The sequence below is a fragment of the Lathyrus oleraceus genome, chromosome 2 (genome assembly GCF_024323335.1).
Source record: "Lathyrus oleraceus cultivar Zhongwan6 chromosome 2, CAAS_Psat_ZW6_1.0, whole genome shotgun sequence".
In the NCBI taxonomy this organism is placed as follows: domain Eukaryota; kingdom Viridiplantae; phylum Streptophyta; class Magnoliopsida; order Fabales; family Fabaceae; genus Lathyrus; species Lathyrus oleraceus.
Window position 1 is genome coordinate 370,369,880 of NC_066580.1, and position 72,089 is coordinate 370,441,968.

The window sequence follows — 72,089 nt, forward strand, 5'->3', positions numbered from 1 at the left end:
GTGGATGTCGCAGCTGGTGTGCTAGCTTATCCAGGACTTATCATGGGACTGTGCCGTAGGACTTATCATGTCGCAGCGGGTGTCTATTGAGAAAGATAGTGTTAAGCGGAACCAATTTCGGGGGCAAAGCTGGTGTGCTAGCTTATCCAGGACTTATCATGGGACTGTGCCGTAGGGCAAATGTTCCCATCCCTGAGGAAGTACACTTCTCGATCACCAGTGTGATCAGTGACGCTTATTTGAACAGGTTTCTGCAAAACCCAAATGAAAAGACTGATGCATCTGGTACTTCTTCCTCTCGAGCCCGAGCCAGATCCCGACCTCAACCTCAACCTCAAAGTACCCCAGGTTTTGATCAGATGGCATTTGCCAACTACTGCTGTGAGAACTTTGAGGCCTCCAGGAGGTCTCAATCCTTTCTTTTCGATGCCATGCAGCAGCAGTTCCAGAACACGTTTCTGGCACCAGAGGCCCGAACTTTTCCATCGCAAGCTGACTATGCAACTTATGCTAATTGGCCTGTGGGCAGGCCAAATTTTATGGGGGGTGCAGGAGGTAGTGCTGACCCAAATGAGGAGATGGAAGATGTTCTCGGAAGTGTAGGTGGTGATGAAGAGGAGGAGGATTGAATTTGTGGAGTTTTGAGAGTGTTGTATGTTTGAGTTTCTTTTTACTAATTCTGTTTTTGTTTTTGGGAATTTTGTAATGTACTTTTGGGTGGCTCTAGTTCACCATGACTTTACCTTAGCACTTTAATTTTTCTTTAGTATTTTGATAATTGCATGAATACTTTTTGAAATTTATGTGTGTTTTAATCAAATATTGGTTTGCCAACATTTTTGTTTAATTGTTCTTACTCATAAGTCAAGCTTTAAGCAACCGAGAAATGATCGCAAAGAAAGAAGCATAGGACACTTCGAGTGGTGATGATAAGAATTAGTGTCGGCATTTCAAGGTACACTTTATCGCTTTCTAGACTTAACATGAGTAGTTTGATGGTGTGTGCAAATTCCATGTCATAAATTCATTGAAGTATATGTCATTTTTGAATCAAAATAGGACTTAACCATTTGTGAGGAAGCTTTCCATTGTACACTAAAAAGCGGGAAACCGAGCATTATTTTAACTCATTCTTATCATGCTAAATCATGCATCAAGCTAGTTGTGTGTAAATTTTTTGAAAATGATAGAGGCATTGTTTGTGAGAAAAACCACTTGACCAAAAAGTTTGAATCAACTAACCTTGTGAGGAATAATCCTTAGTTAAACCCCTTTGAGCTTAATTTAGGATTCATTTTATTGATCATTGAAAAATCAATTGAAAATTGTGGAATAAATGAATCCTAGTTTCTTTCGTGTCAATTGAAACCTTAAATCGAGTTGTTGAAAATTTTGCCTTTTGCTTATGTCTAAGTAGGGAGCATTATTGAATAAATTTGGTTTTGGAATCTAAAGTTGGGGAGAGTAAAGTGAAAAGTTGATTAGAAACTTGGAAAAGTGAATTTTTATGAAAGGGTGAAAATTTGAAAAGAAACAAGAAAAAGAAAATACCCTTGAAACCATAGAGCATAAAAAAAAAAAGATTAGAAAAAGAAAAGCAAAGAAAATGCTCATGGTTGTGTGGAGTTGAAAAGAAAAAGAAAAAGATAGGGACCAAGGAAAAGGAAATTGTGTAGAGTTGAATGTTTGGGGAATGCTCCCTTAGTATAGGCAACTTTGTAAATTCTCTTAATCATATCCTTTCTTGTAACCTAAGCCACATTACAACCTTTGAAAGACCTCTTGATTCTCAATTTTCACATGATTTGGTATTTGTTGTGATAACCGCATGATTTGAGTTGTTGTTGATTTAATTGCTTGGATGAGTGAAAGTAACCCTTCATGTTATTCATCATTATTATGATGTGTGTGTAAGTTTGATTCAATCTTGACATATTTGGCTTTGAATTCCTTGGAATGATTTTTGCACTCAACCATTTCTCTTATTCATGTTTTGTCGAGAATTGAGATAGGTGGATTGAGAAAGTGCCAAACACTTTTGAACCATTTGAAGGTCCTTGATAAATCCTTGCTTCGATCTTTTGTGTCACTGCTTTGGTTGTGAGGGTGGAAACTTTTGTTTAGGGACAAACAAAATGCTAAGTTGGGGAGAGTTGTTAGGGACCAATTAGTACTACTTTTTATATCATTTTATTGGTCCCTTTTACCAAGTTTTGATTTAATTACACACTTTTATCTTCACTATTTTGTATAAATGCAATTAGGTTTAATTTATTTTGTTTTGAATAGCTATTTCACATTGTATGTTAGTTTTGTAGAATTGTGGATAAGCAAGACCATGGATTGCAACAATACATTTTGGAGGAAGCTTGCCAAACAAGGAAGCTGGAGAAGCAACAGTTCGCGCCGCGAAGGCTGCGAATCCAGCAAGCTGACCAAGGGTCAAAAGTGCTGTTGTGCAGGAAAAGTTAATTGCCATTTTGATGTCTGCCTGGGAATTGCTTTTCTGCTTTTATGACAAAGTCCAATTAGGGAAATGTCAACCTTTTTTGGTAGAGACAAAATACATTAACCTAGGGCATTGAAACATGATTGATGATCATTCATACATTGTTCTTGAGAGCTTTTGTAAGGGAAAAAAACAGAGTTTTTCTGCTTGAACTTTCTGCTTTGTAACAATGATGATGAGGAGCTAAACTCCCTTTTGTCAAGATTGGAGGTAGTAGCTATTCTCATCTGTTTATGTATTCACTTTGATTTATATATATGAGATAAAGATTGTTGATGTATTGAATACTGTTTTTGCTTTAAGTTGAAAACCAGATTTGAGTAGTTGTCGAGAGAGATTACTCGAGTTTAGACATAAAACAGATTTTCAAGTAGTGAATAAGTTGTAGAGATAGATTTATTCATTACTATTCTTTGATATTGAACATTAAAGATTGCTATATTGATAGTTAGGTAGAGAGATCGTCTAAGGATCAATATAGTGATTATCACGATATCATTTAGACATAAATGACTTTGAGAGGATATTTGAACATCATCAATAATCTTGAATCTATTTATTTATCATAGGGAATCATAGACATTTGAAATAGTGAACTCCAATCTTGCCAAACTTCTATATTTGACTAAAACCACTTCATAGTTTTGTTAATTTTCACTCACAAAATATTTCTCCAAACAAAACAACCCTGTTACTTTCTAAACTTATAACATTTGACTTATAGAACGGCGGTAATATTACCCAATCTCTGTGGATACGATACAAAAATATTTGCCGAAGATATACTTCTCAACATACAGTCACGACAGTGAGTAGCTCGTCAGGAAGTACAAAGATGAAATTTAATGATGTTCGTGATCTGGTTCTCAGTGAAGAGATCAGGCGAAGAGAGTTGGATGAATCATCATCCTCTTCAGTATTACATACAGAGGAAAGAGGAAGAAATTCAACCAAGGGATATGGACGTGGTAAATCAAAGGACCGACGATCCAAATCCAGAAATCATCGTAGTTTCAATAATTCGAAGACTATCGAATGTTGGAATTGTGGAAAGAAAGGGAATTACAAAAATCAATGTAGACTCCCACCAAAGAATCAAGAGGTAAAGGATGAAGCAAATGGTGTTTCCACTTCAAGAGGAGAAGAAGCGTTGATATGCTCTTTGGAGAATAAGGAAGAGTCTTGGGTGTTAGACTCTGGAGCATCCTTCCATGCCACTTCCCAGAAAGAATTCTTTAATAATTATGTCTCTGGAAACCTCGGTAAAGTTTACCTTGATAATGAGAAATCATGTGAGATTGCAGGTAAAGGTGTAGTGAAGATTAAGTTAGGTGGGTCTAAATGGGAATTGAAAAATGTAAGACATATTCCCGACCTGAAAAAGAACTTAATCTCAGTAGGCCAATTGGCTAGTGAAGGCTACACAACAGTCTTTCATGGTGATCAATGGAGGATTTCAAAGGGTGCAATGACAGTTGCTCGCGGTAAAAAGAGTGGTACTCTTTACAAGACAGCGGGAACTTGTTACTTGATTGCTGTTGCGAGAAATGAAAGTCCCAATCTATGGCACCAAAGATTAGGCCATATGAGTGAGAAAGGGATGAAGATCATGCACTCAAACGGAAAACTACAAGGTCTTAGGTCAATAGAAATTGACATGTGTGAAGACTGTATACTTGGAAAACAAAAACGAGTCAGCTTTCAGACAAATGGGAGAACCCCAAAGAAGGAAAGGCTTGAGCTTATTCACTCTGATGTTTGGGGTCCAACTACCGTCTCATCTATTGGCGGGAAGAAATAGTTCGTGACTTTTATTGATGACCATTCCAGAAAGGTATGGGTATACTTTCTGAAATATAAGTCTGACGTATTTGAGGCTTTCAAGGTGTGGAAAGCGATGGTAGAAAACGAGACTGGATTGAAGATAAAAAAAGCTCCGAACTGACAATGGTGGTGAATATATAGACACCAAGTTCAAGAATCTATGTTATGAGCACGGAATCAGAATGGAGAGGACTGTGCCAGGTACGCCTTAACAGAATGGTGTAGCTGAGCGTATGAATCGAACTTTGACTGAAAGAGCCAGAAGCTTACGTGTGCAGTCAGGCTTACCGAAGCAGTTTTGGGCAGAGGCAGTCAACACATCAGCTTATTTAATCAACCGAGGTCCATCGGTACCATTGGAGCATAGAATACCAGAAGAGGTATGGAGCGATAAAGAGGTAAAACTCTCACATCTTAGAGTTTTCGGATGTGTAGCATATGTGCACATTAGTGATCATGGCAGGAATAAGCTTGATCCCAAATCAAAGAAATGCATTTTCCTCGGTTATGGTGAGGATGAGTTTGGTTATCGACTATAGGATGATGAAAACAAGAAAATGATCCTCAATAGAGATGTGGTATTTAATGAAAGAGTTATGTACAAAGATAGGCATAACACAAGCACCAATGAATTAAAATTAAATGACCCAGTTTATGCAGAGGTTGATGATATCCCAGAAAGTCCTATAATTGAAAATCCTCAATTAGAGGAATCAACTGAACAAAGTAGTGAGCAACAGTATGACGCATCAGAGACTTGTACTCCAACTTCTATATTGAGAAGGTCTTCTCGACCTCATGTTCCCAATAGGAGATACATGGACTACATGTTGCTAACTGATGGAGGTGAGCTTGAAGGCTATGCAGAAACATGTCAGACCACAAATGCTAGTAAGTGGGAGCTTGCAATGAAAGATGAGATGAAGTCTTTAATCTCCAACCAGACATGGGAACTAGTTGAGCTACCTAGTGGAAAGAAGGCACTTCACAACAAATGGGTGTATCGAGTAAAAGAGGATCATGATGGTTCTAAGCGATACAAAGCTCGACTAGTTGTCAAAGGATTTCAGTAAAAAGAAGGAGTTGAGTACACTGAAATCTTTGCTCCAGTTGTGAAACTCAATACTATCAGGTAGGTTTTAAGTATTGTGGCCAGCAAAGAGCTCTACCTTGAGCAATTGGACGTGAAGACTGCATTTCTTCACGGAGACTTAGATGAGGAGATATACATGCACCAACCTGAAGGTTTCTTAGAGGAAGGGAAACAGAATATGGTGTGCAGATTAAAGAAGAGCTTGTATGGCCTGAAACAAGCTCCAAGACAGTGGTATATGAAGTTTGAAAGCTTTATGCACAAGGAAGGGTTCCAGAAGTGCAATGCCGATCACTGTTGTTTCTTCAAGAGATATAAGTCAAATTACATCATTTTGCTACTCTATGTCGATGATATGTTAGTAGCAGGTCCAGATATGGATGAAATCAGAAACTTGAAGATGCAGTTATCAAAGGAGTTTGACATGAAGGATTTGGGTTCAACAAAGAAGATTCTTGGAATGCAAATCATGAGAGATACGCAAAGAGGAATTTTGCAGTTATCTCAGGCAGAGTACATCAATCGTATTTTGCAAAGGTTCAACATGGGCAATGCCAAACCGGTTAGCACACCTCTGGCAAGTCATTTTCGCCTATCCAAGGACCAGTCTCCTCAGACGGAGGAAGAAATAGAATTCATGGATAAGATTCCATATGCTTCAGCCATAGGAAGTTTGATGTACGCAATGGTATGTACTAGGCCAGACATTGGCCATGCAGTGGGAGTTGTAAGCAGGTTTATGGCAAATCCAAGAAAAGCTCATTGGGAAGCAGTCAAGTGGATTTTGCGGTATCTACGAGGCACTAAAAAGAAATGTCTATACTTTGTGTAGCACCTCAAATTTGCACCTACTTCTTGTACATACATTCTCATATTAGGTCATAACATAACATGGTCCACTGCATAACATTGCATTGTCCCTTTGCCTCAAGTGCAAGTCATCAGACAGATTAGGTCAAACTGGTCAGGAGATCAGTCAGTCAAGCAAGCAAGTGCAATTTTCATTGAGCCAAGGCCCTAGGGTTGGTCCAACATGTTCACATGACCTAGGGGTCCTTTTGGAGTGTTTTGGTCAAGGATTGGATGTTCAGAAGTCATCAGTCATGGCTCAGTTCACCAGAAACCCTAAAAGTCAACTGTTGGTCAACTGTGCATTTAATCAGTGATTTGATGGTGGAAATTGGTTTGAGAGGTCTCATTCATGTCCAAATAGGCCTCATATATCATGTCAAACACCATCATGGAAGAATTTGAAGCCAAATCAGAAATTTCCAAAAATAGAAACTGGACCTGTAATTGAAACTTGCCAAAGATGGAAACTTCTTGATCCCAAACTTACATCATGATACAAGCTTCAAATGAATTTTTGCCCAACATGAAAGTTGAAGATCTTGTTCTCCCATTTCCAAAAAGTCCAAGAACACTCAATTCCCATGTATGGTTGGCAAGTTATGATCAATTCATTCTCCAAAATTTTTGAACTTCAAAAGGCCATATCTCTCAAACCATTTGGCCAATTTGGGTGGGGTTTTTTGCAACAAGTCACATTTGATCCCCTCTTTCCAAATATGCAACCATCATTCACCAAAACATTACCAATCAAAATGGCATTTTTGGACTTGCATGAATTAATTTCAAGTGAGGTTGAAAAATGAGTTTCAAAATTAACCACTTCCAACCAATTCTACCAATCAAATATGTTCAGAAATCATATTTTGGACATGTTCAAGGCCCATTTTCGTGCAGTACACACACCCATCACCAACTTGCTTGAAAATTGGCAAAAGGACACTTTTCACCAACTCCATTCCACTTTTTCATGAACCTTGATTAGTACCATTAAACAGAGTATATATTCACCATTTTATCTCTGAAACAAACCCTAGCAGCCACAGAAAGAACAGAAAAAACTCACTCTCTCAAAATCTCATCTCTTGCCATTTTCAAAATCTGTCAACAATTGTCAAAGAACTCAACATTGCCTTGCTTAATACAACATCTAACCACCACCTTGAGCTTGTTTCCACCTTCATTTCACAACTGGAAGGCCATTTCCACGACTGTTTTTGCTAAGCTCCATCAATGGCAGTTCAAGGTTAAAGCCATTTCAAGCTATCTCGAGCCAAGCCAACTTCATCATTCAACTTTGGGAAACTTGAAAAGCATCTGTTTCATCACAAAATAGCCAAACAACCCTTGAATCTCAACTGTTTTGCAGATTTGGTGAGTTTTCGATTTCCACTATTTACAAAACTATGATATGCTTTAGCTAGGTCTTGTTGTGCTGGTCATTCTGAAACTTAAACCACTAAAAATGGTTAAGTATGCTGAAAGTTACATGGATCTAAAGTTTGATAGTTGAATATGTTTTTGATTCGATTCTTGATGATTAGCTCAAATTACTGAAAACCAAGTCTGGATTTGGATTGTGTGATGTTAGACGATTCTAATGTTATGCTTAATTCCCATTTCTGGGATTTTTGTTCATCATTGATTATGAACATCACTGTAGCAAAAACCCTAAAACGCTGCCCAGATTTTTTCGCGTGTGCATGTCGTGGTACTGTTCCAGCCCCCATGACCAATAGAAACATTTCCTGCCTTTGCCCTAAACGACCGTGTTTCAATTAGTGACCCTGGGAATTACAAAATTGCCACTGGCGTGGCATGTGACATATTGAAATATGTTGTTTTTTCATTTTAATTTCACTTTTGATCACAAACTTTGAAAAATCATAACTCTTTTGTTGTTAGTCCAATTTCCATGGGATTTTTTGCATTCTTTTCATCATGATCTCTACTTAATTGTCATAGTTTTTCCAGATTTTTGTGATGAATGGATTTTATCTGGCATTATGGTTTGTGACATGTGCTCATATTTTGTACCTTTTGCCAAAACCTTTGTGAAATGATGATGCATTATCCAATGGCTCCCAAATTTTTTGTGCTTAAACTAGACACATTCATGGTGATTTTGGTTTAGAGTTTGTGAATTTATCTTATCTGGTTGTTGAGTTATGATTTTTTGAATTAGGGTGTGACAATTTGTGTCACACCAATGATGTGCAACTTGATGATTTTCATTACCATGCTTCTTGACTTCAAATTGATGTGAATTTTTGCATGAACCTACTCTTGTATGTCTAGTTTACATGTGAATTTTCTTGGAATTATTTGTGGCATTTCCTAATTGTTTGAGATTTTCTCCCCTGTTTAGTCATATGTTGACTTTTTGTGACACATGTTCCCATATCATTTGTGAAATTCTTATACTTTATTAGATGGACATGAAATTTGACATGAGATTAGTAGACATCTCAAGCTTTGCCATGGTTTTAGACCCATTCATTTCTCATGTGCTATCACTGATTTATGATTTTTTGAAGTTGATACATGTTTGGTTGACTTCTTTGAGCATGTTCAAAATTGCCTTGCCTTTCTGATTTTCATTGACTATCTTCTACTTGTCCAAATGAGATGAAATTTGACATGCATACCATGCTATGGGTTGTGATTGACCATGATTTATTTGGTGATTTTTGGAAATGTTTAAGATTGATTTTGAGCTAAGTCTTGCTGTTGACTTCTATGAGCTTCCATATGCCATTCTTTGATTTAATTTGTTCATGAAATGATGATGATGATTGATATGAATGTGAAACCAATTGGTATTGTTTCTTTATTGTTTGAACATGATTTTGGATGCTTGCCACTTGCTGTTTTAATGTTTTCATTCCCTTTTGACCCTAGGCTTGCCCTAGTGGTCCTGTTACTCATGTTTGAGCTCATTTTTTCAGGTTAAGCAACAATTACCCAATGAGACCAATACAAATTGATTGAGTGTGTTTGTTTATCATTACTAACCTATTTGTTTTGTAGGTTGCTTGGCTCACATGCCTTGAGCTTTGTGCATTGCACATTTATCTGCTTGTGTTGACTGTTGACCTTGGTTTCATTTTGATTTAACTTTGACTTGTGTACTAATGTGGTCTGACTGATTTCAGGCACTTTAGTTGCTTATAGTTCCTTGTGAACTTTGCTTTGCTTTGCTTTATAGCAATTTGCATTGAGGTATAATCCCTTTTCTTCATGTAGTCTGGAAGACCTGGCCTGTTACTTGGCCAGGCAACTGTCTGAAGTCCTCCTTAAGAGGCAATGTTTGTGACTGTTTACCTTTGTCCTTGTATAGAGTCAAAGACCTCCTAAGTGAAGAGGCAATTGGCAGAACCCAAGGGATAAGCAACTTATCCCTTGCTATTCTGTGTGTCATCTGCTTTGCTCACACCACTGTGTTGATGCATTGCAGATACAAACCCAAGATCTTGTACAATTGTACAGTTGAGTCAGTTTCAAATGTGTAGAGGGGTTCCCACTTTCTGAACCCACACATTCTTGTCTTAAGCCCTCCCAGGCCAGGGATAAGAGCTGTGAAGTCTCATCTTCACTCACCTTTCATCTGCTTCACCTTAGCCCCTCAATGGCAAGGTTAAGAGCACCATTTGCCCAGTTCCAGTGGTTTGTTTGTTGAGGTTGATATGACCCCTCGACTAAAACCTGACCTTGTTTGAGCCCATTGCTTGCATATAGTGTGTGCTACTTGTGCTTGTGTGTTTGCTTTAGCTTGCTTCCTGTGCAAGTTAGGTTTAGTTTGACTTGCTTCCTGTGCAAGTTAGGTGTGGCTTGCTTCCTGTGCAAGTCATGATTAGGATAGGCTTGCTTCCTGTGCAAGTTAGTTAGAAACCTTAACTTAGGGATTATTTTGCATGATAACATCTAGGCTCGAGTCGTAGTCTCCCTAGTTGTGTCTCCCTCTGTCATCTGGTTAGGCTAGTCCTTTATCCCTGCGTAGGGGAACTACGTCGCCCTGATCCTCATACCAGATGAGGTACGTAGGCAGGAGATGAGCAGATCTCTCCGGGCGCCTGTGTCTTTGTTTTGTTTTGTTGTGTGCTTGGAAGCTGATGTAAGCCCATCGAGTGGCATTTGGGTTCCAGTGTGGGTTTGTTGGTTCGGATGCTGATGTAAGTCCAGTGATTGGCATTCAGGCTCCACGTTTGCCTCTTTGTGTGTGTTTTGGTTCGGATGCTGATGTAAGTCCAGTGATTGGCATTCAGGCTCCACGTTTGCCTTTGCCAGTGTTTGTTTGTGTGTGTGTCAGCCGAGCTACGAATGCTCTGATTCTCCTTCGTCCAAAGGAGATACGTATGCATAGGATGCGATATCCTAGCGAGCATGTGTCGTTTCCCTAGTCCGAACTACTTCGACTCTGATGTCTATGCCTGATAGACTAAGTAGGCCCAGGATGCGATATCCTGCCGAGTCAGTCTTGTGTGTTTTCTTGTGTCTCCTTCAGCCAGTGCGTGTGTGTTTGAGCAGTGTTTTAGCAACCATTTTCCTTCCTATTGTGCGTGGATCCCGTCGAGTACGACGGATGCGTAGGGGTGCTAATACCTTCCCTTCGCATAACCGACTCCCGATCCCATTCTCTTTGGTCGCGAGACCATGTCTTTTCCAGGTTTACTCTGAGCGTTTCCTTTCCCTCCTTTGGGATAAATAACGCACGGTGGCGGCTCTGTTGTTCTTCGTTTCCCGCCGGTTTTTCGCGTAATGCGACAGCTGGCGACTCTGCTGGGGACTATAGAGAAGTTGACCTATGCTGGTCCATCTTCCCTAAGCGAGTCTCTCCTAGCGCTCTCTAGGATAGGGTTTGGTTGCTTTTGCTGTTATTTATTGCATTCATTTATTTATTGTTTGCATTCATGTTTGCACTTATGTTTGCATTCATTCACATTCATTATTCATCTGGCTGGTTGTCTGTTTCTCTCTGTTGGGGTGGGAGTTACATGAGGTAAAAGGCCCAATACCCAGGCCATGAGTGAAATCTAGGATACCTAGGAATAGAGTGATTCATGGGAAGCGGGTGGTATCGCGCCACTTAGCGGAACATTGATATCACGAGCAGTTCAGACCCTGGTGGGATATTATCGTTACATACTTCGGGTGTGTATATGATGATATTCTGCGAAAGGTTATTTATGCTGCGTTTCTCTCGACCTTACCCTGGCCTAGATGACACCCGTGAGTGGGGAGGGAATGATCATTATTACAGGTACAGTTGGTGACTTGTTGGTGACTTGTTGGTGACTTGTGATCCTGTTGGTGACTATTGGTTCAGAAGTTTGGGGTCTCAGATGACTTTGGGTTTCAGATGAATATGTGGTTCCGAGTTCAAGCCGAAGCTTTGATCCTGTGTTCCAAGAGACACAGCCAACCAGTCCAGTCTGCATCATTTGCATCATAGCATATTTATTTTTCAAAAGAAACGCAATAAAAAAAAAGATACAAAAAAAAAGAAAAGAAAAGAAAAAAAACAAAAAAAAAACTAATCCCTGCATGCATATCATTTCTCAGGTACATTCCAGAGCTTGTTCACTGATAGAGATGGCAACAATCCCAGAGTTGAAGCGGAAGACTTGTTCCTACAGCTTTCACCGTGAACCTTTGACGTCTCTAATTGAGTTGAGCAACCTTATGACCAGTGGTAATCAGAAGGGGTTTGTTGACCAGTATGGAGATATTCTGACACTGTTGAAGATGGTAGTCGATCCGGTGCCGTTGCAGACTCTTCTACAGTTCTACGACCCAGAGCTTCATTGTTTCACCTTTCAAGATTATCAGTTGGCGCCTACTCTTGAGGAGTACTCCATTCTGCTGAGTGTCCCGGTCCGGTATCAGGTTCCTTTCTTGGATGTGCCCAAGGAGGTTAATTTCAGAGTTGTTGCCAGAGCTCTCCATTTGGGTATCAAGGAAGTCAGTGATAGTTGGAAGTCCAGTGGGGATGTTGTAGGATTGCCTTTGAAGTTTCTGCTGAGGGTAGCTAGAGAAGAAGCAGAGAAGGGAAGTTGGGAAGCCTTTCATGCTCAGGTGGCCGTCATGATCTATGGGATCGTCTTGTTTCCGAGTATGCCCAATTTTGTTGACTATGCTGCAGTCAGTATTTTCACTGGAGGAAATCCAGTTCCTACCCTATTAGCTGACACTTACTATGCTATTCACAGTAGGCATGGTAAGGGTGGGGCTATCAGGTGTTGTCTCCCGCTTTTGCTCAGATGGTTCTTGTCTCTCCTGCCAGTCAGTGGACCTTTTGTGGATGCTCAGAGCACGCATAAGTGGACTCAGAGGGTTATGTCTCTTACTTCCTATGATATCAGATGGCAATCTTACCGGATGGATGTGCGTAACGTCGTTATGATCTGTGGAGGATTCCGTAATGTGCCACTCGTAGGGACTAGGGGTTGCATCAATTACAACCCGGTTCTTTCTCTTCGCCAGTTGGGGTTTGTGATGAAGGGAAGACCACTTGAGGCTGAGGTAGCTGAAAGTGTGTATTTTGAGAAGCAGAGTGACCCGACCAGATTGGAGCAGATAGGAAGAGCTTGGAAGTCTATTGGTATGAAGGATGGATCTGTCTTAGGGAAGAAGTTTGCCGTTGCTATGCCCGATTACACTGATTGGGTCAAGGAGAGAGTAGAAACTTTGTTGTTACCCTACGATAGGATGGAGCCGTTGCAGGAGCAACCACCTTTGATCCTTGCTGAGAGTGTGCCTGCGGAGCACTACAAGCAAGCCCTGATGGAGAATCGCCGTTTGAGAGGGAAGGAGCAAGATACCCAGATGGAGCTGTACAAAGCCAAAGCTGATAGTTTGAACTTGGCTCATCTACTCAGAGGAGTGCGAGAAGAAGATGCTAGCAGACTGAGAAGCAAGAAGAGATCCTACGAGGAGATGGAGAGCATGTTAGATGCAGAACACCGGGAGTGCTTGAGGCTGCAGAGAGTTGAGGCCAGCTATCAGAAGAAGATCAGAGGCTTGGAGAAGCAACTCAGAGATAAAGACATCCAGTTGAAGAAGGAAGTAGACTTGAGACAGGCATCAGAGAACCACCTTGGAGGAGAAGTGGTAGAGCTTAGACGACAACTGAAGGAGAAGATCACTCTTTTTCCAGAATGTTCAGAATGTGACCTGTTGATAGACCAGTGTCAGTACTTGAAGACTCTCATTCCGGGAGGCCGTTTGTCTTAGCTTGTATCTTTGATATGTATGTTGAGAATCACCTCCAGGCTTGTTGGATGGGATTCATTGTTGTACTCCGATTGTTTGGATTTTATTTGTCGACTTTGTTGTATGATCCTGTTACTCATATAGATGAGGTTGTTGGTTTCACCTTGTACTCATCACTCTTGTGTATGTTGTTTCTGTGCTTCTATGTTGTTCTTGCTGCAGGTTGCCATCTTTTGAGGATGACTCAGGCTCTTTGAATGCCTGAGGAATGAACATATCATGTGCATCATACGCATCATTAGCACCATACTCATATCATTTTGCATAACAGGTGTTCTTGGTCGTGACTTCTCACTCTTGGTTCCTGTTCAGGCAGGATAGCTGATCAACGTCCGCACCGCTACTCAACAAGACTGAATCAACAGAGAGGTATGGATCAAGTTCAAGCTGAGTTGGCTGAGATGAAGGCTAACATGGCCCAGTTCATGAATATGATGCAAGGGGTTGCACAAGGTCAAGAAGAACTTCGAGCCCTGGTTCAGAGACAAGAGGATGCAATTCCACCGGTCAACCATGCTCCGCCAGAGGGAGGCCCGGTCAATGATAATAATGTTGTTGCTGCTGTACCCATCAACAACTATGCTGTAGGTGATGAGTTGGGGGGTATTCGAATCAACGGTCAACCTATTGCTCCAGATGCCGCTAATGCCAGAGCAGTCCGTGCCCCGGCCCGTAATCCTGCTCCGATTGTTGACAGACAAGAGGATATGTTCACTCTGCTCAGTGAAGACGAAGACGTTCTGGGAAGGGTTGATGAGAGGGATCGTAAAGTTGATGCCCTTGCTGAGAAAATTAGAGCTATGGAATGTCAGAATTCTCTCGGTTTTGATGTTACCAATATGGGGTTGGTGGAAGGTTTGAGAATCCCTTACAAGTTCAAAGCACCGTCCTTCGATAAATACAACGGTACTTCTTGCCCTCGCACCCATGTGCAGGCTTATTATCGAAAAATCTCTGCGTATACCGATGATGAAAAGATGTGGATGTATTTTTTCCAAGATAGTCTATCTGGGGCTTCTTTGGACTGGTACATGGAATTAAAGAGAGATTCGATCCGATGCTGGAGGGATCTGGGTGAGGCCTTCTTGAGGCAATATAAACATAACATGGACATGGCGCCTAACCGGACTCAGCTGCAGAGTCTATGTCAGAAATCCGGAGAGAGCTTCAAGGAGTACGCCCAGAGGTGGCGTGAACTGGCTGCTAGAGTTCAACCCCCTATGCTGGAGAGGGAGTTGACAGATATGTTTATCGGTATTCTTCAAGGTGTGTTTATGGACCGTATGGGGAGCTGCCCATTCGGTAGTTTTTCTGATGTTGTCATTTGTGGAGAGAGGACTGAGAGCTTGATTAAAACTGGGAAGATCCAAGATGCTGGTTCCTCTTCTTCTAAGAAGCCGTTTGTTGGGGCACCTCGTCGAAGAGAGGGTGAAACTAATGTTGTTCAACACCGCAGAGATCAGAACAGAAGTGAATACCGTCAAGCTGCTGCAGTAACCATTCCGGCACCTCAACCTCGTCAACAACAACAACAAAGAGTTCAACAACCACAACAACAACAACAGCAACGTCCGTATCAGCCCAGACAAAGGATGCCTGATCGACGTTTTGATTCGCTACCCATGTCGTACGCCGAACTGCTGCCCGAACTACTCAGGTTGGGGTTGGTTGAGTTGCGTACAATGGCTCCGCCTACAGTATTGCCTCCTGGGTACGACGCCAACGTCCGTTGTGACTTTCACTCTGGGGCACCAGGGCATCATACTGAGAAGTGTCGGGCTCTCCAGCACAAGGTCCAAGATTTGATCGATGCCAAGGCGATCAACTTCGCTCCAGTGCCTAACGTCGTAAACAACCCTATGCCTCAGCATGGTGGGCATAGAGTGAACAATATTGAGGGGAAAGAAGCTGAAGATCTGGTTGTTAATGTTGATGATGTTCAGACTTCTCTGCTAGTTGTGAAGGGCCGTCTGCTGAATGGGGGTATCTACTCGGGCTGTGATGAGGATTGTTTGGGCTGTGCCGAATCTGAGAATGGTTGCGACCAGTTAAGGGCCGGTATCCAGGGTATGATGGATGAGGGTTGTTTGCAATTCAGTAGGGCTGTAAAAGATCGTGGAACAGTGTCAACTATCACCATTTACTTTAAACCGTCTGAAGAACGTGGACAAAGGGTCGTTAGTGCACCTGCAACAAATGGTACCCCAGTTACCATTTCCGTGCCTGTAACCATCAGTGCTCCAACTACTATCGTTGCGTCTGGAAGAAGGGCTGTTGAGAATAGTAGAGTCGTGCCGTGGAAGTATGATAATGCTTACCGCAGTAACAGAAGGGCTGAAAGTCAGACGAGACCAGTGAATCAAGCTCCAGTGACAATTGGTTTACCGAATAGAGTTCCTGCAACTGTTGGTCCGGCTGTGGATAATGTAGGGGGTCCAGGAGGTTTTACCAGAAGCGGTCGTCTGTTCGCACCGCAGCCTTTGAGGGACAATAATGCTGAGGCTCTCGCCAAAGCAAAGGGTAAGCAAGTTGTGGTTGAGGAAGAACCTGTCCAGAAGGAAGCGCCCGAGGGGTCATTTGAGAAGGACGTGGAGGAGTTTATGAAGATAATCAAGAAGAGTGACTACAAGATTGTAGATCAGTTGAACCAAACTCCGTCCAAGATTTCTATACTTTCACTGTTGTTGTGCTCTGAGGCACACCGTAATGCCTTGCTGAAGATGTTGAATCTGGCTTACGTGCCTCAGGAGATTTCTGTCAATCAACTGGAGGGTGTGATGGCCAATGTGAGCACCAGGCATGGTGTAGGATTCACCAACCTGGACTTAACGCCTGAAGGGCGAAACCATAACAAAGCCTTGCACATCACCATGGAGTGCAAGGGGGCAGTGTTGTCTCACGTATTGGTAGACACCGGGTCGTCGCTGAATGTGCTGCCTAAGCAGATTCTGAAGAAGATTGATGTGGAAGGGTTTGTGCTTACTCCCAGTGACCTGATCGTTCGTGCTTTCGACGGATCCAAACGTTCTGTGTGTGGGGAAGTTACCTTGCCTGTGAAGATAGGTCCTGAGGTATTCGATATCATCTTCTATGTTATGGACATCCAGCCCGCCTATAGTTGTTTATTGGGGCGTCCATGGATTCATGCAGCAGGGGCAGTCTCGTCGACTCTCCATCAAAAGCTCAAGTATGTCTGGAACGGTCAGATTGTGACCGTGTGCGGTGAAGAAGAGATTCTGGTGAGTCATCTATCCTCGTTCAAATATGTTGAGGTGGATGGCGAGATCCACGAAACCTTATGCCAGGCGTTTGAGACTGTGGCTCTTGAGAAAGTGGCGTACGCTGAGCAGAGGAAGCCAGGTGCTTCAATTACTTCTTACAAGCAGGCTAAGGAGGTTGTTGATTCTGGCAAAGCTGAAGGCTGGGGCAAGATGGTGGACTTGCCTGTCAAAGAAGACAAATTTGGCGTTGGTTATGAGCCTCTCCAAGCAGAGCAGAATGGTCAAGCGGGTCCGAGTACCTTTACCAGCGCTGGGCTGATGAATCATGGCGACGTCTCTGCAACCGGTAGTGAAGACTGTGACAGTGATTGTGATTTGGACAACTGGGTTCGCCCGTGTGCACCAGGGGAGTCTATCAACAACTGGACGGCTGAAGAAGTGGTCAAGTTACTCTTCTGACAGAGTAATTTTCTGTTGTTTTGTCATTTTGCATGAAAATCCTACGATCTGCCCAAGGCGTAGTGATTCATTGTAGGGCCTCATCATGTTTTAATGATTATCATTAATGAAGGACATTTTTTGCAATCAAACTTTGTGATCCCTGTCTTTCTATTTTTTGTTTTCATCTTTTTCAAAAAAAAAACAATAAAAATGGCAATGTTTTTGTTTTTTGTGACTTTATTGAACTCTTTTTCTAAAACAAAGCATTAAACATGCAGAAGCGATCTTATGGCATTCACTATGAACAGTTCTGTTATGGCTCAGTATGATTTCGACAATCCCATCTACCAAGCTGAAGAGGAGAGTGAGGAAGACTGTGAACTCCCTGCAGAATTGGTCAGATTGCTGAAGCAGGAGGAAAGGGTCATCCAACCTCATCAGGAGGAGTTGGAGGTTGTTAATTTGGGTACTGAGGACGCCAAAAGAGAAATCAAGATTGGGGCTGCTTTAGAGGACTCTGTCAAGAGGAGGCTGATTGAGATGCTGAGAGAATATGTGGAGATATTCGCCTGGTCATATCAAGATATGCCTGGGTTGATACAGACATTGTGGTGCATCGATTACCTCTTAGAGAAGGATGTCCTTCGGTCAAGCAGAAGCTTCGTAGAACGAGTCCTGATATGGCAACTAAGATCAAGGAAGAGGTTCAGAAGCAGTGGGATGCGGGTTTTTTGGCTGTTACGAGTTATCCCCCATGGGTGGCCAACATCGTTCCTGTGCCGAAGAAGGATGGTAAAGTCAGAATGTGTGTCGATTACCGGGATTTGAATAGAGCGAGTCCGAAAGATGATTTCCCATTACCTCACATTGATGTATTGGTTGATAATACGGCTCAATCCTCGGTATTCTCTTTCATGGATGGTTTCTCTGGATATAATCAGATCAAGATGGCGCCAGAGGACATGGAAAAGACGACATTCATTACACCTTGGGGCACGTTCTGCTATAAGGTGATGCCATTTGGGCTAAAGAATGCTGGTGCTACCTATCAGAGGGCAATGACGACTCTTTTTCATGACATGATGCACAAAGAAATTGAAGTGTACGTAGATGATATGATTGCGAAGTCGCAGACAGAAGAGGAGCACTTGGTTAATTTGCAGAAGCTGTTTGATCGGTTGAGAAAGTTCAAGCTGAGGTTGAATCCGAACAAGTGTACGTTTGGGGTGAGATCAGGGAAGCTTTTAGGCTTCATTGTCAGTGAGAAAGGGATTGAGGTTGATCCAGCAAAAGTCAAAGCTATTCAAGAGATGCCTGAACCGAAAACGGAGAAGCAAGTCCGTGGGTTTTTAGGGAGGTTGAACTACATTGCAAGGTTCATATCTCACCTAACTGCCACATGTGAACCAATTTTCAAACTGCTCAGAAAGAATCAGGCGATCAAGTGGAATGATGATTGTCAGAAGGCTTTTGACAAGATTAAAGAGTATTTACAGAAACCTCCAATCCTTATACCTCCAGTTCCAGGGAGACCTTGATAATGTACCTGTCAGTGACTGAGAACTCGATGGGGTGTGTATTGGGACAGCATGACGAGTCTGGTCGAAAAGAGCATGCCATATACTACCTTAGCAAAAAGTTTACCGACTGTGAAACAAGATATTCACTGCTCGAGAAAACTTGCTGTGCTTTGGCCTGGGCTGCTCGCCGACTGAGGCAGTATATGTTGAACCATACTACCTTATTGATTTCTAAGATGGATCCAGTGAAGTACATCTTTGAGAAACCGGCTCTCACCGGACGCGTTGCTCGTTGGCAGATGATTCTAACAGAATATGATATTCAGTACACGTCACAAAAGGCCATCAAAGGTAGTATTCTGTCAGACTACCTCGCCGAGCAACCGATTGAAGATTATCAGCCTATGATGTTTGAATTCCCTGATGAAGACATCATGTATCTTAAGATGAAAGATTGCGAAGAGCCTTTGTCGAGGAAGGACCGGATCCGGATGACAAATGGACACTGATGTTTGATGGGGCTGTGAATATGAACGGTAACGGTGTTGGGGCAGTATTGATCAATCCTAAAGGTGCTCATATACCTTTTTCTGCCAGATTGACGTTTGACGTCACCAACAACGAAGCTGAGTATGAGGCTTGTATCATGGGGATAGAAGAAGCCATTGATCTGAGGATCAAAACTCTTGATATATTTGGAGATTCCGCTCTAGTGGTCAATCAAGTCAATGGAGATTGGAATACGAATCAGCCGCATTTGATTCCGTATAGAGATTACACCAGAAGAATACTGACGTTCTTCAAGAAGGTGAAGTTGTATCATGTCCCCCGGGATGAGAATCAAATGGCTGATGCCTTGGCTACTTTGTCGTCTATGATCAAAGTTCATTGGTGGAATCATGTGCCACATGTTGCGGTGAATCGACTCGAGAGGCCTGCGTATGTGTTTGCAGCCGAGTCTGTTGTGATTGATGAGAAGCCGTGGTATTATGACATCAAGAACTTCCTCAAGACTCAGGAGTATCCTGAAGGTGCGTCGAAGAATGACAAGAAAACCCTGAGGAGGCTAGCTGGAAGCTTCTATTTGAATCAGGATGATGTGTTGTATAAGAGAAACTTTGACATGGTCTTGCTCAGATGCGTGGACAGACCCGAGGCGGACATGTTAATGCAGGAAGTTCATGAAGGTTCCTTCGGTACTCATGCCGGCGGACATGCAATGGCTAAGAAATTGTTGAGAGCGGGTTATTACTGGATGACTATGGAATCCGATTGTTTCAAGTATGCTCGGAAGTGCCATAAGTGTCAAATTTATGCTGATAAGGTGCATGTACCACCAAGCCCTCTGAATGTCATGAATTCGCCTTGGCCGTTTGCCATGTGGGGCATTGATATGATTGGGAAGATTGAGCCTACTGCTTCGAATGGACATCGCTTCATTTTGGTAGCGATTGACTATTTCACCAAATGGGTGGAAGCAGCTTCCTATGCTAACGTTACCAAACAAGTGGTTACCCGGTTCATCAAGAAAGAAATCATATGTCGTTATGGAGTTCCTGAGAGAATCATCACTGACAATGGTTCGAATCTCAATAACAAGATGATGAAAGAGCTTTGTAAAGATTTCAAGATTGAACATCACAATTCTTCTCCTTACAGACCGAAGATGAATGGTGCTGTAGAAGCGGCGAACAAGAATATCAAGAAGATTGTGCAGAAGATGGTCGTTACGTACAAGGATTGGCATGAGATGCTGCCTTTCGCTTTGCATGGGTACCGTACCTCAGTACGTACGTCGACCGGGGAAACCCCTTACTCCCTTGTGTATGGTATGGAAGTTGTCCTACCTGTTGAAGTGGAGATTCCTTCTCTGAGAGTTTTATTGGATGTCAAGCTGGACGAGGCCGAGTGGATTCGAACAAGGTTTAACGAGTTGAGCCTTATCGAAGAGAGACGGCTAGCAGCTGTATGCCATGGACAGTTGTATCAGCGAAGGATGAAGCGAGCCTTTGATCAGAAAGTGCATCCTCGAAGCTATCAGATCGGTGATCTAGTTTTGAAGAGGATCCTCCCTCCCGGTACAGATAACAGGGGCAAGTGGACTCCTAATTATGAAGGTCCATATGTTGTGAAAAAGGTATTCTCCGGTGGAGCCTTGATGCTTAAAACTATGGATGGTGAAGATTTTCCGTCTCCTGTTAACTCAGATGTAGTAAAAAAATACTTCGCATAAATTGACCCGCTGGACAAGAAAAAAAAAAGAGTCCAGGCAAAAAAAGGGCATCCCGGCGAACCAAAAAACAGAAAGAAAAGGTTCGGGCAAAAATTAGGGATAAAATGAAAAGAATTTGTACACCCGGTAAGTCGAAAACCCGCAAGGGCGGCTTAGGCAAAAATGGGTATCCCGGTGGATTGAAAACCCGAAAGGGCGATCCAGCCAAAAGAGGGATTAAAGCGAAGACTACAGTCTGAGTTGTCTGTACTTCATCAAGCTTTGTCGTCTGCCATCTCGAAAGATGTGATCCGTCCAGTCATTCTTCTCAGAAAGCAGGGAGTTGGGAGGAAAACTGATGATCTGTGAGTTATAACAGAATTGGGAAATAGTGGATGCCGTGTTCACATTGCCATTAGGATAGATTTTTTCCTTTTGTGCGCAATTACCTCTTTCTAGGAATTGCTTCCCAATGTATTTGCCTTTTCAGGCACATTTTCAATCAATAAAAGTCGTTATTCAGATAAATGGCTCTTTTGTTTTTATTTTTACTGTTTTGTTTGCAAAAATGTCCGAATTTTTGATAAGCATTGCATATAAGAACATGAAGGCTACACAATAACGTGCAAAAAGACAAAACATTTGAAAATCATTTTGAATGGTTAGGACACTTGAGCGTATCTTGTCCATGTATCCCCTGGGGGCATTTTGTTGTGCTGTTTTTCAGGATTGGCATCTGTGAGGACGTTTCCTCAGCAGATATTTTTCCCAAGCAAGTTTGAGAGCTATCAGAGCTATGTTCCCCTGCGGAGACGTCTGTGGATAGTGCCTTCTATTCCCCAGCAGATCCAAGGATTGCCTATCCCCAGCAGGCCTGTATTTGCCGATTTCCTCCCCGAGTGAGGCAGGTTCATTGAAATTTATCTCCAGCATTTATCCTATCTGTGGACTGAAGGATATCCCCAGCGGAGTTTACCTTTCCCCGGCAGCAGTGCTATTCTCCAACATGAGTGAGAAGTCGTTGCTCTCCCTACAACGTCTCCCCGCAGAGTTGGAGTACCCGATCAGTTTTGGCTCCCTAGCCGGAGTTTTTCATCATTTTTGCATTTTTGCATTTTAGTGATCATTGCATCCTCAAACTGCGTAGCATTCCCATTCAGTATGGAGCATTACGCCATAGAAAAATTCAAACATATGCATTCATGTGTTAACCTCACCAGACCGTATCCCCGGCAGAGGCGGATCATTTCATTCAAACATCAGCACAGCAAGTCTGCTACAGTTGCTCTTGACAGCATTCAGGATTGATATCCCCACAAAAGTTTATTACCTCACCCGTTGGTGACAGAAAGTTTGTTTCTCCCCAGTGAGACCCCCAGCAAGTGGTCAACCTTGCCTTGACATATCTAAGATGTTATTCTTGTGATACCGGTAAGTGTCATGCCAGTGCCCGCGTGTGTTTCTTTGTTTGGTGTCGGTAAACACCATTGTTTTGATGTCGGTAAACATCGAGTCTCACTCCAGTCATCAGTAAATGTCTGGTCATCATTGTTTTGATGTCTGTAAACATCGGGTATTCTCCCCAGTCATCGGTAAATGTCTGGTCATCATTTTTGGTGTCGGTAAACACCATTGTTTCGGTGTCTGTAAACATCGGGTATTCTCCCCAGTCATCGGTAAATGTCTGGTCATCATTTTGGTGTCGGTAAACACCATTGTTTCGGTGTCTGTAAACATCGGGTATTCTCCCCAGTCATCGGTAAATGTCTGGTCATCATTTTTGGTGTCGGTAAACACCATTGTTTCGGTGTCTGTAAACATCGGGTTTTCTCCCCAGTCATCGGTAAATGTCTGGTCATTTTTTGATGTCGGTAAACATCATCTTTCGATGTCGGTAAACATCGAGTCTTTTCTGCAGTCATCGGTAAATGTCTGATAATCCCCATCTAGAGATCCCCAGTAGAGTCATCGGTAAATGTCCTATCTGGTTTCCAGTTGCAAATACTTGTTTTTTCCCTTAGTGAAGTGTTCCCCGGTCATCGGTAAATGTCTGGTCGTTTTTGGATGTCGGTAAACATCATCTTTCGATGTCGGTAAACGTCGAGTCTCATCCCAGTCATCGGTAAATGTCTGGTCATGCTTTGTTTCCTTGTTGATAAAATCAAGACCCCCAGAAGTCGTCGGTAAACGTCTTGTCTGATTACACCACAAAGATTTTGTTCCTCCCCAAGTGGAGACGCCATCGGTAAATGGCCCCGTTTTCTTCGATATCGGTAAATATCGGATCCCCAGTTGCAGTAGCCATCGGTAAATGGTCGAGTTGAAGTTGATATCGGTAAATGTCAAGTTTCTTTGAAGCCACCATTGGTAAATGGTCTTGCTTCCTTTTACATCAGAGTTGTTTCCCAGCAGCCATCGGTAAATGGTCTTGCTGAAGTTGATATCGGTAAATATCAAGTTTCCAGTTTCTAACCATTGGTAAATGGTTTCGCTTTTCTGAAGTTGTCAATTGCAGGCGTCATCGGTAAATGACGTGGTTCTCCTTGTATCATATCCGGCAGAGTGCAAATTTCTACGGTTCTTGGTATTCAATCCCTGTTTACCCTGGAAGTCTGACAGCCGTTGCTATCATCCGTTCGGGTTCCCAGCTGATTGAATAGGGGCAGTTGTAGCACCTCAAATTTGCACCTACTTCTTGTACATACATTCTCATATTAGGTCATAACATAACATGGTCCACTGCATAACATTGCATTGTCCCTTTGCCTCAAGTGCAAGTCATCAGACAGATTAGGTCAAACTGGTCAGGAGATCAGTCAGTCAAGCAAGCAAGTGCAATTTTCATTGAGCCAAGGCCCTAGGGTTGGTCCAACATGTTCACATGACCTAGGGGTCCTTTTGGAGTGTTTTGGTCAAGGATTGGATGTTCAGAAGTCATCAGTCATGGCTCAGTTCACCAGAAACCCTAAAAGTCAACTGTTGGTCAACTGTGCATTTAATCAGTGATTTGATGGTGGAAATTGGTTTGAGAGGTCTCATTCATGTCCAAATAGGCCTCATATATCATGTCAAACACCATCATGGAAGAACTTGAAGCCAAATCAGAAATTTCCAAAAATAGAAACTGGACCTGTAATTGAAACTTGCCAAAGATGGAAACTTCTTGATCCCAAACTTACATCATGATACAAGCTTCAAATGAATTTTTGCCCAACATGAAAGTTTAAGATCTTGTTCTCCCATTTCCAAAAAGTCCAAGAACACTCAATTCCCATGTATGGTTGGAAAGTTATGATCAATTCATTCTCCAAAATTTTTGAACTTCAAAAGGCCATATCTCTCAAACCATTTGGCCAATTTGGGTGGGGTTTTTTGCAACAAGTCACATTTGATCCCCTCTTTCCAAATATGCAACCATCATTCACCAAAACATTACCAATCAAAATGGCATTTTTGGACTTGCATGAATTAATTTCAAGTGAGGTTGAAAAATGAGTTTCAAAATTAACCACTTCCAACCAATTCTACCAATCAAATATGTTCAGAAATCATATTTTGGACATGTTCAAGGCCCATTTTCGTGCAGTACACACACCCATCACCAACTTGCTTGAAAATTGGCAAAAGGACACTTTTCACCAACTCCATTCCACTTTTTCATGAACCTTGATTAGTACCATTAAACAGAGTATATATTCATCATTTTATCTCTGAAACAAACCCTAGCAGCCACAGAAAGAACAGAAAAAACTCACTCTCTCAAAATCTCATCTCTTGCCATTTTCAAAATCTGTCAACAATTGTCAAAGAACTCAACATTGCCTTGCTTAATACAACATCTAACCACCACCTTGAGCTTGTTTCCACCTTCATTTCACAACTGGAAGGCCATTTCCACGACTGTTTTTGCTAAGCTCCATCAATGGCAGTTCAAGGTTAAAGCCATTTCAAGCTATCTCGAGCCAAGCCAACTTCATCATTCAACTTTGGGAAACTTGAAAAGCATCTGTTTCATCACAAAATAGCCAAACAACCCTTGAATCTCAACTGTTTTGCAGATTTGGTGAGTTTTCGATTTCCACTATTTACAAAACTATGATATGCTTTAGCTAGGTCTTGTTGTGCTGGTCATTCTGAAACTTAAACCACTAAAAATGGTTAAGTATGCTGAAAGTTACATGGATCTAAAGTTTGATAGTTGAATATGTTTTTGATTCGATTCTTGATGATTAGCTCAAATTACTGAAAACCAAGCCTGGATTTGGATTGTGTGATGTTAGACGATTCTAATGTTATGCTTAATTCCCATTTCTGGGATTTTTGTTCATCATTGATGATGAACATCACTGTAGTAAAAACCCTAAAACGCTGCCCAGATTTTTTCGCGTGTGCATGTCGTGGTACTGTTCCAGCCCCCATGACCAATAGAAACATTTCCTGCCTTTGCCCTAAACGACCGTGTTTCAATTAGTGACCCTGGGAATTACAAAATTGCCACTGGCGTGGCATGTGACATATTGAAATATGTTGTTTTTTCATTTTAATTTCACTTTTGATCACAAACTTTGAAAAATCATAACTCTTTTGTTGTTAGTCCAATTTCCATGGGATTTTTTGCATTCTTTTCATCATGATCTCTACTTAATTGTCATAGTTTTTCCAGATTTTTGTGATGAATGGATTTTATCTGGCATTATGGTTTGTGACATGTGCTCATATTTTGTACCTTTTGCCAAAACCTTTGTGAAATGATGATGCATTATCCAATGGCTCCCAAATGTTTTGTGATTAAACTAGACACATTCATGGTGATTTTGGTTTAGAGTTTGTGAATTTATCTTATCTGGTTGTTGAGTTATGATTTTTTGAATTAGGGTGTGACAATTTGTGTCACACCAATGATGTGCAACTTGATGATTTTCATTACCATGCTTCTTGACTTCAAATTGATGTGAATTTTTGCATGAACCTACTCTTGTATGTCTAGTTTACATGTGAATTTTCTTGGAATTATTTGTGGCATTTCCTAATTGTTTGAGATTTTCTCCCCTGTTTAGTCATATGTTGACTTTTTGTGACACATGTTCCCATATCATTTGTGAAATTCTCATACTTTATTAGATGGACATGAAATTTGACATGAGATTAGTAGACATCTCAAGCTTTGCCATGGTTTTAGTCCCATTCATTTCTCATGTGCTATCACTGATTTATGATTTTTTGAAGTTGATACATGTTTGGTTGACTTCTTTGAGCATGTTCAAAATTGCCTTGCCTTTCTGATTTTCATTGACTATCTTCTGCTTGTCCAAATGAGATGAAATTTGACATGCATACCATGCTATGGGTTGTGATTGACCATGATTTATTTGGTGATTTTTGGAAATGTTTAAGATTGCTTTTGAGCTAAGTCTTGCTGTTGACTTCTATGAGCTTCCATATGCCATGCTTTGATTTAATTTGTTCATGAAATGATGATGATGATTGATATGAATGTGAAACCAATTGGTATTGTTTCTTTATTGTTTTAACATGATTTTGGATGCTTGCCACTTGCTGTTTTAATGTTTTCATTCCCTTTTGACCCTAGGCTTGCCCTAGTGGTCCTGTTACTCATGTTTGAGCTCATTTTTTCAGGTGAAGCAACAATTACCCAATGAGACCAATACAAATTGATTGAGTGTGTTTGTTTATCATTACTAACCTATTTGTTTTGTAGGTTGCCCTGCTCACATGCCTTGAGCTTTGTGCATTGCACATTTATCTGCTTGTGTTGACTGTTGACCTTGGTTTCATTTTGATTTAACTTTGACTTGTGTACTAATGTGGTCTGACTGATTTCAGGCACTTTAGTTGCTTATAGTTCCTTGTGAACTTTGCTTTGCTTTGCTTTATAGCAATTTGCATTGAGGTATAATCCCTTTTCTTCATGTAGTCTGGAAGACCTGGCCTGTTACTTGGCCAGGCAACTGTCTGAAGTCCTCCTAAAGAGGCAATGTTTGTGACTGTTTACCTTTGTCCTTGTATAGAGTCAAAGACCTCCTAAGTGAAGAGGCAATTGGCAGAACCCAAGGGATAAGCAACCTATCCCCTGCTATTCTGTGTGTCATCTGCTTTGCTCACACCACTGTGTTGATGCATTGTAGATACAAACCCAAGATCTTGTACAATTGTACAGTTGAGTCAGTTTCAAATGTGTAGAGGGGTTCCCACTTTCTGAACCCACACATTCTTGTCTTAAGCCCTCCCAGGCCAGGGATAAGAGCTGTGAAGTCTCATCTTCACTCACCTTTCATCTGCTTCACCTTAGCCCCTCAATGGCAAGGTTAAGAGCACCATTTGCCCAGTTCCAGTGGTTTGTTTGTTGAGGTTGATATGACCCCTCGACTAAAACCTGACCTTGTTTGAGCCCATTGCTTGCATATAGTGTGTGCTACTTGTGCTTGTGTGTTTGCTTTAGCTTGCTTCCTGTGCAAGTTAGGTTTAGTTTGACTTGCTTCCTGTGCAAGTTAGGTGTGGCTTGCTTCCTGTGCAAGTCATGATTAGGATAGGCTTGCTTCCTGTGCAAGTTAGTTAGAAACCTTAACTTAGGGATGATTTTGCATGATAACATCTAGGCTCGAGTCGTAGTCTCCCTAGTTGTGTCTCCCTCTGTCATCTGGTTAGGCTAGTCCTTTATCCCTGCGTAGGGGAACTACGTCGCCCTGATCCTCATACCAGATGAGGTACGTAGGCAGGAGATGAGCAGATCTCTCCGGGCGCCTGTGTCTTTGTTTTGTTTTGTTGTGTGCTTGGAAGCTGATGTAAGCCCATCGAGTGGCATTTGGGTTCCAGTGTGGGTTTGTTGGTTCGGATGCTGATGTAAGTCCAGTGATTGGCATTCAGGCTCCACGTTTGCCTCTTTGTGTGTGTTTTGGTTCGGATGCTGATGTAAGTCCAGTGATTGGCATTCAGGCTCCACGTTTGCCTTTGCCAGTGTTTGTTTGTGTGTGTGTCAGCCGAGCTACGAATGCTCTGATTCTCCTTCGTCCAAAGGAGATACGTATGCATAGGATGCGATATCCTAGCGAGCATGTGTCGTTTCCCTAGTCCGAACTACTTCGACTCTGATGTCTATGCCTGATAGACTAAGTAGGCCCAGGATGCGATATCCTGCCGAGTCAGTCTTGTGTGTTTTCTTGTGTCTCCTTCAGCCAGTGCGTGTGTGTTTGAGCAGTGTTTTAGCAACCATTTTCCTTCCTATTGTGCGTGGATCCCGTCGAGTACGACGGATGCGTAGGGGTGCTAATACCTTCCCTTCGCATAACCGACTCCCGATCCCATTCTCTTTGGTCGCGAGACCATGTCTTTTCCAGGTTTACTCTGAGCGTTTCCTTTCCCTCCTTTGGGATAAATAACGCACGGTGGCGGCTCTGTTGTTCTTCGTTTCCCGCCGGTTTTTCGCGTAATGCGACACTTTGGCAAAGGAGAAATAAAAGTACAAGGATACGTTGATGCAGACTTTGCCGGTGAAGTTGATCACCGAAGAAGTACGACTGGCTATATATTTACTGTTGGTACTGGAGCAGTTAGTTGGATATCGCGAATACAAAAGGTTGTTGCTTTATCCACTACTTAGGCTAAGTATGTAGCAGTCACAAAAGCTAGTAAGGAATTAATATGGCTTCAAGGTTTATTAACTGAGTTGGGTTTCATGTAGGAGAAGAGTGTTTTGTATAGTGACAATCAAAGTGCAATACATCTAGCAAAGAATTCTGCATTTCATTCAAGAACAAAACACATTGGTCTTCGTTATCACTTCATTAGATCTCTTCTTGAGGATGAGGTACTAACATTGAGCAAGATACAAGGAAGTGAGAATCCAGCTGACATGTTAACAAAGGTGGTGAAAATTGATAAACTGAAGTTGTGCTCTTCTTCAGTTGGCCTGCTAGAAAAATAAATTTATAAACGTTGTTGTTTGACCAAGGTGTGAAGACTGATTAAAATCACTCTTCAAGTGGGAGATTGTTGGTCAAAATAAAAGAGAGATAAAGAGAGTATGAAGGAGAAACAAGAAAAATAATAGTAAAATGAAACAATAATGGTTATGAGAACTTTGAGGAGATGTTAAATAATAACCATTCTTCTTTCTTGTTTTATTAGCTATAAAAGCCTTGTATCTTTTATTTGTAATCATCAGAACATAATTTCAATACATTCTTTTAGTGTAATTGAGTTGTGAAATTTTCATGTGCGGAAAGGTTAATGAATTTATATATTTTATTTTTATTAAGTTTGTGTGCTTCCGCGTTAATTTGTTCTTCCACAAATCTGATAATATGGAAAAAATTTGCGTAGTTTCCTAACCTTCAAAACATGGACTAATTCAAAATAATTTTACTTGTTATTTTTACAAAGACACATGAATGTTATTTGACACCTCGAGTTGTTTTGACCATTTAAAGTTAATATTACAGTTGTTAACCCACATAGACCATGTATCCCTTTGGGTTTGACACCAACATTAGAGATTCATTGCTTGAATACTAATTATAAGGAGAGAAAAGCTTACGAAATTATCTAAGTTCATAACATTATTAGTGATTAGTCTTTTGTGCATATATACGAGCTTTGATTTTCATTAATAATAGTAGAGAGAATAGATTTAAGTAATAGTTTTAATAATAATTTTTATATTCACATTACACAAATGTAAGTCTAGTTAAAATCCTTTGGACTTAACCGGGTCTTGAGTAATAGTTTTCTAATTAATTTGGAAGGAGACAGCTGAATTTGTCATAGTATCAGCTTTAAATAGGTCATATATTTTTGGATTAAGATTTTGTGATTTCCTCTTTCTTATAAGTAATAGCACCATTAGGCCTAAGTATATAATTGATTTTATTCATACTATTACTCTGGTTAGCTTTTTTTATGAAAGAACTTAGTATTCATGTCTTCCTCTCTATGCTAGGGGACTTTTTTGTTGAATTATAATTTCTTGTATCAAAGCAGGTTGTTAGACAGAATAAAAAAAATATTGAATCACCTAGTATGTTGAGTTGTATTAGTGTGTCGAAGTATTCAAGCATGTTGCTTTACACATGATTTTGACATAAACTTATTTTTAGTAGTGTTAACTATTTTGAATTGTTATAGTTTTGGGTTTTGCCTTGGGATGCAAGCTAACCTAAATATATAAATAGAGGGAGCAACCCTTATTTTTGTAATGTTGCATTCATAACATTTTATTCAGAGCATTTTCCAGTTGCAAAGTGAATAAAGAAGTTTTCCACAGGTTGTGGGTAGAGAGAAACTCTGCAGAAATATTCTTCTCCTCCATCGTTCTTTTTTTTCTTTCTCAATTGTTCTTTTCTTTTCATTGTCATTGTGTGGGTGATAGCAATCTTGTTCATCAAGATTGATAGAAATTCTCCATAGGTTGTGGTGAATTTCCAATATCTGGTATCAAGAGCTCTAGTTTAAGCGATTCGTGGGAAGAAAATCACGATGGATACGAATCATCCAAGCAGACATTTTCCAGCAAATCTTTTGATTCTCAAGAACAACAATTATGAGAATTGGTGCAAGCAGATAAAGGTTGTGTTTTGTTATCAAGATCTTTGGGATCTTATGAAGGAAGGAGTAACAGTGCTTGCAGAAAATGCGACAGATCAAGAAAAGGCTGCACATAAAGAATTAAAGAAAAAATATTATAAATCTCTCTTTATAATCCATCAATGTGTAGATTCATATAACTTTGAAAAAGTTAGTGATGTAGAGTCAGCGAAAGAAAGTGAAAGAGGTGAGGTTACAAACTCACAAAAGGATGTATAAATTGCTTCAGTTGGGAGTCAATAAAAGTATAACTGATTTCTTCACCAAGGTTACGAAACTGGTGAATCAAATCAAGGTATGTGGAGAAGTGTTGACATCAAGATCTATTATTGGAAAGATCTTGAGGTCATTAGCTCCAAAGTTCGACCACGTGGTAGTAGTCATAGAAGAGTCGAAAGATTTGTTAAAACTGACAAAGGAAGAGCTTCAAGGGACGCTTGAATCTCATGAAAAAAGAATGGCTGAAAGAGCTGCAGGAAAGTCGAAGAGTGATATGACTTTGCAGCCACAATCAACAAAAGAGAGGAAAGACAAAGGAAGCTGGAATGGAAACAAAGGCAGATGAGGCTACAAGAATTCGACTGGTCGAAATAAGCAAGAAGGAAATTGTTCAAATCAGAGAAAACCATGGAACCAAGGCCACCAAAGAGGTGGTGGTGCAGGTAGAGGAAGATGTGGTGGTCAGAAGCGGCACAAGAGTCACATTCTGTGTTACAATTGTCAGAAGTATGGTCACTATTCTAGTGATTATCCAGAAAAGAAGAAGAATAAAGAAACTTATGTAAAGATGGCGAAACATGAAGAAGAAGAAACGTTGTTGATGGTTACAGCGAGAGATGAAGAGAGATTCAAGGATCAGTGGTACTTGGACTTAGGATGCTCATCACACATGTCTGGAAGGAAATATTGGTTTATCAACATAAAGACCTCAATAAAGAACATGGTGAAATTTGTAAATTACAATACTCTAGCAGCTGATGGTGTTGGTGATGTTATGATTATGAGGACATATGGCAAGAGGTCAGTAATTTTAAATGTGTTGTACATACCAGGCATGAAGAGCAATTTGCTCAGCATAGGGAAATTAGTTAAAATGAACTACAAGGTTTCGATTGAAGACAAGATGATGAGAATTCTCAACTAAAATGGAAGGTTGATCTTGAAGGCTCCAATGTCTCAGAATAGAACCTTTAATATTGAGCTTAATGTGATAGAGCATAAGTTCCTTGCAACAGCAGTCAACAAAGATTAATGGATATGGCATTATAGACTTGACCATCTCAATTTCAAAGTCATCAAAGATTTGAAGAGAAAAAAATATGGTTTCAGGATTACTAAAAATTGGCATTCCAAATGAAGTGTGTGAAGAATGTGTGTAGGCGAAGCAGTAGAAGAACAACTTCAGTAAGGATGCATGAAGCAGGTCGAAGGCAATTCTTGAAGTCATTTACTCTGATGTATGAGGTCATATCTAGGTGGATTCGATTAGATGTAACAAATACTTTGTTACATTCATAAATGATTTCTGTCAAAAACTATAGACTTACCTGATCAAGAAGAAAAATGAAGTGATCGAGGTATTTGCCAAGTGTAAATCTATGGTCGAAAGACAAAGCGGTCGAAAGATCAAGACTCTGGGGACTGATGGTGGTGGAGAATATGTGTCGAAAGACTTCAACGCATTATATATGAAAGTAGGGATTGTGCATGAGGTGGTGCCACCCTACACACCACAGCATAATGGAGTCGCAAAAAGGAAGAATATAACCATCATGAATATAGTCAGAAGTATGTTGAAAGGCAAGCATCTACCCAAACAATTATGGGGAGAAGCTGTGTCGACTGCAACATATATCCTGAAGAGATGTCGGACGAAGAAGCTAGAAGGAATCACGCTAGAAGATTGTTGGTTTGGTGTAAAGCCTAGCTTGAGTCATTTAAATGTGTTTGGATCTATAGCACATAGACATGTGCCAGATTAGTTGAGAAGAAAACTTGATGACAAGTCAAGTCAAATGATCCTGATAGGATATCATTCGATTGGAAAATACAAGTTATTCGACCCAGTGAACAAGCAAGTGGTGATCAACATCGACGTGATCATAGATGAGATTAAAGAATGGGATTGAACTGAGAATGTTAAGAAGGATTCAGTGAGAATCTTATGTGATGAACCAACTAGTGAATTCGAAAGAGAAGTTCGACAAGAAGTCAGAGGTGAAGCAGGCCCAAGCATACCTCAAAGAACAATACACATGCCTACAAGGTTGTAAGAATGTGTGATTACATTAGATGATATGGTCAATGAAGAAGGTGAGCTCATACACTATGCTTTCTACGTAGATGTCAAACCAGTCAATGCAGCTGAGACATTGAAAGATTCGAAGTGGGTGAAAGCAATGAACGAAGAACTGAAGTCAATCAAAGTCATCAACACTTTGTCACTTGTCGAATTTCCCCAAGACAAGAAGGCAATCAATGTGAAGTGGGTATACAAGGTGAAGTTGAATCCCAAAGGAGAAGTGACTCGACACAAGGCGAGACTTGTGACGAAAGGATTTCTTGAGAAAGAAGGAATCGACTTTGACGATGTTTTTGCACTTGTTGCTAGGATCAAAACAATCAAGTTGGTTGTTGGTCTAGAAAATAGGAACAACTGGCATATGTGTCAGATGGATGTGAAATTCACATTCCTGAGTGGCCCCTTAGAAGAAGAAGTTTATGTTGCACAATCAGCTGGGTTTGTGAAACAAGGCAAAGAAAGAAAGGTGTATAGGCTGCATAAAGCCCTATACGGACTTAAACAAGCTTCAAGAGCTTGGAGCAAAAAGATAGATGGATTTCTAAGGGGGAAGGAATTTGTGAAGTGTACAACTGAACATGAAGTGTATGTGTCAAGAAGCAAAACTGAATTTCTTATACTATTTCTCTATATCAATGACTTGTTTGTAACATGTAGCTGCAAGAAGGCAATCAAAGACTTTAAAGGTGATCTCAACAAGGAATTCGAAATGTCATATTTGGATGACATTTCATATTTCCTTGGCATCGAATTCTACAAGAGTGGTAGAGGTTTGATGATGCATCAAAAAAGGTATGCAGGCGAAATACTCAAGAGATTTGAGATGCAAGATTGCAACCCAACTTCGACTCCAACTGAGCCCAGATTACAATTGTTGAAAGATTCAGATTCAAATGATGTCGACCCAACCCAATATAGAAGAATTATTGGGTCACTTCGATACCTTTGTCACACAAGGTCTGACTTAGCATACAATGTAGGTATGGTGAGTAGATTCATGCCGAAGTTAAAGATATCACATATAGCAACGACAAAGAGGATGCTAAGGTATCTGAAAGGAACTCTCGACTAGCACATCAAAATGAGGTTCCATTATCTTCGAGAGAAGGTAGCAGATGAGAAGATGAATTTGGAACACTGCATAACTGAGAATCAGATTGCAGACATCATGACGACGAGAGTGCAGGTCGAAGTATTCAGAAGACTAAGAGCTATGACGAATATAGATAGCTTAGACACAATGAATTAGGTGGTGTGTTGAATTGTACTTCCTTGTGTCGAAGAAGATTGCTTGACAGAACAAGGAAGTGTCTAATCACCTAGTGTGTTGAGTTGTATTAGTGTGTCGAATTTTCAAAGCATGTTGCTTCACACAGGATTTCGACTTAGGCTTATTTTTAGTAGTGTTAACTATTTTGGACTTTTATAGTTTTGTCCTTTTGCTTGGGGTGCAAGCTAACTAAATCTATAAAAAGAGGGAATAACCCTTATTCTTGTAATGTTGCATCCATAACATTGTATTCACAAAATTTTGGAGTTGCAAAGTGAATAAAGAAGTTTTCCACAGGTTGTGGGCAGAGAGAAACTCTGTAGAAAATATTCTTCTTCTCTATCGTTCTTTTTTTTTTCTTAATTGTTCTCTTCTTTTCATTATCATTGTGTGTGTGATAGCAATATTGTTCATCAAGATTGATAGAAATTCTCCATAGATTATGGTGGATTTCCAACATATTTTCCTCTAGCCCACTAAATCTCTTCTTGGTGGAAAATCCTGTCAATGTTGTCCTGTAATACCCCTATCTTCTTCTGATTTTGTTTAAGAGTGTTAGTCTTTTGAAGTTGATTGACATCTCTGTTCAATTTGGTTATCTCCTTTGTAGCATGATCAAAGGTAGTTGTTCCCCGTATCCATAAAGAAGCCAAAGTCTAGGATAATTTTATTTTATATCCTTCTTTGGAATGTAATTCCAGCTATTCCTAATGATGTCTTGGATATCAAGATTTTTCCATCCACACATTCTTAAATCTTTTAGGTCTATCTTTAGGTTGTCTCTTTATTTGGTGATTTAGATCAGTATGGAATTCCAACATGATAGGATTATGGTTAGATTTGGACTTATGGAGATGAGTGTTTGTATGGTGAGAAAATATTTGTTCCAACCCTTTGTAGCCATGTATACGTCCAACTTGGCTGAAACAAATTTATTTCCTTGATACTCCGTGCCTCCATGAAACCTTAATAGCCTAGGTCAAGCAGATTGCAATCATAAAAAGTATTGATTATATTGTAAGTGAGATTAGGATAAAAGGGATTAACAAACCCCCTTTTCATCAACATTGAAAACAATATTTATATTCCAAAAAATAAGCCAATTTATGAGTATTTATTTAAGCCAAGTTAGTAATAAGGTTGCACGTCAATTTTTTTTTGTTTTTTTTCACATATTCACATTTTTGGTAAACGTAAGACATCACACACAAGAGAGGTGTTTAAAAAAAGTAATTTTTGAAAGCTTTGGGAAATAAAATAAGAGTTTGAAAATATTTTAAATAATTAACCACACAAAAATAAGTTGAAGAAAATAAATAACATAAAAGTAAAGAGTTAAGGGAAAGAAGAACACCAAGAATTTAGAGGTTCGGTAAAAAAATAAAATGACCTAATCCTCTCCCCCAATAATTGGTCTTGAGAGTATTCAATAAATATTGAGAGATTTTAGTAGGAGAGACTCAGAAACGCTTTATGCAAAGAAATATGGTTGACCTCCAACCAAAGAGTACAAGACTTGGAATATTGCAATTTTAGTTTTCTCTTCTAAATGGTAGATTGAAACGATTGATCTTCTCTCCACAAACAAGAGACTAGGAGCGCTTAGTCTTTAAGCTTCTTATACCTTGCATGTTTTTATTACGGGCTGAGCTCGCGAACCTTAAACCTTATTTTTATACGATATGACTAATAACCTATGAGATTTTAATATCAGACTAATCTCAAACCGTATTCAAACTTTTATCAAGGGCTAAGCTTTAACCTAAACTTGGTTTTACCACAGGTTGCCCAAGAACCTAAATAGATTTTACCACGGGTTAACCTCGAATCTAAAGAGAATGAATCACACAGTCCCTAAACCAAATCTTTTACGGGGAGGATATGAAGAGACTAATCATATGCACAAAATTAAAAGTTAAGGGTTGAAAAGATCTGACCGATGGGTAGCAATCCAATAGGCAAGAATGCCATATAGAAAACCCAAATTCCCTTGGATATTATAATCAAGCAACAAACAATGCATACAATAATAACTTGAAGAGCAAGACATCAAATAAAGATATCCCCATCCAAGCTTTAGCCACTCCATAATCTTCTTCAAATTGGCCTAAGCAGCAGATGTATTCCATAAGTCACAGGTTCAAAATAACAGCTTCATAGTGATCATGTTGCAGATGAACTCAAAGGGATCTTCAAAGATGTATCAGATGAAGTTTCAAACTGCAAGCACTTGGTTTCACAAAAGTTGGCATTGGCCGTGTCCTTATTGCATAGGGAGGTTGCCTAGATTCTAAGTCCAGTTGTCCAAGATCAAGTCAACAGTCCACATAATAGTCTTTTAGGATTTTTGTTCTTATTATGTACATTGATGGTCCAAGACCATACAAACAAACTAAATATATACAAACAAGATATATCACACAATATGGTCCAAGTGGATAAAGTGAAAAAGCATTAATATAAATAATTAGAATGGTATGAATAATAGCAAATGAATAGAGCTTAAAAATTAAAGTGCATTAAAATAAAGGACTTGAAATTAAATGTTACTTATTAATGAGTTAGAAGTTAGTATTGTTTTGCTTTTGCTTTTTAAGTCATTCTTTGGAGAACTCTCAACCCACGTATCACAAACATGGATCCTTGAACCAAGACATCTTCCAAAGGAAGGAAAAAAGGCCAAGTTTCCACACAATACCATGAAAGAGGGGAGACTTACAATCTCACTAACTAGAATGCTATGCCTTTTGTGTCAAAAATTTAGCGCTATGTTAAGCAATCGTAATTGGACTTATGTAGAAGTCACAACTATTTGAGTCTGGGCAATAGAATTTTGGTGTTAATGCATGTTAGAGACATAGTATAATGAACTATGCTCATAAAACATACCATACACACAAAAAATATGCAAAAAATGTGGCATAATCTCATCCATACTTATGTTGATTTTTTAATCAACTAACTTTAGGACTTTGAGATATCATAGGCCAAATGAAATGGATGCATAAAGAAGGGGAATTAGATGAAGATGGAGGGGAATGGATCAAAACTCAAATTGGTCAAAGGAGGACTTTTACCAAATTAATATCATTCATTCATTTTGTGAGATGGAATGTACATTCCATCTATCCCCTAAATCCAATTAATTTAACCTAGCAAAGTCAAATCAACCTTGACCAAGGCCCAACAACACAAGTCAAACTTACACAAACCATCACAAGAGGTCAACACAATTATTTGACATTTATTTAATTTAAAAATACTAAAATAATGCATTTAAATTAAATATGGTTTGTCAAATTCCTAAAACCTCATCAAATCACCAAAGAAATGGCCATGAGGCTTATCATAGGTCAAACAAGGTCAAAGGACCTTGGAGAAAAAATTTCAGAATTTTTAAAGACTTAAAAGTATTTTTAAACAATTAAAAATAAACACAAAATCAATTAAATCATGAAAAATATTAATAATGATCCAAAAAATAATTTTAATTCAAAATATGAAAGACGAAATTATTTGAAATTTTATGGTGAAACTCTCATATTTTTTGGATCGATATTAAAATTAATTTGAATGAATGAAAATCAAATGAATTAAAACAAAAATCAAAAAATCAAAAACACGTGAGCCACTTGATCTCCCTCATTAATTGAGGTGGCAGATCAAGTGGATCAGCGCGTACGTTCCATGGTGGAACCTAGTCAGCGCGCCAGACGCGTGGTAATCAAAACCAACGCCTAAGCTCCGGTCTTCTTCTCCAGTGGACCTCACCGGGTTGGTCCATCCTCAACCATCACCAAAATAAAAAAGGAGGATATGATCTGAAAGAAAAAATGGCGTAGAGCACGAATCTGACCTTAATTTCAACTAACTCCAAATATATAGAAAGATATGAGGAGTTGAATTTTGAGGTGTGTCAACTGAGTTGCTTCGATTTGACCTCAAAGCAACTCAATCTTCTTGCCTACATTGGTAGGACTTCAGACTACCTAAGATTCAAGAGAATTGATGAGAATTGAGTGAGAATCGAAGAGATGAAGTTTTCTGAAATTTACCTTCAATGTTGTGCAGAACCTGATATTGCTTGCTTCAAACTTGATCTGATCACACTTGAGAAGCTTGTAGGAGAGGTTTGGCAATGTTACAAAGCTTTGGATCCTGGAGTTTCTAAATCTCCAAACAGTGAGATTCAAACTCAATTTTCAAGTTGAAAATTCTCAGGTTTTCCTTTGAAATGTGAGGGTTTCAATTGGGGGGAAAAGTTGTCGCGCAAGGTGTCTTTGAATTGAGCTCCAAGGGCCTATATTTATAGCAATTGGGACTGATATTTGCAGACTTGAAAAATTGCTAAATTTGGAGATTTCATGCACAAGCTTGCATGGGCGTGTACATGCCCATAAAAAAATCCAATTTGATCCATGTACAATCATTCTGAAGTTCAAATGAGGCTTGGATGTCAAGGCAATGTGAAATGTGATTTTTGGTATTTGATTTCTTCCAATCATGCAGCTCTGTTAAAGCCATGCGCAGACCTAGCAAATCTCATCCAAAATGCATGAACTTGGGTTATTTGGAAAGCTTAGATCAAGGGAAACAAGTTTTATATGGAACACTTTTCTATTTGGAGCTTGGATCATGATGAATTTTGAGGTGGAAGTTTGAAAATTTTAACATGTTGAAAATTTTTGTATGTGCCAAGTCATATATCTCAATATTCCACCTTGCTTAACTTTTTATGTGAGCTTAAAATGAGACATGTGTCTTTATCAAAGTTGTATATCTTTCAAAGATATTCAAAATGGTCACCAATTTCATGTCATTTGGATTTAGACTGATAGAGTTATGCATTTTTGAAGTTTGGAAAAATCCCTTGTTCAATGGTATAGGTAAAAAATGACTTATAATGTATCCTTATATCACATGCTCGTAAAAGTTGAATTATATCTCACTCCAAACATCAAAGTTGATTTAGACATCTTGAATATGATTGTGCAACTTGGAAATATTTCATCTTATAAAAAATGAGCAAGTTATGACCTTGGGAAGTTGACTTTCAAATTACCGCTTAGAGAAAATGACCTATAATGTTTCAACATAGAAAATGATTTTCTAAGCAAAACTAGTTCTAGGTCTCAACATGAAAGTTGTTTGAAATATCATTTAGAGTAACTTTTTTCTTATTATCATTTTCATATGGTGAAAATTGTAGGAGATAGGGTCTAGGGAGACCTAGTTTTGATCAGATGAATTCATCTAGCCAACCACCATCAACCAACTTGCTAACCTTCAATTCTCTTGACTTTCTTGGCTCATGGTAGATCATATATGCATAAGATGATGAATTTTTTAAGTGTCCCTTGAGAAATTTGATCAGTTGGTGAGATAGCTTGTTGGAGAAATTACTCAAGACACCCAGTCAAACTAGGGTTTCCAAGGAAAATCACCTTCAAACTCTTGAAGAATACTTGATCAATATAACATGTAGAGATCAATGGGACTCATATATGATGCTTTGAGACATGTAGATCAATCTTTAATTGTGCTCTTAGCCATGAGGGTCTTAAACCCTAGATGTGAACTTGATAAATCAATGAGGATCATGCCCTACCTACAAAAAGTTAGGCACATACAAAGACATATTTTTGGTATTTTGGTTAGTAAAATGATAATATACAAGTATGATACAATCGCATGGTGCTTGGTGATCTCTTCCAAAACAAACCCAATGAAAGAGGGATAAGGAGGATGTCAAGGTGTGATCTCAATACTAATGCATATGATGAAATTGTATGAGAGATCTTAGGATCAAAATTGAGGTCTTACACTAGGGTGTTGTTTTTCCTTTTTCTATCTAACCTAGAGTGAAGAACCACATCTGTCCAATTTTTCGGGAGTTAGTTTTCTAAGAACTTAAGAGCAGAAATGTCTTATTTTTGAATGGTGTTTTAGTTACCCTTCCTTAGAAATGGCATATGAAAGCCGAGTATTTCTAATAGTGCAATCAAATACTATAATTTACTATGACGTTACTTTTCTATTTTCTTTTATTTTAAAATATTTTACATTAAAATTTTGAAGTATTTAACTTTTACTCATTAGTACCAAATAATTTATTTTAAGTATAATTTATGAGTTTAATTGGTGTTGAACTGCATGCATCTCCAGCTCACTATGTAACTCAAATATGCTCTTTCTATTGGACTAGTAAAAAAGTTCTTTTCTTGAAAAACTAAAGATAATATGCAAATTGCAAAGTTAATGAATTTAGACGAAATATAGGGCAAAAGGGAATGAGTAGCACAAGAATATTATAAAAAAACATCCGATATCGAGCAGCCACATTCTATTATACCATGTTTATGCTTTATGCACATATTCGTGTTTTCCATGAAATCTAATACGTGAAAGTCTGCGATATAGTCTTCTAAACTATTTCGTCACTCAAATAATACACTTTTCAGTCAATGTTATTATTCCTTCAAATAAAAATAGAAACTAACGGCTTCAAAATAATATTTCTTTCATTTCTCAAAATATTAATCATTTTCCCAAACATCTTGTCTATGTTCATTATTATTTTCTACATTACTAACTTTATACAAATATAGCACTTGTCATTTTGAACACAGCCTTCCAATATAAATAGAGCACTTGCCTTAAATTGTTTAACCAAGACAACAAGAAGCTATTTGTTGATTGTTTCTTGGAGTTCCTCTGAATGCTTCATACAAGAGGCTATCTATCTTGTCCAAAAGCCATTAGAAGTCAAGGATAGTTGTTTCTTTGATGAAGTGTTTGGGGGAACTTCTGGAATTCAGCCAACAATGTACATAAAAAAGAGAGGATTAATTGTACATTTAGTTTCTTTTGTTTCAACATTGAATTGGTTTATAAGAGAGGTCATGCTCTTTTTTCAAACATTAACAATCCTTAGAAAAAAACATTTGTTCACAAATTTTTAATTTCTTTTCTTTACTTTTAGCTTTATATATTGAACTATCCTCATCTCTTTATAAATTTGATGTTAAGTCAGAGCTTCAAAACCTTTTACATCCTTCTGATAATCGAGTTAAAAATATCTACATTAGTATTATGAAATTGAGACGGTTTACTAACAGACATAAAATAACATGTTTTAATCCGATTGACATTAATTAGCTTTGTGACACAATTATTTACTCCAAATTTTCATTAGAATCAACTTAAATTACTTCAAAATTTATGCATTAGGCTCTTTATGTAGATAAATAAATATATACTCGATTAGGCGCGGGGTGTTAGGGCCTTAAGGGAGTGATTTTTCCAATGTGTGGGAGGAATTTTGAGTCTGATAGCCATTTGTTTGTGTGTTGCAATCCGACGGTGTTTATTTGGTATGAGATTTTTAGATGATTGGGGTGAATTTTGTTATTTTAAAGAATATTAGTTCTATTTTCTTGATTATAAATCTTTAGGTGATAGGCCTAGGTTGAGAGGTGACTTGATTATGGTTTGGTTTACAATGTAGTTTGATCGATTTAGAAACTAAAGAACAATATTGTATTTTTAGGCTCCTTGATCACAGTAAAGGAAGTGGAATACAAGAGTATATCCCTAGTTTATAAATGATAATTTAGTAGCAGGCTCGACCCAATCAATTCGGAGATCCTATTATAATTTTAAAAAATAGACTTAAAAAAGATTAATTTATATTGAATTTTTTAAAAGAACCGATATTAAATCATAAATTATAAAAATAAATTTTGATTTTATATATTTTTTTAAAAAATAAGTGGAAAATAGATTTTGAAAATAAATTAAGATTTTACAAATTGTTTTAAAAATAGGTGTAAAATATAATTTTTAGTAATTAAAAAAAGTGGGTCTTCACGAATTTGAGGTCAGTGTTGTAGTACATATTGCACTTGTACTGGGTCGGCCCTGCTTAATAGGCAAACGAAAAACCTAGATACTTTTTTAGTTTATTTTGAGAACCATATTCTTTGTATGGTTTGAAATAGTGGTGAAAGGCTCTCGCCTTGTTAATTGTTTTCAAATATTTATTTTCTTTTCTTTTAACCTTATTTGTTGAACTATGTTCACTTTTTTGTTGAAATGTAGTATTGTTATCAAGGGTAAGTATTTGTTTAGTCGTATCTATAAGGACAAGTGCAATATCAATATCGTTCAACAGTTACTATGATTTTAAGCGGAAGTTTAAAAGATGTTTGATGGTTTAAAGCTACAACATGTAAAACGGATGAATGATAAATAAAGTTTCAGAGAGATGAGAGCTTGTCAGGATTGAATTCCATCCACCAATATAATATGTACTTTACCAATCAGTTATATACAATCTAAACATTTATCAATGTCATCACGCATCGCTCGCCGACAGTGTTTATGTCTAAGCTCCTGACGAGAGTTCAACCATATTGTTGAATTAATGATCTCTAAGCTTATTAAAAAATACGGTAGCATTAAGACTCGATACTCAAGTGAATATTAAACCTTAATCTATGTCTAGAGTTCAGAATCTAACCGATGTTCATCTTAGATCAAGATTTGGATCGTATTTCTCAATATCAAATCAAATAAAATCATAAGAATAACATGAAAACAAAGATAACATCGATATAGATTCATAAAGAGATTTTATCCAACACCATGATCAATAAAAATACATATTGTTTCGATGAAACTACATCAAATCCCAACAATAAATGGATTTAGCTACTCATGGTAGCTAGATACAAAGAGAAGAATAAAGATGAACATGCATCAATCGTGATTTCCCATCGATTGATGCGAACCCAGACTCCGATCTTCAAGAAGCACCCTCTCATGTTGTTTTCTAAATCTCTCTCTCTCTCTCTCTCTCTCTCTCTCTCTCTCCAAAATATAACATATCTCAAAATAACAACTGAAACATATTTATAAAAAACAAAAAGTTACAGACCGCGTAAGCCGCAAAGTTGGTGCTTAACGTCAAATCTAGAACAACACATTAAACCGCCTTAAATGGCGCTAAGCGTGGAAGCTCCTGCCTCAATAACTCAAAGCATTCTTTGAGCGTGCTAAGCCCCACCTGAAGCTTTGATTTCTTCCAAAATTGCATGTTGAAGTTATTTCTTCCGCTTTTATGTCCAAAGCTCCTCCAATGCAAACATACCTACAAAATAAGTTGCAAATGATCAATCTACCCAATATTTACACATAAGTTGAGGTTTTGACTCGGGAATCCAAAGAATCAAGCTAATAAGTGACATTTTTTATGCATAAATTCACCACAACTTGGAACGTATCAACTCTCCTCAACTTAGAACATTGTTTGTCCTGAAACAAGAGTCTTACAAACCTAAAGAAACAAGAGCAACCACCATTAGTTCACATCATCAAACAAGTTTTGAGAAAATAAGATAAATGCATGGTTCAAAATTTCAAAAGCACAAGCAAAGTGATGCTTACCACTATACTACAACCAAACCATGATCATGAAACAAATTCTAAATACAAAACTCATGTCATAAATTCTAAAATAACATATGCTCAATTATGAATCACACCTAGCACACATCTTCAATTTATGATGAAGAACAAATATGAGGGACTTGACTCACACCAAACAATCTTGCTAACATCTTGATTGACTTATGCATTCATCTAAGCAAAGCATATTAAAAGCATAAAAGCATAAATCACAAAGGACTTTCAAGGGTTGTAATGAAGCTTGGTTAACAAAGAAGGGTCATATCTAAAGATATTTGAAACAAAGTTGTCAAACTCTAGAAGAACATTCACTTTTCAATTTCTGTACAATTCGCAACTTCATTCACCACTTTTCTTTGTTCATATGATACACTCTTGATCACACTTTCTAGCACAACTATTTGCTACTTTTTTTCAAACAAGTTAATTTATTTTTCAATTATTTTTCACCATTCTCTTTCTTGTTCAAATTATTATTCAATTTCTTAGCAACCTATCCCTTTTCTTTCTCTTTTCTCCCCAACTTTAATACAACCAACATTGCACATGAATTCTCCTCGATTTTCTATGGCACGGGACACAATTTCAACCATAATTTGAAGATTGATGGTTCAAATGTTTCAAAAAAACATTTTTGAATCCATACAAAAATCAACGATGAACTAATATTTATGTACAATTTCACAATTCAACATCAAATGGATCCTGACATTAAGGCTCAAAGGGGTTAACGGATTCTCACTCACTCACAAGGTAGGTTACCTTTGGTCAAGTGGTTGTGCTCAAAATCAAAAAATTTCTTTATCATTTTCATGTTTTCGTAACTTCAAACATAAATGCAAGATTAAACAATAAATCAACCTTGTTAAAACAACATATTATTGGTGTCCTGTGCATATAATAAATAATGGAAGTTTCCTTACATTTAGGCTTTGATCTAAAGTGATTCAATCATGAAAACGTATTGTAAAAGAATGTATGACAAGGTATTTGTACAAATTATAAGTTTCATATTCATGTTACGGTCTAGAAAGCAATAAACATGTACCTTGACATTGTTCCATCTTTCAAGCTTTTATCATTACCAAAGCATTTGCTAGTTGAAACATTCAGACTTGGAATAATCACTCAATACTTTTTCAAGCCATTCAAAAACAAACTTTGTAGAACAAACTCAAAATTTTTGCTAAAACTCTTGAAATTAAACTAAACTACTATACTATCTCCTTGAAACAAATTAAACAAAACACTACTTAATTAAAAAAATTACCACAAAGATGGGGTAAATGGGCATCAGTGAAAGTGAATAAGTGAGCTGAGTAAAAAGAATTTTTACTGATATAACAGGGCACGCTCAGCGCCATCAGACCGCATTTAGCGTGGTTTCTGCTGCTTCTAGCTTCTCAAATTTTCCAAGGCGCGCTTAGTGCCCTCTCCTGTCACTCTGCTGCCCATAATTTTCAACATGAAATTTTTTGTCAAGCTTTACATCAATTTTCAGTCTTTAAGGCTTAAACTAATTAATTTAAATCTATTAAATACTTATAAAGTTGGGTTGCCCACCAACAAACGCTTGTTTTACGTCGTTAGCTAGACACCTTTTTCAACTAGATGCTCCATCTTGTTGCTTCCTTTTGCTTGGTTAGATGTTTTCTCTTCTTGGTTTGGTTGTTGCTCCTTCACCAGCAATTACCCCTAACTAACACTTGAGAAACACATGATGGGAAACAAGTATATATACAATATAGACAAATGTGCAAAGCTTAAAAATATAGAAACTATTGCAATGCTTTAATATCTAAACGTCAGTCACCGACAACGGTGCCATTTTGTGGAAATGTAGTATTGCTATCAAGGATAAGTATTTGTTTTGTCGTATCCATAATGACTGTTGTAATATCAATGTCGTTACACAATTACTTTGATTTTAAGCAGAAGTTTAAAAGATGTTTGATGGTTTAAAGCTACAAAATGTAAAACAGATGAATAATAAATAAAGTTTCAGAGAGATGAGAGCTTATCAGGTTTTAATTTCATCCAACGATAGAATATGTAATTTATCCATGAGTTATACACAATCTAAACGTTTATCAATATCATCACGTATCGCTCGCCGACAGTGTTTATGTTTAAACTCCCGACGAGAGTTCAACCCTATTGTTAAATCGATGATCTCTTTGCCTATTAAATAACACGGTAGCTTTAAGACTAGATACTCAAGTGAATGTTAAATCTAAATCTATGTCTAGAGTTTAGAATCTAACAGATGTTCATCTTAGATCAAGATTCGAACTGTATTTCTCAACATCAATTCAAACCATAAGAATAACATAATAACAAAGATAACATCAATAAATATACATATTGTTACGACGAATTTACATCCAATCCCAACAAGAAAAAGATTTAGCTACTCATGGTAGCTAGATACAATGAGAATAATCAAGATGAACATGCATCACTCGTGATTTCCCAACGATTGATGTGAACCCAACTTTCGATCTTCAAGAAGCACCCTCTCATGTTGTTTTCTAAGTTTCTTTCTCTCCAAAATTATTTATAGGAAATAAAAAGTTGAAGATCGCGCTAGGCCCTAAATTTGGCGCTCAACGTCAAATCCAGAAAAACAAATTAAACCTCCTTAAATGGCGCTAAGCGCGGAAGCTCCTGCCTCAGCAACTCAAAGCATGCTTTGAGCGCACTAAGCCCCATCTTAAGCTTTCTTCCAAAAATCACATGTTGAAGTTATTTCTTCCGTTTGTGATGTTCAAAGCTCCTCCAATACCAACATACCTACAAAATGAATTGCAAATGATCAATTTACACAATATTTACACATAGGTCGAGGTTTTGAATCGTAAATCCAAAGAATCAAACAAATAAATACCATTTTTTAATATATAAATTCACCACAATCTAACACTTATCACTTTTTATAAATTGGATGTTAAATCGGACTTCAAATCCTTTTACGTCTCTCTCACAACTAACTTAAAATGATCTGCATTATTACCACTACGCCAAAAACTGGAATAGACAGCGCACCTTAGAGGGCGCTTTCTTAAAGAAGCGCACTCTAAAGTGAAGAGAAAAATAAGGAGGAATAGACAGCGCACTTTAGAGGGCGCTTTTGAAACAAAGCGCCCTCTAAAGTGAAGCAAAAAAATAATGAGGAAATGGAGGGACACCAATAGAGGGCGCGTTTATGAAAGCGCCCTCTAAGGGTATCCTTAGAGGGCGCTTTTAAAAAAGCGCTCTCTAAGTCCATGTACAACAGCGCACTTTAGAGAGCGCTTGTGTAACAAAGCGTCCTCTAAAGTGAAGCGAAAAAATAATGAGGAAATGGAGGGACAACAATAGAGGGCGCGTTTATGAAAGCCCCCTCTAAGGATACCCTTAGAGGGCGCTTCTAAGAAAGCGCTCTCTAAGTCCATGTACAACAGCGCACTTTAGAGGGTGCTTTATTACAAAAGCGCTGTCTAAAGTGAAGCGAAAAAATAAGGAGCAATAGACAGCGCACCTTAGAGGGCGCTTTTTTTCCACAAGCGCACTATAATGTGGCCACTTTAGACAGCGCTTTCTCCAGGAGAACAAAGCGCTGTCTTTACCTATGCCAGCGCCAGATTAGAGGGCGCTTAAAAGCGCTGTTGTAGGCCAAAATAAGCGTCCTCTTTTCCCTTATTTGGCGTAGTGTACGTTGAAGTTTTAGAAAAGGTTTACTAACAGACCTAACATGTTACACATTTGTTTAGGCCAAATTTTCATTATAATCAACTTAAATCGTTCAAATATTTATGCATAAAGCTTTTTAGGTAGATAAATAAATATATACTATTATTAATAATTCAACATTATAGATAGAAATTTATGTTTCATTAGTCCGAGGTTCATCTTCATCATCACTAGTTTTATCTTCATCCTTTATCTATAGTCCACAACTTTTCAATTAATTTATAACAAAATAGATTGTGTAGTGAGATTATTCTAGTCTCTTCCAGAGTGTCATGTTCCGGCCACTCCGGAGATTTTGGTTCTTCCTCATGTTTAGCTGTTTAATCCCGGCAGCTTCTTTAAGAAAAAGTCTCTACTACGGTTAACTTGTTTAGGTGTGGGGTGCTGGTAGACCCTAAGGAAGGGATTTGTCCGACTATGTGGGAGAGAGACTGAGTTTGTTACTCATTTGTTTTTAATTGCGACTTGGCAGTGTCTGTTTGGATGAGATTTTATGGTTGTTGGGGTGGAGTTTTGTTCTTCCTAAGGATTTTAGTTTTATTTTCTTGGTTATAGATAGTTAGGTGGTACATATAGGGTAAGGGGTGCACTTGTTATGAATTGGCTTTCAAGTGTTTGATTAATTTAAAAATCTCGGAATAATATTGTGATTTTTCAGCTCCTCAATCACAATGAAGGATATGAAGTGTATATTCCTAACTTATAAATCTTATCTTAGTAGGCATATGAAAAAATATTGTGTTTTTTCTGTTTGGCATGAGAACCTTATTTTTTGTCTTAGTTGAGAGAAGAGTGAGTGACTCTCACCTTGTCGTTGTGAGTTCTTGGGGTATCTCTGGAGGTAGTTTTTATGTTGAATGTGATTTCCCTCAACTAAGATCTAACTTGTCCTATCTTGATAGGGTTTTGTTTTTTCTTTTCTCTTATTTTGATCTTATGTGTTGCATGTGGCTCTTTGCCTTTTTATGTATTTTATGTCTCTCTTAATTGTAGTTGTTTTTTCTATAAGACTTTCACTCGAATATTTGTTGCACCTATTTAGATACTTAGGTGTACTTTGCAGCCTGTTTTTCAAGTTAGTAAAAATGTATTCTATAATTACGAAAAGGAATTTGCTTTTAAACTAATAATTTGTTAAGTATTGCACGATTACATATATTGACTCGTCCAAAATTTATGTTTATTTGCTATACATTTGTTTTGCTCTTAAGCATTACATGTATCCTAACGAGATACATTTTTATGCCTCAAAATCAAACATGTTAAAGTAATCCTTAGTGTTAGATGATAAAATATGCATGTAGAAATTGATAGAAATAAGAAATGTCATAATGTATACCTTTCTATAAGTCATTATTTATTTAATTTGTGGATAACACAAAATTTGAAAAAATAATATGAAATAATTCAAAAGCATTTCAGAAGAAATTTAACTCATACAAATATGATTTTAATATATTTTTCGATGTACAATTCTTTTATTCATAGAGCTTTTGATACGTCTTACAATCACAACACCAACTTGAAAAAATATTCAAAAAAAGTTAGAATCATAAACAGAATCCAAACAAAATCAATAAAGAAAACTAAGATTCATGAGAAGAGAAGAGAAGAAAATGTAGCAACATCATAAATATACCATGATTGATAGCAACTAATGAAGAAATTAATCCATTTTCATTCTGTTTGAACCGAATTTCAGTGTTGAATAGAAGATCAGTGATGTAAAGGGAAAAAACTGTTTCGGTGCAGTGGTTAAAACATCTGGTGCAGTGGAATGGGAGTGTACTTGCAAACTTAGCACTTGAACACCCAAGATAGAAAGGTCATAGGGATGTAACTTTGTTAGAGTGAATGAATGAATACTTGTTTTGGCGTGTGATGAAATTTATATATGATGGGCGATTAAAATCATTCTCACATAGTTCATTATGAGAAACAAGAGACTAGGAGATTAGATTTGAATATCCAACATATCATAAAAATTCAACATATCTTTATAAATATCCAACATATCTTTACAAAACTCCAACATAACTTCTTCAACTAGTATGAACAAAGGAAATGTGTCACAAATACTTGCAAGACGAAACACGAAACTCATTTCTTTGTCTTCTTCTTCACATTTCTGGTACGTACATGAAACATTTTTCACCATTCATTTTATGAGTTATGTTCTTGTTGTTATTAAAAATATTTATCCTTTAGAGTTTGTTATTTTTCTTGTTGTTAAGATGAGACTAAAGCTTTATAATATTTTTTTTGTTTAGATAAGTAAAAGGCTTAAGTTATTGTTGTGATTTTTGTAAGTTATGTTGTTGTTTTGGTTGAGTTATGTTATTATTTTAGTTGATACAAGTAAATATTTTTTTGTTAATGTTGACGATTTTGTTAAGTTATGTAGCTGTTTTTGTTGAGATAAGTAAAAGGTTTATGTTATTGTTCTGGTTTTTGTTAGTTATGTCGTTGTTTTCATTGAGTTACGTTGTTGACTTTGTTGATACAATTAAAAGGTTTTTGTTAACTTTGATGTTTTTGCTAAGTTATATATGTTGCTGTTTTTTGTTAGAATAAGTAATGGGATTGTTGTGGTTTTTTAATTATGTTTTTTTTTCTCTATGTTGTTAATGTTCATTTATATATGTCAATAATATTTAGTTATGTTGTTAATGTTTAATTATGTTGTTATGTTTTTTTTTCATATGTTGTTAATGTTTAGTTATGTTGCTATGTTTTTTTTTGTTTTTTTGTTGATGATGTTACGCTATATGTGTTGTTTTTTTTTTGATAATGTCCTCCTTTGGTTTTTTAGTTTCTTTTTTTAGGCTCTTCTTTCATGCTAGTGGAGTGGAGTGGATGTGTTCTGCTCTTATTGGAATATGTCTTGTAGATTTGAGTTCATAATATTATTTCGGCCTCTTGAAAAATAGCCTTTAAATTGGAAATTTTGAATTTAACTACCTAAAAGTTGAAGTGGATGATGAACGATACCTTACTTTTAAGTTATATGTTTACAAACATGAATCAACTCTTTTTCTTTCATTTATATTTTTGTCTTGTCAATATCATTTTTTATGGATGATTTTGACATTTTCTAGTATGATTTTTGCATTTACTCAATAAAATTAGCATGGTGTTAGACTTAGATTCAGAAGATGAAACTATTAGGATAGATGTTGAATCTATTCTGAAAAAACAAATAGAATGGGCCTCTTTTCAGTCTATGAAGGTTTCATGAGAGAAACAAATTATAGTAAGTTTCATTAGTGGAATGAGAAATTTTACCCATATTTATTTGTTTACTTTGAAACTTATGTTGATTTTGCTTGAGTCTAATAATTATAGGTAGTTTATTTTATTATTACTAAATGTTGTGTGTACAGTAACTACTATGTAAGTACTCTAGGTAGTCACAATTTTTATTTTTGTCTATTTAATAACTTCCTTACAAGAAGTTACATTTGTACACTTTGGTCATTTGTTCAAGTGTTTTTATTCTGATTCTTTATTCACATTTTCATCATATCCCCAATATCTATGATCGCTACAGTACCATTTCTATAAAGTAATGTCTTAAACAAACAATCACAATACTAATTTTTATCAACTGGTATCAGAACAATTTTGATTTGAATCAAGAAAATCACAGTAGGGGAAATGGACATGCCACAATTTTATGGCAGGGAAGATGCCTATTTGTAGTTGATTTGTTTTGAAAAGAATTTTGAGGTTGTCGTCTACGCCTCACACATTCAAGCTTCAAAAAGAAACAAACTAAGGAAATTTCACTCATTAAGTGACTAAAGAAATAAATGTGGAAAAGGAAGAAATTGCAAAAGTAGAATACACCATAAATTCTCCAATAAATGTAATTGTCGAAATGCAATAAGTGACAAAAGCATAATGTAACAACCACATATAATATACTTAAGAAAACACATTATACATAGTGTAATCGGTATAGAATACACATAAGAGTCTATTGGCAACATTATATATACATGTCCAAGAGAAAGTATTATACATAAATGACACATGATATACAAAGGTTCATAAACAAGACTATGATCTACAAAAGAGTCTACGTGATCCACAATGGAAGATCATAATCCAAAAAGTTCATTCGCTAAAACATGATCAAGCAAGCTTATCCTTGCCTTTAATCTGCAAAGGACCACTTAAAAACAACAATAATAATGGGGTGAGATAATAATCTCAGTGAGTTCCCCTATATTTTGGGTCAACTCGACTATAAAGGGATCTTTTATCGATTTTCTTAACTTAAGCCATTCAATTCCGTTCTACTTGTATACATTCACACAATAGAAAATTACTTAAGAATCTAAGGGAAACTTGCACTTTGTATGGAGAATACACACCATGAGTACTCATTAACTCAAATAATCACTTTTCAGGAATGCATCAGTCAGATATGGTTGATGGGAAAACCATACCTCCACTGCACGAACTATACTATCTACTAGATATGGTCAATAGATACCAGATATACATTGCATGGATCCCCCCTCCATCATATATTGTCAATGAGACCTAGACCTCCACATGCCTAGAGCACACTCCCCATCAGACATGGTCAATGGACACCAGACCTCAATTGTATCGGTCACACTCTCCATTAGATATGGTCACTGGACACTAGGCCTCTACTGAAAGGAATGCACGAAGCCTTTTCCATCATATATGGTCAATGGATACCAGATATCCATTATATGGATTTTACCATCCAATTGATATTTTCAATGGAGTCCATACCTCCACTGTGTGGAATACAATTCACGGAGTTACAATAATTTGTCTCAAAGATTCGCCTTTCCCGGTTACTGCTCTACATAAGTCTCGAACTCGGAAAAAGCATGAATGGGGGTTCTTCCCGAATACGCGATTAATCTCAACAACTTCCATGTGGCTATATCACAATCACAATATCGTAACTTGTTTCCATACAATCTCGTTGAATCGCAACTATGACAATGTTCCCCATCTAAGCCTCTTGCATTCTCATGGATGAGACAACTCATCATACATGACTACTCGCCCACGGGTACACACCAAGGTACCTATTACACATGAGTATCACAACCTAACTTATTTACCATAATCTAAGTTATCTTTCTAGTTCATTCATTTAGTTACAAGTCTAGGTTTATCCTCACTTTTAATCATAAGTTTTAATCAGTTATCATACAATCAACACAAGCAATTAAATCATAGCATGGTTCTTAAAACACAAACACATCTTAATTTGGTTCATAACATATATCCAATTAATAATTGGAATACAAGTATGGTTTTATCTTTACTAAATGGTAGAGCATTGGAATAGCTTTCCAATGTATCTGACCTGACATCAATCAGACTTATGAACCCCGTTTTATGGTGGAAATAGGGAAAGAAGTCATAAACATACATGATAATATAACATCATAAACAAATTGATATTTAATATATAAGCCTGATTTTATCCCTCCAAGCAGTCGGGCATTTAACTAGATTTTCAACGCATCCGACCGCATCTCGTTCCTAGTTATGAAACTCATCTTATAGTGAAAACACGGGAACATATTGATTTCCCGATGGGTCCAATCAATTGGTCTGATCATTATGTCAACAATTTTTCACCCAAAATATTGGACCAATCAGTTGATCAAGAAGACCAGTCGATTCAGACCTGCAACTTTTCCAAAAATCTCACTTCTAAGAATGCTAACAAAAGGGCAAACAATGCAATTAAAAGTAAAATCAAAATTATTACCTTCAAGAGGTCGTAACGTTTGAAATAAGATGAGGTTGAGTCACCACAATTCTGAGAAGAGCATTAAAGAAGAAAAGAAAATTTTGAGAAGAAGAAAAATAGAAGCACGATACATAAGTTGAGGACATCAATTAGAGACAGAAAAATTAAACACTTGATGAACGATGAAGACGAAAAGAGGATCAACTTAGCCCTTTGACACATAAATAGGAACCATATGTGACCCGATCTTCATCCAAAAATTGAGGAAAATGTCAAAGCACAATCAAGAACCCAAATTTGACCTCGATCAACACTCAATTTCTTAAAGACATCACCTCTCTCCATAAAGCATAGGGCCAGGTGGAAAATTCTTAATGACAAAAATGTTTAAGCTACAAAGCAAGCAGAGAAGAACAAGTTTGAGGCCGATCTCGATGCTTTCGTCTGAATCCAGGCTCCATACTTGGCAGTAAGGACTTGGGGAAACATTTGTCTCACATATAAGCTCGATTCAGCGCCATAACTTATAGAATTTCATTCACTCTTGCAAATATATGAGTTCAAAATAATTATAAGTAATAACTAATTCTCTTTAAACTTCATTCTTTGTGAGCTCCCAAAGCTATCTCATCTAAACTTCCATTTTTAATTTTTATTTTAAATTCTACATAGTACGATCATGAAGCGCAAAGTTTGGGGTGAACCTAGACATGGAAAAGAATTGAATATTTCTGACTAACTCCATCCGAATTGTTTGTTTTTCCATAGCCTATAATGAATCAATTTTGTTCTAACGTTTCACTTTCGGCTATTTAATGACATAAGCAAATAGTAAAATATACCTTGATTCTGCTTATGCTTTAAGTATATATCCATAAATAGAGATTAAACTTGACATGAGATTTGATTATATGATGAAATAAGTTGGAGTAAGGTTCAGACGAAAAAGATTTGAAATAGATCCCTTCGCATATATAGATTATTATTCGAAAAGCTAAAGAAATCAATGACCAATGTTATTTATTCTCTTGCAATCTCATTTTCCCCACAATTCTGACCAAATTCATATCATAGTCTTCTCAACACAGTCTCTCTATAGCTATATATAGAACACTTGTCATTCATTGTTTAACCAAGACAACAAGCTAGTGAACTATATGTCTAGCTGAGTAATTATTTGTTGATTTTCTCTTGGCGTTTCTCCGAATGCTTCATAGAATAGACAATTAGTTATTAGAAGTTAAGAATAGTTGTTGTTCAATGAAGTGTTTGGGGGAACTCTTGGAGTCGAATCAACACTGCACATACAAAGTACACCAAATTCATTTTGTACATTCTGTGAATATATATATATATATATATATATATATATATATATATATATATATATATATATATATATATATATATATATATATATATATATATATATATATATATATATGTGTCACAATTGCTTTATGTGGATTTTGCAACGTTGAAACAAAATATCATCTCCTTTTTTTTATTGTAAATCCATTTGGAAATATTTTGTATCATAATATAAGTCGTTTTATAATATCAATGAATTATTGATGTTATTAATCATATTATACCCTTAAATATTTATTATTCTCTCTCCTTTCAATTATGTCAATTTGTTTTTTTAATACCATTATTGAAGAAAATTTTGTAAAACCCTTCATAAGTTTTCTTTTTTAAATCACAATTATTAAATTTCTTAATACGTGTGAAAAGTCAAAAACGACTTATAACAAAAAACGGAGTGAATAACTTAATAATGTCGGCGGGTAAAACCAATAAAAATAAAAATAAAGTTACAACTAAGGATGTTTCGCCCATTTCCAACCTGGTGAGTTCTATTTTTCTCATGTAGATTTTTTATTTTCCAATTTCAACTTTATAATATTGGATTTTTTTAATTTACTTTACACTCTCACTACACTAATTCTTGAGTTAGAGTTTGTGTGTTTGTTGGCAATCACACAGTGTTGGTTAATGGTTGTAAAACTCAAGAGATTAAGATTTAAAGGAAGATCCTTTAGCCCGCTTTCTTTTCCTGCTTGTGGAAGAAGGGCTTAGTGATTTGAGCAGTAAGGCTAGTGTGTTGGATATCTTCTCAAGATTTAGGGTCTATTCCACTCAACTGATGGTTTCACATCTTCAATATGCATATGATATCCTAATCTTGGTTGACCCCACAATTGAGAATTTGTGAAGTATAAAGGTTATTCTTAAGGAATTTTGAACTAACTTCGGGTCACTGAGTTAATTTTTCTAAGATTAGACTGTAGATAATTAATGTACATATTGTCTTCCTTGAGTTACCTAGAGATTTTCTTCATTAGAGGATTTAATCCCTTCCTTTAAGAATTCTCGGGTTCCTGGTGCCCATGTCAATCCTAGGTTTAAAGCCTCTTGGGATCATCATGTTAATTTGATGAGCAAAAGGCTCAATTTTAAGAAGTATAGGTATGTTAGTTTCAGGGACCGAGTGATCCTCTTTAATTCTGTTATTAATAATATTCCTATTTTCTTCTTGTCTTTCTTAAAATTGCATGCCAAGGTGTGGAACAAGTTAGTTAGGATTGAGAGGAGATTTATGTAGGTGGGTGGGTGGGGATTAAAAATTTATTCTAATATCTCTTGAGTTAAGTGAGATGGTGTATGTACACCTAAGAGTAAATGTGGTATGAATATTGAGGATCTTCAGTTCGTCAATTTGGACCTCTTGGCCAAATGAATATGGAGATTAATCTCGAGTGCCTCTGGTCTTTAGTGTCAGATTCTTGCAGCTTAATACAATGGTTCAATTGTTTCTTCATTATATGTGGTAAGCTTTAGGGGTTACGTTATGTCTCCTCTTGGTGGAAAGAATTGACCCTTCTTGGTTTCAAAGAAGATCATGTCTCTAGTTGGTTTGATAAAAGGATCAGTAAGGACGTGAGATCAAGGTTCATACCTTCTTTGGGGATGATCCCTATATTGAGATTGTTTCCCTAAACATTTTGTTTCATAGGCTTTTTAAAATCCTCCAATATCAAGAAGGGGGTGTAATGAGATTTGTTGTTGGATAGACGAGAGGATTTCTTGGGTTTTGAGATGAATGAGATCATTCTTCGTCCGCGAAGAACCATTGTATTTAGATTTCTTCTCGTTACTCTTTCATGTTAATTTTTTTTGGAGAAAAGATAGGTTAATTAGGAAGCATACTTAAGATGGTAATTTCACTATTGCCTCTGCTTTCCAAATCGAGTCGGATCTTAGTAATTCCTCTACCCCTTATGTGGTGGATAACTTGAATCTCTCTCTTATATGGGACAATTGGGCTCCATAAAAGGTAGTGGTTATTTCCTAGCAGCGCCTACAAGATATGTTCCCTTATATAGAGATTATTTTCAAGAGGAAGGTTATTGCTAACCCATCTGATGTCTCATGTCTCATGTGTGAGTACTTGTTAGAATCGGTCTCTCGTTTGTTTATCATTTGTGGTATAGCTTCGACTGTGTTTTTAGGGTTTTTAGATGGATAGGGTGTCCGGTTGTTCTTCCTAAGGATCCTAGGGTTATTTTCTAATTGTTTTACAGTTTTAAAGATAAAGCTAAGATTGTAGGGGGTTGCTATGATTTGGACTGCAGTTGTTTGGACTATTTGGACTATGTACAATGATATGGTTTTTTTCTGGTGTTACAAAAAACGTGAAAGAGGTGAAGCAGAAGATCTCCCAGTTAAATCTCGCCAGAAGGTATTTTCACTATTGAATCTCGACAGTAGACTCCCTAGTTAATCTCGGCAGGATATTTCTCAGTAAACTTCGACATTAGGTATTTCCTCGGTGAACCTCGACAACATATTTCCTAGTTAGTCTCAGCAAAATATTTCTAAGTAAACCTTGACAGTAGGTATATTTTTCTCAACAGAGATTCCCTAGGTAATCTCTCAAGAATAACTCCTAGTTAAACCTCGGCATAAGGTATTTTTACTATTGAATCTCGGTAGGAGATTCCCAAATTAAAGTCTGCAAATGATTTCCTAGTAAACCATCTTTAGTAGGTATTTTCACTATTGATTACCGGGAGTAGATTCCTTGGTTAATCTCAGCAGAAGATTTCCAAATAAACTTCAGCATTAGGTATTTCCTCAGTGAATCTTGATAGTAGATTCTCTAGTTAATCTCGATAGTAGATTTCCCATTTAAACCTCGGTAGAAGGTATTTTTGTCATTGAATCTTGGTAGTAGATTCCCATGTTAATCTCGGCAGAAGATTTCCCAATTAAACCTCGGCAGTTGTTATTTCTCTCAAAGTAAATCTCGGCAGTAGATTCTCTGGTTGATCTTGGCAGAAGATTTCCCAGCAAACCTCAATAGTAGGTATATTTTCCCAACTGAATATCGACAAAAAATTTCCTGGTTAATATCGGTAGAAGATTTGCTAACAAACCTCGACATAAGGTATATCTCCCCAACAGAATCTCAGCAGTAGATTCCCTGATTAATCTCGGTAGAAGATTTCCTAGTTAAACCTCGACAGTAGGTATTACTCTTAAAGTGAATCTCGATAGCAGAATCCCTGGTTAATCTCGATAATAGATTACCCAGTAAACCTCGATGGAAGATAAATGTTCTTTAGTGAATCTTGGAAGTAGATTCCCTGGTAAATGGTAGTAGATTTCCTTGTTAAAACTCGATATAACGTATATTTTTCCCCATAGAACCTCGGCAGTAGTTTCCCTGGTAAATCTCCGTAGTAGATTTCTCATTAAACCTAGATAGAAGGATATTTCTATGTAAGCCTCGACATTAAGTATCTCCCAGTGCGTCTTGGCAGTAGACTCCCTAGTGAGTTTCTTTTGAATCTTTTACAAGGAACCTCGACAATAGTCTTCCTCAATAGAACTTATTTAGAATATTATTCACGAAGAACATACATCACTTTCGACTAGCCTGCCAATGTAAGTTGTTGGGTTAGTTGATCATTTATATCCCCAGTGAGTCCATCTTGCATTTCCATTTACTAATAAAGGTGACTCTCCAAGCTACATTTCATCTTATATCACATTGTATCCCTAGCAAAAGAAAAAAAGAAGTCTTCATAAGTTCATAACATCTCATGGCATTTCATTTCGGTTCATCAAGGGACAAAATTTAGGTCCTTTATGATTTAACTATCTCCCATTATGATCATATTAAGAATGACCTTCTTCATATTCTCTAGTCGAACATATTTAAATAGGATCAGCTGTCATACCCCAATTTTCCCTCGATCAATAAATTCATTCATACACCCTGACATTTTCATTATCTGCATATCATAACATGCATTTCTTTTAGCATAATGCTTGAAAAGTCTACTAGAATAAAATTTCGGTTTTATAGACAAACCAGTTGAATCGATTTTCAAAAGTACATAAATTTAAAGGGCGGAAAATTTCAAGATTATACTTGCAGTTGTCTATTTTATTGATCTACGACTCACATAATTTAACCTGACGTGCTTGTTTAATTTTTTCTATCCCATTTACCTCCGGATTCTGATCAGCCTGAGCCTTTTCGATCGAACATTTTTTATTGAAGAATTTGATTTTAACCCGTCTCTTTTCTGGAACTTTATTTCGCATATATTATTTGAATGCATTCATTTTATTTTTTTGCGCATCTTTGGCTCTGATTTTTATTCATTTTAATTTATTTATTTTTGTGGTAAAATATCAAGGAAAAACTAATAGACAAACTAAACAAACTCTTTCCTCCACCTTCAAACTCAAAGCTCATCCATTCATTAAAAACGGCCGAAAAATAGTGCAAATTACCACCACCTTCGTACACTTGTGGTGGTCATCTTACTCTACGATGCTCACCGGAAAGCGTACGTAGCTAGAATCACTCAAACGTGAAGGTATCGTTCTCACCGTATATCCTTCGACTCTTCCATGTTTTTACTGTTGTGTTTTCATTGTTGGTATTTAGAGTGGAAAAGTTGTTGTCACTCATATTGTTTTTTAAATGATTGGGTTTGCTTTTCTGTATTTGCAATTTTTGGTGTTATGTGAAGATGATGAAAAATGTTTGTTATACAAAGTAAAACACGTTTTTTTTGCTTTACTAGTTGTTTAAAACCAATCTTAACACATCAAACTCTTTTAGCGCCCCCGCACAATTGTTGAAAGTGTATTTCGGTGAGTATTTGTTTTATCGTCTCCACATGGATTGGTTTGATATAACTGTTGTTCTACAATTTAACTTGTGCTTTAAGCAAGGGTTTCAAATGGTTTTTGATTGGTAAAAGTATTGTTCACATGAAAATAAGTAACAACGGTAAAATATTTGGAAAGTTTAACATTTAAAAAGCATATCAAGACTAGATTTCATCAGCCTATTTTGTATGTATTTGATTAATCAAGCATGTGAACTTCATTTATAACCATCATAACCATGTATTGCTCATCTATACCGTTCATGTCTAAGACGGTATTGCAATTTTTATCGTATTGTTTAATCGACGATGTCTCAACCTATTAAATAATACAAATAACATTAATGATCTGATACAAAGTGAATATCAATGCCAAATCCATGTCCAGACTTGTTGGTGTAAGCCCTAGAGGCCAATACTTTTGGTACTTGTATCGAATTATTTATTAATAATAAAAGGCTTTTTCTTTATTATGTTTGTTTAATAAAGTCTCTGGAATAGCTAGTCCGTTTAATGTATCGAGTGTGACTTAATCATGAGATCACATTAAACATAAGGACATTATTCTTAAAGCATCAGTAGTCGAGCTTTATTGTGAAGTGGGATAATATTAAAGCATTAAGACTATTATGTATATAGACTGATGATCACATCTCATGGATCATGGATAAAGAGTTATCAAGTCTTAAACATAGGTATGAATATTAAGAGTAATATTTATACTGGATTGACCCGCTATGAGAATACTATATAGAATGTTATGCAAAGTGTCATAAGTTATTCTCATGGTGATAATGGTGTATACCACCCTTCGACCTGAAACCACTATGGACCCTAGATGTAGAGTCGAGTGCCTTATTGTTGATCAAACATTGTCCGTAACTGGATGACCATAAAGACAATTGATGGGTACTCCACGAAGCATGCTAAGGGACATGAGTGACCTGGGTGGAATTTGCCCATCCTGCGTAACATGATAAATTTCTATGGGCCCAATATTGAACTGGACAAGGATGACACGGTATATGCCTTGTGTTTAATATAGACATAAGGTTAAAAGGGTAATTGTACACACAAGTATTATCACAAAAGGATTTGTCATATCACATGACATTTTTGTGTCTTGGATAGCACTGATGTGTTGCTAGATACCGCTCACTGTTTATTATGTTAAATACGTGATTTAATATAATTTCTAATGCCGCGAAAACCTACAGGGTCACACACAAAAGGACGGATTGATGAGAGATAGAGTAACTAAGGAACACCGTAAGGTACGGTGCACTTAATTGAATTGTAGAACATCGTAAGGTATGATGTACTTAAGTATAATACGAAATATGGTAAGGTACCACACGCTTAAGTGATTTTGGCATATTATAAGATATGGTCCACATACACTTAAGTGGGATTTTTAGCTTGCAACCCACACAAGTTGTGCAGAAGCATTTGTGAAATTGCAATTTCGTTTCTCTCTCTCTCTCTCTCTCTCTCTCTCTCTCTCTCACACACACACACACACACACACACACACACACTCACTCAAAGCCTTCATTCGGAGCAGCTAACACTGAGATTGAAGGAATCCGTTCGTGTGGACTAAGTAGAGGTGTTGTCATCGTTCAACGTTCGTGATCGCTCTGTAGATCTGCATCAAAGGTTTTACAATCGCCACAAGAGGTAACGATTCTATCACTGATCATGCCCATTCGTAAGGATCACTAAAGGAGAATTTTTTTTTTAAATTCCGCTGTGTTTTGGGTGGCTCTTCTCCTTCAGTGGTATTAGAGCCACTTACGAAACCATGCATCTGATAGCTGTTTATTTTCTGTATTAATACGATTAAAAGACAAAATGAATCAAAGAATAAACGAGTAATTAAATTTGGCATCATGTGTGTACGATTTGGATGATTGATGTTGACTATGCTTCGGAATCCGACATTAGTATGGTGAAGCAGTGATACATCGATCGTCCATAGGTTACGCAATTGAGATCGATCAAGTTATATATATGATATAAGTAATCCTTATTCAAAATACGGTATGTATGATATACTGTTTCTGTTTCGTTCATTCAAACATTTAATGGTTGTTTTCCTTTGAGCGATCAATGGTCGTTTGCTTCTTGATCCGACATTAGTATGGTGAAGCAATGACCTGTTGATCAATCATACTGAATCCACAATCGAGGTGTGTTTGACGGTTTGAAATTGGTGCCTTAGGGTTAATGACGGCACAAGGGTTGTGTTGTCAAAGAGTTATGCGATTAGGATTGTAACTGCGCAAGATTTGTGCTTTAAAGTATTAAGTGTTAATGCGAAAACGACGTCGATTTCAAATGAATTGTTCATTAAAATTTTCAGTCGGGGCGCTGCCCCTATAACCCCGTAAGGGGGAGCTTCCCCTATAACCCACCGTCTGTTGATCGGTCAGCGGAACCATCGTCCGCTGACTGGGCAGCGGAACCCCCGTCCGCTGACCGGGCAGCGGACCCCCCGTCCGCTGACCGGGCAACGGACCCCCGACTAACTCTGCATAGTGTGATCGGTCGCCGAAACTTAATTTGGTTTTAATTAATTAAAAAAATTTAAATTAATAATAATAATGTGTTTATTGTTATTGTCTTGTGGTGATCGGTTATGGCCTTAGTTTTCCTTTATTTTGTTTTGGGATTTTAAAATACGACCTGCGTGTCGTGCCTCTCTTTTAATCTCTTAATGTAACTTCTTTTCTCATCTCACTCCCTCGTATGTAAAACGAGTTTCTTTTATGTAATATAATGTTATGAAGAAAGAGAAGAATACAATATCAAAGGAGGACAACCTTGAAGATCTTGCTTGGAGAAGCTTAGATCGTTATTAGGTTAGCTTAGACTCTCTCATTGGCTTGGGAGAACAATTTCGCTAGGGGCCATAACTGTTTCATTATGTATGTTGATGCATGTGAATGTATGTTGATGCATGTGAGAGACGATTTATATGATAAATAAGTCGGTGAGATCAGAATAATTGCAAATTCCCTCTAATTAAATATTATGTTTATGCTTTCCAAGTTTTAGCACTCATCAAGACTAGTATCGGATAATGTAGGTTTCGCCTACGTGAGGTGCATGTTCTATATTAGTAAGGTGCGATGGGATGATTGTAATATCCAATTGCTAAAACAATGGGTCAAACTTAACTAAACAAATTATAATAAGATTATATATGTTTAGAAGCAAGAGTTGGAAATGATCCATGTGATGGATTGAAATAAGGAGTTATTCACCCAACTAAAATATTCGAGAGATGTATTAGATACAATTGGAAGGAATTCCTACCTAAATAACCTAGTTTTGTGTAATCCGCCTACGCGGACTTAAAACAAAGTGAAATGTGGATCTCGACCCACAAGAAAATCTTCCAACGAGATTTTCCGAATCAAATGGCGAGGGTCATTTGTTTTGAGTAAAATAGTGGGAGCATATTTAATTAAAGGCCTAATTAAATATGTTATTGATACTTATATTTTCATTATTTTCATGTAGATTACCATGACAACAAACACCTCTAACAACATTTTGCGATCAATCCTTGACAAGGAAAAATTGTCTGGGACAAATTTTCTAGATTGACACCGAAATCTGAGGATTGTCCTCAAACATGATAGAAAGTTGTATGTCTTGGAGAAACCTGTTCCTGAAGAGGAACCTCATAGTTCTGCACCTGAGGCAGAAAGATATGCTTATAAGAAGCATGTCGATGATGCCAATGAAACTGCTTGTCTCATGCTAGCTACCATGAACTCAGAGTTGCAAAAGAAACATGAGAACATGCCAGCGTTCGATCTGATCGAACACCTGAAGATGCTTTATCAAGAGCAAGCAAGGCAGAAAGGTTTGAAGTTTCAAAATCCCTTTTTCAAGGCAAGTTAGCTGAGGGAGCCCCTGTAGGTCCCCATGTGCTCAAGATGATTGTGTATGTGGAAAACCTTGATAGGTTGGGTTTTCCCCTCGGAAAGGAACTTGCGACTGATTTGATCTTGCAATCGTTTCCAGATAGATTCAGTCAATTTGTCCTAAATTTCAATATGAATGATATGGACAAATCTCTTCCTGAACTATTGGCCATGTTAATAACTGCTGAGCAGAATCTGAAGTCAAAAGGGAAGTCCATTCTGATGATCGGAAATGGAAAGAGACAGAACAAAAGACCCACCAAGCAGGGTGATAAAGGGAAAGGCAAGGATGTTTCCAAACCCAAACCCATTGTTGCTGCTTTGAAGCCTAGTGGAGGCATAACAAAGGAAGGCACCTGCTTCCATTGCGGTAAGACCGGACTCTGGAAGAGAAACTGCCCAAAGTACCTGGACGATAAGAAGAATGGAGTAGAGACTTCAACTTCAGGTATTTTTGTTATTGAAATTAATTTATCTATTTCTGCATCATGGGTATTAGATATTGGATACGGTTCTCACATTTGTACCAACGTGCAAGGGCTAAAAAGGAGTAGAGATTTGGCAAAAGGTGAAGTTGACCTACGAGTTGGCAATGGAGCAAAGGTTGCTGCTTTAGCCGTAGGAACTTATGTATTGACTTTACCTAATGGTTTAATAATTCAGTTAGAGAATTGTTATTATGTACCTACAATTAGCAGGAATATTATTTCCGTTTCTTGTTTGGACAAGTTTGGTTTTTCATTTATAATAAAGAACAATTGTTGCTCAATTTATTTGAATGATACATGTAAGAACAAAATTAGTTCTACAATAGAATTCCAGGATTTTGATGATAACAAAGGATGAAACCAAAAATGGCACCCTAACGAAATTTCTCTAAGTGTGCAGGACTCTGAACAGAAACAAAGGAATCTGATCGCTTTATCAGATACAAACTCTGATCAGATACAAAGTACTAGAAGATCAGAAGCATCTGAAGAAGAAGTGCGCTCTAGAAGTTCTTACTCTGAGCAAAACAGGACAGCAGAATACCAGAAGCTCTAAACTTCCACTGGACTCAACTCTGATGATCTAAAAGACCAGTACTCTTAGAAGCTCTGATGTAACCTCAACGCAATCTCCGATTGACACAGAAACTCCGAGATAACAAAGACTCTGATGAAGATTCTCCAAATCCAGAAAGAGTAACGGAAAGAACTTCTTCAAATGGAAAGAAAGTATTTTTGGAAAGAAGTTATTCAGGGAGACATATTGGTTAGGGCAAGAAACACAGAAGTAATGACATTGAATGCTCATCAAAGGCCAATATTCTATCATCATTCTAACGGTCCTTTCAACACTATATAAAGGCCAACATACTTCAGTGAGAGACACAATAACGCACATAAAATTCTTTACATTCTCTCTCTTAGTTTTTCACGAGCTGCTGCTCATACGTGAAAACACTCACTTGCTTATTCTACTGTAATATTTGTTTACCTTTAGAAGCACTCTCGATTACAAATCTATTATTGCTAAATTGTTTTTGTTCCTCAAGTGACTCTGCGTAGTCTGTATACTTGGGAGGACTAAGAGATCACTCTCTTAGACGTTTGGTTGTATTAATCTTTCAAGATTAGTGGATTAAGTCCTTTTTGAAGGCGAAATCACCTTGGCCGGGTGGACTGGAGTAGCTTTGTGTTATAAGCGAACCAGTATAAAATCCTGTGTGTTCTTATTTTTGAAAAATCCTTTATTTTCCAAAACAATTCAAACCCCCCTTTCTTGTTTTTCTTACCTTCAGTTGGTATCAGAGCTTCAGCTCTGTTATTGATTTTCTAATCAAACACTTAACAGTGTAGAGAGATCCAGAACGAGAAAAACTATGGCCAACACCAATGAAAGAGACAATTACAATTCTAAGCCTCCAATCTTTGATGGAGAGAAATTCGATTACTGGAAAGATAGAATTGAAAGTTTCTTTCTTGGCTATGACGCTGATCTCTGGGACATTGTCACAGATGGATACAAACCTCCTGTAACAGATGCTAGAGTTGCCGTTCCCAGAAGTAAAATGACAGATGATCAGAAGCGCGAATTCAAGAATCATCACAAAGCCAGAACGATACTTCTCAATGCCATATCTTACAATGAGTATGAAAAAACCACCAACAGGGAAACAGCTAAAGGTATACTCGACTCCCTGAGGATGACTCATGAAGGAAACTCTCAGGTCAAAGAAACAAAGGCTCTGGCTCTAATCCAGAAATATGAAGCCTTCAAAATGGAGGATGGTGAAGCTGTAGAGGTAATGTTCTCTAGATTCCAAACTCTTATTGCAGGTCTCAAAGTACTAGACAAAGGATACACAACTGCAGACCATGTCAAAAAGATAGTCAAAAGCTTGCCAAAGAAGTGGAGACCCATGATCACATCCTTAAAGCTTTCAAAGGATCTGAACAACATCAGCCTTGAAGAGCTTGTCAGTTCACTCAGAAGTCATGAGATAGAACTGGAGGAAGATGAGCCTCAGAAGAAGAACAAGTCTGTAGCATTAAAGTCCAGATTTGAAAGGCGCAAGTCTGACAGAAACAAAGCCTTCCAGGCCGAAACAGAAGATGCTGATGACTCTGAACAGGAAGATTCTGATGATGAAGAAGAATTATCCCTCCTGACCAGAAGAGTAAAACAACTCTGGAGAAAGAGGAATAATAACTTCAGGAGACCAAGACCTAGAGGGGATCGATCAGAATCAACCTCAAAAGGTAAAACTAACAAAGATGTTACTTGTTATGAATGTAAAGAAACAGGCCACTACAGGAACGAATGTCCCAAGTTAAAGAAAGACAGTTCCAGAAAAGAGAACTTCATGAAAAATTCCCTCAGAACCAAAAAAGGACTGATGGCTACCTGGGATGACAGCGAATCAGACTCATCAGAATCAGACTCTGATGAACAGGCTAATGTAGCACTGATGGCTACCACATCCAAGAACACCTCAGATGAAGAATCTGAATCAGAAGAGATATCTTATGCAGCAAAGTTCAAACACCAGTCATGGTACCTGGACTCTGGATGCTCGCGACACATGACGGGAAGAAAGTCTATGTTTCAAAGCCTGGAACTTAAAGACGCTGGATTCGTAGGTTTCGGAGGAGATCAGAAAGGAAGGATCAGAAGCTCCGGAACTATTGGTAATGGTACTCTTCCCTCTATATCTAATGTCCTTTACATAGAAGGATTAATGCATAACCTGTTATCCATAAGTCAATTAAGTGATAACGGTTATGATGTAATCTTTAATCAAAAAACATGTAAATCCATAAATCAAAACAATGGTTCTGTCCTATTCACAGGCAAGAGGAAAAACAATATTTATAAAATTAATCTGTCTGATTTAAAAGAACAAAATGTGAAGTGTCTGATGTCCGTTCACGAAGAGCAATGGGTATGGCACAGACGCTTGGGCCACATTAGCATGAGAAAATTATCTCAACTAAATAAACTCGAGTTAGTCAGAGGCCTACCTAAACTGAAGTTCTCTTCAGATGCTCTATGTGAAGCATGTCAGAAAGGAAAATTTTCAAAAACATCCTTCAAAAAGAAAACTATTGTTACTACCTCTAAGCCTCTGGAACTTCTTCACATTGATTTATTTGGTCCTGTGAAAACAACATCAGTCAATGGAAAGAAGTATGGACTAGTCATTGTTGATGATTTCAGTCGCTGGACATGGGTGAAATTCCTAAAGCACAAGAGTGAGTCTCACTCTGTATTCACTAGCTTCTGTTCCAAAGTGCAAAAATAATTTGACTCTAAAATCGTAAGAGTCAGAAGTGATCATGGTGGGGAATTTGAAAACAAATTTTTTGAGGAGTTATTTGACTCTAATGGAATATCCCATGATTTCTTCTGCCCTAGAACTCCACAACAAAATGGAGTTGTAGAGAGGAAGAATAGGACACTCTAAGAGATGGCAAGAACTATGATCAATGAAACAAATATGGCTAAGCACTTTTGGGCCGAAGCTGTAAATACAGCGTGTTATATTCAGAATAGAATCTCCATAAGACCCATTCTGGAAAAGACTCCCTATGAACTGTGTAAAGGAAGAAAACCAAACATTTCATATTTTCATCCTTTTGGCTGTTCCTGCTTTATTGTAAACACTAAAGAACATCTGAACAAGTTTGATTCCAAAGCATAGAAAGGTATTATGTTAGGATACTCAGAACGCTCTAAAGGCTACAGAGTATACAATACAGAAACCAAAATTGTGGAAGAATCAATTCATGTCAGATTTGACGATAAGCTTGACCCTGAAAAGTCAAAGCTAGTTGAGAATTTTGCAGATTTGGAAATCACTCTTGCAGGATCTGACAAAGCTCCAGAAGCATCTGCCATTCAAAATCCTGAGGAAATTAATCTTCCATTAATCCCAAAGAAAGCTAAAAGTCGCCTCAACATATCTGAAGAATTGATTCTAGGTAACAAGGACGAACTTGTCAGAACCAAATCTACCTTCAAGACCTCTGAAGAGACTCATCTGGGACTAGTGTCTTTAATCGAGCCTACCTCCTGGGATGAGGTACTTCAAGATAACGACTGGGTTCTAGCCATACAAGAGGAGCTAGATCAATTCACAAAAAACGATGTCTGGGATCTTGTTCCTAAGCCCAGAGGCACTCACGTTATCGGAACCAGATGGGTATTCAGAAACAAGCTGAATGAGAAAGGAGAAGTCGTCAGAAACAAAGCTCGACTGGTGGCTCAAGGTTACAGTCAACAAGAAGGTATTGACTACAATGAAACCTTTGCTCCAGTCGCCAGGTTAGAATCTATTCGTCTTCTTGTATCTTTTGTTATAAATCATTCTATCAAATTATATCAAATGGATATCAAGAGCGCATTCCTTAATGGCTATATATCAGAAGAAGTGCATGTCAACCAACCTCCAGGTTTTGAAAATCCAAATTATCCAGAACATGTTTTTAAATTAAAAAAATCCTTATATGGACTTAAATAAGTTCCCAGAGCTTGATATGAACGTTTAAGTAACTTTCTTCTGGAACATAATTTTATCAGAGGGAAAGTTGACTCCACACTCTTCTGTAAAAACCTTAACAATGATCTCATGATATGCCAAATATACGTTGATGATATCATTTTTGGTTCAGCTAACGCCTTTGTTTGTCAAGAATTCTCTGAGTTAATGCAGGCAGAGTTTGAAATGAGCTTAATGCAAGAACTAAAGTTCTTTCTAGGAATTCAAATTAACCAAACTTCAGAAGTCACGTACGTTCATCAAAGCAAATTCATAAAAGATGTTCTGAAGAAATTTGACATGGCTGAATGCAACTCTGCAAAGACTCCCATGCATCCAACGTGCATTCTTGAAAAGGAAGAAATCAGTAAAAAGGTTTGTCAGAAGCTCTATCGTGGTATGATAGGCTCTCTTCTCTATCTGACTGCTACCCGACCTGATATTCTCTTTAGTGTTTGTCTCTGTGCCAGATTTCAATCAGATCCTAGAGAAACTCACTTAACAGCAGTTAAGAGAATTCTCAAATATCTGAAAGGAACTCCTAACATGGGCCTGATGTATGAGAAAACATCAGAGTATAGACTCCTGGTTATTGTGATGCAGATTACACAGGAGATAGATTGGAACGTAAAAGCACATCTGGAAATTGTCAGCTCTTGGGAAACAATCTGATATCCTGGGCAAGCAAAAGGCAATCAACTATCGCTATGTCCACGGTAGAAGCAGAATACATCTCAGCATCATTGTGCACTACTCAGATGCTCTGGATGAAGAATCAGTTAGAAGATCTGCAAATATTCGAGAGTAACATTCCTATCTTTTGTGATAATACTGTTGCCATCTGTTTAAGTAAGAATCCCATTTTGCACTCCAGAGCTAAGCACATTGAAATAAAACATCATTTTATCAGAGACTATGTTCAGAAAGGGATAGTACCATTGAAGTTCATTAATACAGATCATCAATGGGCAGATATCTTTACTAAACCCTTAGCTGAAGATAGATTCCTCTTTATCTTAGAAAATCTGAACATTCAAAACTGCCCTGAATAAAAATGTGCCTCTGAGGTTGTTAAATGAGACTCTGACATAAACAAATGGATTCTGCCTCTGACTCTGATACTTCTACTCAGTTAGAAGTTATCTGAGTTGGAAATCTCCAGGAACCAATCCCTTGGTATTCCTGAAGATCAGATAAATCAAAACACGTGGAGTGTCTTGCGTCTGACCTTGGAACTTCTAGACAGTTGTCCAGCAGTAATCAAGGAACAGTCTCTTGAGATCTCCTCGAGCAGTGTGCTGACTGTTGGGATTAGACATCATTTATGAGCTATAATCATTTCTCCCTCTAAACGTGCTAACTTGGTTTTTGTGCTAAAACTCTGATTTTTGTGTTGTTTTGCATGCGCCCAAATTTGGGTATTTAAACACTCATCTCCCACTTTACACACATTTCACTCTCACTCACTCTTTAAACCCCAGTTCTCTCAAGGCATTTCTGCAAGCAGTTCATCTTCATCTCAGTTCGTCATCAACAACATGGATACTCAACAACAATCTGTGTTCAACTACTCTCAGCAAATGGATTCTAGCAACCCAGCTCATAGCACAAGCAACCCTACTCCAACGGTTACAGGAGTTGTTACAACACCAGTCTTCAAGGAGCCTCACATTCTTGATCGTGAGCCCCATATTCACCTTGCAACACCATTTGACAAACTGGAAGTGCTGTGTGAATCCCTGGTGGATTTTGAGAACATGAGAAGAAATGGCGTAGACCTCACGGAAGAACTTCGCAAACAAGGTTGGGGAAACTATTTTAAACGCCTCTACGGTCCAGTCTACCCAAATCTTATTAAAGAATTCTGGAGATTTGTTGATGCTGACGATAACTTCATCGTCTCCTATGGTCTGGGAGTAAAGATGGTGATAACTGAAAAATCCATCGCTGCTCTTCTAAACATGGAGAAAGATGGAGGCAGAAGAATTTACAACATCAATCCCAGGGCGAAATACATATCTCAAGAAATCAACCCAACTATCTTCAAACAAAATGCAGAAGGCAACCCCTCAAAGAACAAGGAACTACTTCAGAACCTCCGGGTTTGGCTGAAGATCATTCTGGGTACAATCCATCATCGCCCAACGTCAAATTCATTATATTACATAAATACAGATCAGAAATGTATTATGTACTGCATTCATAAAGGTCTGAAGCTATGCCTCCCTGCACTTCTCTTCAAGTACCTCAGAGACTCTGTATGCGAAACCAGAAATCACATGAAGCCCAGAACTTACATTCCTCTGGGAAGACTCATCTCAGATGTCCTGATAGAAAGTGGTCTCGTGGACCATCTCATAAAGCTCAGGCTCATGGACGACATGGAAATAGACACTGGAAAGCCTCTAAAATCCAGGAATCTGAAGAGCATGGGGATTCTGGAGAAGGTCAACGTTAGACCTACTCTGGACACCTCTTGGGAAGCCTTAAAAGATCATAGGAAAATTCCTCATGGCATATATCTGTTCTCCAAGGAAGAACCCAAAGAGGCAATTCTCCACTATCTCCAAGGTCTAAAGGATGAAGGAGTGGATATCTCAGAATTCAAGTTGAGCGAACTGCCAGATAAAGCTCCCAACTTCATGAGGCATAAAAGAGGTTCATCTGAGAAGACATCGAAGGTGAAGAAAGCGAAGCTAGGAGAACCCTCTGAATCAAGACCTCCAGCACCTCTGCATGAGTCTTCTGGTAAGTCTGCCTCTCCTTCTCCTTCTGTACAGCAACTTGCTTCTTCTATTCCTCTACCAACACCTCTCTACACCCTATCTGAAACCCCTCCTTCAACGACCATAACATCTCAACCACTCCCAAAATTTAACCTCGCCAATACCTCCTTACCCCTATCTGAAGATGAACAAATGAATGAAACCACCTTCTCATCTTCAGCCCCAGAATCACCTCCTTATTGTATCATCTCATCAGACACAGAATTCTCTGACCCCTCTTCTCCCACTCTAGCCCAACTTCAGACTCAAAACCGTGCCTCACAACAACGACAACAACCTCCACCTGAACCTGAAGTAACCTCACCACCCACAGAACAACCAACCATCACTCCCTCTAACGTTCAACCCTCTGACCCCAACACCGCTGACATTACCCCACCAAACACTTTCGCTGAACCTCAAACTCTCAACCTAAGCCCTCCCCCCTCCTCACCTCCACCATCTGAACCTGAATACTCCCTGTCAACCCTAAAAGAGGCAATTATGATGTTTGCAGGAGCACCAGTGGAAAAGGTCAAGTCTCTGACCTTCAACTCTAGCATCAGTGATGATCCTTCCTCTGTTAGGACACACTGGAACAGAGTTATTGGCTGGATGACCTCTGAGGCCTTCAAGCTGAAAAACCTCTATGAGCAAGTCGGAAACAACTTCATCAGAGACGCTGAGGCAAGACTACAGGAGCGTTTAGCCAGAGAAGTTGAGGAAGAAGCCAGAAGGGAAGCAGAAGAAAGAGCAAGACAAGAAGAACTTCAAAGGGTCAAGGAAGCTGAAGCCAAAGCTCTAGATGATGCTGCTGCTGCTGAAGCTGAAGCAAAAGCTGCTGCTGAAGCTAAAGCTAAAGCCGCTGCTGAAGCTGGAGCTCTCCGTACTGAAGAACAAAATGTTATGACTCGGGGGGAGTCCTCTACATTTGCCCCTCTGGTTCTCAAGACCCTTGAGGAGCTTCAGAAAGAGCAGAAGGAAGTCCGAGCCAGATTGGATCAACAGGACACAGTCAGAATCTGCTGACTCAACTGCTTCAGAGAATTCCTCCTCCTCCCAACCCTTAGGCACCTAGGCTTAATTCTTTTTTTTTGTGTG